Source organism: Rutilus rutilus, assembly GCF_951802725.1.
Source record: "Rutilus rutilus genome assembly, chromosome: 22".
Lineage (NCBI taxonomy): Eukaryota > Metazoa > Chordata > Actinopteri > Cypriniformes > Leuciscidae > Rutilus > Rutilus rutilus.
Window position 1 is genome coordinate 11652040 of NC_140227.1, and position 72089 is coordinate 11724128.

The window sequence follows — 72089 nt, forward strand, 5'->3', positions numbered from 1 at the left end:
TCCAATCACAAGTCGTATTTACTGGAAAGGTGGGATTGACCGACTGCTCCGCCAATGACGAAATTCTCGCTCTCGAAATTCTCATGCTCACTCTCCTCACACAGCCAGCGACTCACTTTCCTCAGCTGGCGACTCATTCTCACTCTCCTCACACAGCGAGCGACTCACTTTCCTCAGCTGGCGACTCATTCTCACTCTCCTCACACAGCGAGCGACTCACTTCAGCTGGCGACTCACTCTCACTCTCCTCACACAGCGAGCGACTCACTCTCCTCACACAGCGAGCGACTCACTTTCCTCAGCTGGCGACTCATTCTCACTCTCCTCACACAGCGAGCGACTCACTTTCCTCAGCTGGCGACTCATTCTCACTCTCCTCACACAGCGAGCGACTCACTTTCCTCAGCTGGCGACTCACTCTCACTCTCCTCACACAGCGAGCGACTCACTCTCCTCACACAGCGAGCGACTCAGTCATGTACATTGGCCTAATATTATAATAAAATCTCAAGTACTGTATTGGTGCAATAACTAACTTCAGTAAACTGTTACATTTTTGTGTTGTAAAAGTCATTTATTCTGAACCAATAATCTTAAATTGATTGTCATTGCATTTTTTTTAAAACATTTACAAAGGCAATTTCCCCCTAACTGTCATCTTTCAAGTCAAATTCTATACATTTTAAGTGACTATATTGCTTTTACCAATCAAATTGACTAGTATCAACAAAAACTTTTTTTCCCACTGCAGAGAAAACAGAATCTGCATCAGAGGTGGCATTTATAAAAAGTTTAATATGCAAAACAAGCATAAAAAAAAAAAAAAAAAAAAAGGGTATATTATGTGTATTTTATGTTTGTTTAATGACTGCTGCTGGCCAATAAAAAAGCCATTAAAACTTATGAATACAATTGGAGTTAAAAAACAAAAAATAATCATAAACCATAATGGGGCATTCATGTTGAATATTCTTTTGAATGGTGTTATCAAATAATAATCTGTTATAATCTGATAGAGAAAAACAACATGCAAGTAATTTATAGGCCTACAGTTAACTAATGTGATTTTTACAAAAACATAATGGTGTATGTAACTTTGAAATGTGTTTTACCTATTTTGATACAAATGTGAATCAGCAAAAATGGAAATGTCATTCTTAAGATAATTTATAAAATAAACTTTAAAAAAAGCCGTGCATCCTGTTTGCGTATCCTGTGCGCTTTCGTCATTGGCGGAGCAGTCGGTCAATCCCACCTTTCCAGTAAATACGACTTGTGATTGGACTGTACGTCAGCAGACAGCAAAGCATTGGCCAAGAGCAGAAGGCCCTCCCTCCAGGTTTTTTTTTTAAGTTGCGAGGTTGCGAAGCTTCATTTTCGCTCAGTCTGAGTTTCAGAGTAGAGCTGCGTGACAACGCTGCCACAAATCACGTGAGTCGCAAGCTCGCAACTGTGTGGGCGTATCTCCGCAAAGTGGGTGTCATAAACTCAGCTCTGAAAAAATAGTCTGCAATAGGAGTGCAAATGTAATGTAATGTAATAAGTTTCGCCCTTTCGAACCTCAGTTTTCAGAGTTTCAAAACTTTTTTTCACCTATTCGCACACCAGTTTTCAGATCACCATTTACAAGGTTTCAAATCTGGAAAACAAACTATACACTGGGAGAACAGTGACAAATTCAAAACTCTGAAAAAATGATTGCACAACACCGTAAAAAAAAAGAGTGTTGCACTTCTGAAGAAGGAAAACTCAAAAACAAAATTATGTTTGCAGAGATTTTATTTTTTTTTACCACTTTACAAGCCTGCAAAACTCTGTTTTCAGAGTTTCAAAAAAAAATTCACACATTCGCACACCAGTTTTCAGATCACCATTTACAAGGTTTCAAACCTGGAAAACAAACTAATACAGTGGGAGAACACTGACAAATTTGAAACTCTGAAAAATAGTTTGCGCAACATCGTAAAAAATGTTGGAAATCTCAAAAACAACATAATGTTTGCAGAGATTTTACATTTTTTTACATTTTGCAAGCTTGCAAATCTTATTTTTCGATCTTGCAAAACTTTTTTTTGTAAGATTTTGAGTTTTCGAACACTTAGTTTCAACCTTTCAGAACTTTATTTTCAGTTTTGAATCATGGCAGGATATTAATCCCATACACCACTGGCTATATACTATTCTCTACTGCATGCTTATGCTTCTCTGTAATGGACAGTCTGTATTAATATTTGTGGGCATAATTGTCGGTGGTGGTAGTTATGTTTGAGGCCTATAATCAAATTTTACCTAGTAGCGTGTATGTGTGTGCGTCAGGGTTATTATAGTTTTGCATTTTTCATCAGTTTTTATTTTTATTTCGTTTTGACTTTTTGTTTTCAAATTCAGTTTAGTTTTAATTAGTTTTTAAAGTGGGTTTGCTAGTTTAGTTTATTTTTTGAAAATGCTTAGTTTTAGTTTAGTTTTTATTAGTTTTAGTGTTAGTTTTAGTCTTTTTTTGTAATTTGGGTTATTTGTCAGGGACAAGATTCAAAAAGGTCAGAAAAAGTATTGTGTAATAATAACTCAACAAAAACATCATACAATTTTAGAAAAAAATTCACACCCCATTGCAATTCCTTTACCTCTTACAAAATCCACACGCCGTACCAAAAATCTACACATCTTCTAACGTTATACAGAATTCACACCCTATACAAATACCACAGCTGTACAATTTTCACACCCTATACTAAATTTACCCTATACAGTCAATAGCCTACTCATCTGGATTGAAGCAGCAAACATTCAGTGTAAAAGTAAAAAAATGACATAACATTATTTAATATTTGAATCACAGCTTATGCTGTTTTGACATCGACAACCACAACCAAAAAGTGCATTTTACCTCAAACTTGCGACTAGTTAACTTTCTAAAAAAGGCGCAATCGCTTCTCGGGTCGACATTAACACACTGACAAAATTATATTCAGAATTTTAAATATTTTTATACCACTTTTTAATGTGTGATTGTGTAAAGGTGTTCACGAGATAGAGATACCAACCTTTCGCGAACTTGCTTTCAACGTCGAACGAACACTCGTTCTCATGGAGGTGCGGTGTGCATGGAGGGGAGGGGCTGTGTGTGTGTGTGTGCGCGTGCGCGCATCTGAGAGACGTATGGGGAAAGGAAATGCAGCTGAACGAATATATGCTGCGTGTTTTAAATAGCGTTGACAAATTAAAGACCTTGACAAAGACGAAAACTAAGGACATTTACTCTATAATTTTATTTTATTTTAGTTAGTTTTGCCAAACACACATTACAGTTTTAGTTAGTTATCGTTTTTTTGTAATGCCTCGTTTTTATTTTTATTTCCATTAACGACAATGTTTTTTCCCACCTAGTTTTCGTTTTTTCGTTCGTTTTCGTTAACGATTATAACCTTGGTGTGCGTCTAGCAGAAACAGCGCGCATCAGAGAGCGTGTGTCAGAGAGAGCTCAAAGTGATATTGATTGGGTCGGGTTGGGCTGAAAAATTGCAGACGTTTTCGGGCTGGGGCCGGACTAGGGCTTGAACACCACGGGCCAGGTCTCGGTTAGGGCTGGATGTTTTGCCCCGTGCAGGGCTCTAGGCAGTATGCTAGCTGGAGCCGTTTACCTCCAGTCTTTGTGCTAAGCTAGGCTAGCGGTGGGTGTGTCAGACAGAGTTACGGAGATGAAAATGGTATGTATAGACTTATCTAACTCTGGGGGATACGGTGAATAAGCCAAAGTCCCAAAAAGTCGGCGTGTTCCTTTAAAAATAGCATATGAATAACATGCGTTGCGCCACTTGTTTTCACACGGAATTGTTTTCTAAACCTGCAAAATAGTACCAGGGAATACGCCTCCTCTTTGCGCTGAACCGCCCCCGGGAGTGCAAGTTAATTTCCTAATTTACCGACGTGCGTCTGTGGAGGGAAAAGTCCGCTGTGCGCGGGTGCAAAATAGGAATGATACATGCGTCGGTGTACAAAGTCAATTGCGCTGGGTGCAAGATAGGGCCCTGAGTGTCATGGTTCATGAATTCACTGACTCCTTTCTCGTCTTGTGCCAGCTGCATCTGATCAGCGGCACCAGCGGTTCCTATTTATACTCACAGTTTTCGTCTTGTCTTTGTCAGATCGTTGTGGATATTTCCAAGTGTGTTTTTGTCTCCCGCCTGTCTTCGAGTTCCTGTGTGACATCTGTATCCAGTATTCCGGTTATCCTCACTCTGCCTTCTTCTACGGAGGTCCTGATCTTCTAGTCCCCGAGTCTACTCTGTGTTCGGACTGGACATTCTTCATCCCATCATCATCTGGGAGACCGGGTTGTTCATCAGCGTCCCTGCGCTACCAAGAGCGATATTTTCCAGGACACTTGCACACTCAATGACTCTCACATCATCTGACCTTGTTTCTCAATAAACTGCTTTTACTTGCAGTTGAATCCTCTGATTATTTACTGTAACACTGAGCTTAACTCTTTGTAAACAAAAACAGATCAAGTATGTCCCTTCCCCCTTCAAAGCATCCCTCCCTTCTCTTCCCTGCTTGTGCTTTCTTTCTTTTTTCTCCTCAGTTTATTCCCTTCTTAAACTAGTGTGCATAAAGCAGTAATTTTTTGGAAGTTACACATTTTCTTCTCATCCTCAACTTGTTAGGGCAACTAAAAGATCTCAAAGGCCAGTAGGCCACATTCAAGTATTTCTTATGTAAAAACAAAAGTGATTAGAGCACCTAAAACACTTAACACTTTGTAAACAAAAACAGATCAAATATGCCCCTTCCCCTTTAAAGCATCCCTCCCCTCTCTTCCCTGCTTGTGCTTTTTTTTTTTTTTCACAGCTTATTCCCTTCTTAAACTGGTATGCATAAAGCAGTCATATTAAGGAAGTTAGCTGCAATCTTTTGCAAGCTGATGCTGGAAGGGGTGTGTTAAACCCTCTGGGGTCTGAGGTGTTTTCTGGCCCTAGAGGTGTTCTGACATGCTCTGACATTTGTTCTTATTTCTGTTACTTGTAACATTTTCATGGCTAAAATCTGATTACACTGTATTTAGCACAAACTCTGCTACAATAATATATCAGCAGCATGTATGTAAAAGTTTGTAGTTTTGAGATAATGACATTTATGCATGGTTTGTGAAAACAAAACAAAAACAATTGTCACTGAAATAAGGTCATGAAACCCATACTGATTATTTCTTCACACGACTTTTGAAAATTGTATCACGTAGCCTAGAATATTTGCTTCAAAACTATGTGAAAATCATCCTGACAACTCATTCAGATAAAACAATATATCGATTTTAAATTTGTAAGACATGTTTTGTGTAAGAAAGCTTTATGCGAGGAGGCGTGAACACATCATTAATATTGATGGTTTTCACACCTGAGAAAGACAAAGACCCTCCCCTAATCGCCCTATTAGGAGCTATCAGGCCCTATCATTCTGAGCAACCTTGCACAAAGAATGAGGAGATTTAAAAAAGAATGGCTTTTTGATTGTTTGGATTTATTTTCAACACAACATAATCCAAAGATACACAACAAATGACAAAAAAGCACATTATTTAACACACTGATTTAAAGACAGAGACTTGAACAGTCACACACCTTTGTGCCATTCCTGAAACGTACATACCTGTCATTTCCAAGGTGTTTAATTTTTCACTTTACCATGTTCATGTACAGAGACGCATGTGAATCTTGAAGTCAGCAGGACTCATCAGTGGCATCTGGCCCCTGTAAAAACAACAACAACAAAAAAACAAAACAGCTGTGAACATGCTGATATCAAGAGAAAATATAGGGCTGCACAATTTTGGGAATAAATTTTTTATTTTTCTGGTTAAAATAGCTTTTTAATTATCACAAAATACACACACACACACACACACACACACACACACACACACACACACACACATACATATACATACATATATATATATATATATATATATATAAAATGAACACCAGGTTTGTTGTGCCTTGTAGGCATAGGCTGCAGTGCTGCATAAAATAATAATAATAACAATAACCTATAGTAGACTTGTAGTCAAGACCGCCTAAACCGAGACACTACCAAGACCAGAGGGTATCGAGACCAAGACAAGACCAAGACCAAGACAGACCAAGTCAAGACCAAGACCAAGTCGAGACCAAGACAGAGACCAAGTCGAGACCGGAGGGGAAAAAAACAGACTAGTGTTGAAGCTAAGCAATAACTTGTATGAATTCAAGAACAGCAGCATACTAGCGTTCAGCCGCAGTTTACATTCAATACATATTAGACGGTATTACTTCAACTACACACAGGCAGAAAATACAGAGACAGACCATGTCATGTGTGTGACTGTGAGCTCACTGTAAATGTTTTTGCAGACTGGCTGAGATCAACTATGTGTTGCAATCATTGCATGACGGCTGTTACTGCACTATTAGAGGACTGAGACTCCCTTAAAGGGGTGGTTGATTGCTATTTCACTTTTTTCATTTTAAATACTGTGTAATGTTGCTGTTGGTGCATGAACAGTATCTGCAAAGTTGCTGCGCTGAAAGTTCAACGTAAGCGGAGATATCGTCTTTTAAAAATCAGGAAGTTTAATGCCAACAAAAACGACACGAATGGGACTACAACGAGATACTTCCCGGGTTTTATACGTAACTAACCCAAACATTTACATCAACCCTCCCTCCGGAACATGTTCTGCTGTCGAAGAGGAGGAGTTATAGTGGAGAGAGCTGTAGCTGTCAGGTCTTCTGTGTTCAGGCTTCCTACAGACGCTGTAGTTCGTCAACAATGGTTAAAATTTAAGTTTGATTATGTTCCTGACAATTACAATCGTAGTTTAGCTCTCTGTGCTTCGCATTTTACGGAAGACAGCTTCCAGAATCTACACGAGTTCAATGTCGGATTGAACAAGAAACTATTACTCCAATATGAAGCAGTTACAGCTTTAAAACCAGAGGCCACAACCTGCAAGTAAGATTTAACCCTCTGGGCTTCTTCGTATAATAGTCACACTTAGCTTCCTCCCGCCCGAAAACGGGCGAAGCCTTAAAATCTTACTTTACTTTTTCCCAGGATAACCAATCAAATATATTTTTGTTCTATAATGTTTTCTGATTATTATTTAGAATTTTTAGAATTTTTTATGATAGTTTGCATTAATTATATAATTTTTATTAGCTATTTTTTCCATTAGAATTAATATATATATATATTTTTTATTTATTTTATTTTATTTTTCAATAAATGCAACTTTTCACATCAAATTAGACTGCAGGCCTAAAAAAAAAAAAATTTCAAGTGAGAAGAGCGCCACCTAGTGGCTTAAAAATTTATAAATTTGTGTCATGTCCTATAACCGCCTATAGGCGGCCTATAGCTTTTTTATTTATTTATTTGATTTATTCCCATTCGGAAAGAAAACAATTTATTACTAATCAACCACTGAATGGAACAACACAAATTATATATCATTTTAAAGCTTAGGATCTCAGCTTTTTAATGCATCTAATTACATTTATTAATTCCTAACGAGTGCTGAGTAATCCCTCTAAAACCAAGTGTACCGCCAGCAGGCGCCACCTAGCTGCGAAAATATTCATTACCATATTTTTCAAAAATCTTGCCTTGATTAACACAAAGTTGATGTCATTTGAAAGCTTAGAGTCTGAACTTTACAGGGAATGTATCCACTTTGAAAAACTCTTAAGTATTGCTGAGTAATTTGCTGATAAATAGAATTTCTTTTTTTTCATAATCTATAAAATAATGTACTGCAATGTGTCAAAAACATCATACAGCTCATGAAACATTCTCAGATAATTGAAAATGGCACTTCATTTTTTACAGCATATTATTACAATTAAAATGAGCCCAAAATTAACATAATCTATTGCTTTTATGACAAGATATTCTTCATGGAAAAAAAATTGCCCATGAGGGGGTGTCAAAGACTGTACAAAAAGGCTATCTCTTTTCAAAATGCTGTAATTTTTGATTCCTTTATCCAAAAATTATAAATTTTTTATCCAGATGCAGCTAACATGTAGGGGGACTTCACTAAAAAAGAATTTTCCTCCTACCTTATTTCCTTCCTGAGTTATTCCATGACAAATAAGAAAGATATGCAAAATCATAATAAAAATTATATATATATATTGTCTTTTATCCGCCGTTTCTTGGCAGGACAATGTCCAAATGTAATGTAATTTATATTTTCAAAAAATGTAAAAAGAGTTCTTTCAAACGATACCTACCTTTTGACTCTCCTTGCTATAGTTTTGGAGTTATTATGATTATATCATTTTTATATAGTTTGGGGCAAAATGTGCTGTTTCAGTCTTACCAGTTCATTTCTCTGTGTGTGTGTGTGTGTGTGTGTTTGTGTGTGTAGGTGTGTGTGTGTGGGGGGGAGGGTGTCTTTTTTGCACTCTTGATGTTTTAGAGTGTCACCCCTTCATTGCTGAACACTTTTTTTCAGCACAGTGGCTGATTTGTAGCTTGTACCACCAAAAGTTTCTCTGAGTTTTCCTATTTTTTCGTATTTCCCATTCATTTCCTATGTCGCCCGTTTTCGGGCGGGAGGAAGCTAAGTGTGACTTTTTTTTTTACGACCCTTTAACATATCAGAATCATCTCCTTGATTTTTTTGTGTGTTCATATAGGTAATAAAAGAAAAGTCACCAAGTTTCACCCCCATCCGATGAAGCAAAAAAATTAAACAATTCGAAACGTTTAAGTTTTCGCCCGTTTTCGGGCGAAGAAGCCCAGAGGGTTAATCATTTTAAATGTATTTGCCTGTATAATTTAAGACGTAATGTTTTAGTTTTATCAAGGATGTAAAAAAATGCCAGCGCTGGCTTTAGTATATGACAGATGCGTATAAACATTTTGGACCCGAATTTGTAATATGTACACATTTTGTAAACGTATTTTCCATGTATAGCTACTTTATGACGTAATTTTTTTATTTGATCAAGAACGCAAACCAATGCCAAAGCTGTTTGGTTATAGTAGCTAGTTAGTTCGATGTTATTTTGTGTGTATAAGAAACGTGTGCAAACTTCAAAAAATTATCGCAACAACGAACTTCAGCTGCTGTTATCACATGTACACCTAAAGAAAACGACAAACTGAGTAAACTACCGGTAAGTTTTGTGAATAGTTAAACGGTTGTTCATTCTATCAATAAAACAATATGTTTAAAAAACGGTATTACTCAGTCCTGTATTCAGTTATATTAAATGTTTAATCAGGGGGAAAGCGTATCTCAAAAGCTAACAAACAGCAGTAGCATTTTCAAGTATCAGCGTGTGGAAATTCTTTGAGAAAATAATAATAATTAAAAAAAAATTACCATTCAGAAACGTTTAGTAAGAGCCGTGTTTGCGGAGGTTCTGCTTGACTCTCTTCATCACCGCTCTCTGGGTCTGATTCTGGCTCAAACTGATGAGGCAATATTGACACCATTACATTTGACCGGGCCAGGAGCACATGTAACTGTCGCCCGTAAAGGTAATGGGCGTGAAGATTCCGGACGCAGTTTAGCCAATTACAAAACTCCGGCCGAACTAACCAATCTGAGCTCATTGCCTCTTTCTGAGGGAGTGGTTTCATAGACTCAGGAAGTCAACCGGTCGTTCAAATGACAGAGGAGGAAGCGGCTTACAATAAAGGTGAAATTTATGAAAAATAAGGCGTTTTTTAACAAACGAAACACGAAGACATGTTATATTGCAGCCCATAAACACAATCAAGCAAAGAAAAAAGGCAGTAAACCACCCCTTTAACTTTTGTGTACTGTTGAGGACTGACATGACTGGTACTGACTGGTACATCTGACAAAACATCAAACACCTCCAACACCATCTTGCTCCTCCAACAACTGTCTAAAGAATGAGAAATATGTAACCAATTGAAATTATACTTAATGTGTAGATGAAATCGTAACATCAAATTAAAGATACACAATTATAAACTTGGATTAGGCCTAATGTTTAGTCAACACAACGGAGATATGCAGATGATATTTAAAAGACCATTTATTTAGTCTAACACCATCTTAAATGCAATACTGTAATCAAACAACACACACAGATATCAAAGACACAAATTCATCTAAGCAAATGCCTGCCTATCTCTGACGATTTCGGAGTCTCCAAATGAATCCATTCTGCAACTTTTAAATACATAATTACATTTTTAAAAACGAAATTATAGGCTTAAGTGCAGGATCCGAAAGTTGGTCGTTTTGTTGCTATGGTTACACACACACACACACACAGTTGGCGGTGCACTCAAAGTCATCTGTCAGTTGTGCAGGTACCCAAAATCTCCTGAAAGAAGTTAAAACCCATCATGTCACTGATATGTGTTTTTTTAAATCAAGTGATCAAAGTGCTCGTTGCCGCTGCGATCAGTGGCGCGGATAAAGTGTTTTCTCGTGTGGCTTGCGCACACGCCGCACTGTCTTCACTCGGACACGCGCTTCAATCCGTTCCGTTGCGGATAATAATGTTGCATTATCGAACGTTGTGTCGTCGTGGATATTGTAGTTGCTAAATCCCCCGACTACTATGTCGGTCTAAGACAGCGAGACCTAGACAAGACCAAGAGGTCCGAGACCAAGACAAGACCAAGACCAAAGACCGTCAAGGCCGTGACAAGACCGAGACCACGTAAAAGTGGTCTTGAGACATACATCACTAACCTATAGCAGGCAGCCTATAAATCGTTAAAAAGGAACACTTCAGTAACACTACACTAGAGAAAAATATATTGATTATCATATGTCACTTCAAATGTTTCTATTCGTTATGACGTTATGAAATGAGATTGGAGTAAAAACATGAAGCCTAATGTTTGGTGCGTTTTGCTTTTCAAACACACAGTGCATTATTTACTGAAGCGATCGAGCCGCTCCAAACTATTAAACATTATTATAATATATATAATAATAATAATAATAATATATAATATATAAATATAATAATAATATATAATAATTATAATTAACAACTATAAACTCGACGAAAAGCAGAGACTGATGAAGTTTGGTGCTTTGTTTTTGAGGTAATGAGCGCGTTCGCGTTCCTTAACCCTCTGGGGCCTAATGTGTTTTTGGGGTCCTTGAGATGTTTTGACATGCCCTGACATTTGTGCTTTTTTCAGTTGCTTATAAACATATTAATGGCAAAGGTATAATTACACTCTATTTAGCACAAACAGGGCTACCATAATATGTGAGCAGTATGTATGTACATGTTTGTATTTTTGAGAGAATAATGTTTATGCATGGTTATTGAAAAAACTAAAAATGAAAGTTTCTGAAATAAGGCCACAAAGCACATACTAAATATGTGTCCACAAGACTTCTGAATAATGCATTTTGTCGCCTAGAGGTTTTTCTTCAAAATAATGTGAAAATCATCCTGCCTAATCATTCACATAAAACAATACATTGATTTAAATTTTGTGAGACACTTTTTGTTTGGAAAGGCAATATGCGAGTGGGCGTGAATGATCCAACACCATCATGAATCTTTCATCATGAGCCTTTCATTCAGGTGTGTCACTGAGCCACAGGAAAGAATGCAAGGACAATATATATATATATATATATATATATATATATATATATATATATATATATATATATATACAAAATTGGTTCACAGTTGGAAACACAGTTGTTGTTGTTTTTTCACAAATTGTGCTTGCAAATTGTATAATATCCAAGGTAAACATTTCTAGTAATTGTGCAGTTAATTGTTCTCATACTGTATTTTCAGAAGATTTGGAATATATGTGACCCTGCCTGTGAAAACCCAGCTAAAGTCATTTTTTTGATTCAGTGTTTTCTACATAAAATCATCCTACACAATGTAAAGAACATTCTGTGAAAATATAACCTTGATATCTTTATTGACTGAGTAAGGCCATGTCAAAGATTTGCTAAAATTCGGGCTCAGAAAATCATATTTTTGAGAAATTCCAATTTAAAAATAGGTTATTTGTTAAAACTGCAACATATTTGATCCATAGTTATCCTGCATATGTGCTATATAACACATTAAAGCTGAGATTCTCCCCTTTTTAGTGATATATGACACATCAGTGAAAAAATTCTTAAAGTTTTGTAAAACAGGTCTATTTATTATGATGTGCATGTCCAAAAAGCTAAAAGCATAAAAACGAATGGGGGTACCACAGGAGCTTGATCGTAGCAACAATTACCATGTCAATTCAGTGGAATGATTTGTATAACTTTATTAGTAAAATGTAATATCAGTGAAATGTCAATAATATATCAGTTAAATAACATAACATTTCTCATTCTCTGAAATTATCATTCTCTTACTGGCCCACGGTGTAACATTGAGTAAATCTGGAGTAAAAAAAAAATAAATAAATACAATTTCAAGGGATAGTTTACCCAAAAACTACAATTCTGTCATCATTTACTCACCCTGATGTTGTTCCAAACCTGTATGAGTTTCTTTCTTCTGCTGAACACAAAAATAAGATATTTTAAAGGAGACATATCATGCTTTTAAATTGTTCCTTTTTACATATAAATCATACATTTGTAGTCTATATAAAGCGTAACTGCAATGCTTGGGTCTGAATTCCTCATTATTATAGCTCCACAGGCCCCTTTTCTACCCCTTTTCTGATGTGCGTCTGAGAGCAACTCGTTTTGGTGCGGTCTCTTTAAATACAATTGAGACACTTCATACCCCGCCCCCTCTCCAGGTTGCAGAGGTTCAACTCCACCCCATTCGGCCATTTTTGTAGTTTGATAGCAGAGATACGATTATCTAGCAGCACAGAAACTTTTTATTCACACGTTATTAACAAAATGTCAACAACGGAAGACTTGTCCAGCCAGCCTTACATGTTCGAGCCAGAGTCGGAGCCGGAGCGAGATGAAAATGAAGACGACGAACCTGCAGAACAACGTCTTCATATGGATGTATCGCATTGGTGTCGTGTGTTACTGTATTTACACATGAAACGTTGGTCTTCCGACCTTTTACCACCGTGTCGATTTATTTTGATTAATATGTGCGAGGGAGAGAGAGCAAGACAGCGTCTAGTTTGGAGACGGTGATGTCTTGTTTACACTTTCGCCTGGCTCCGAAGAGAGAGAGCGCGCGCGCGACCGGGTCTCTCTCTCTGCTCGTTCTTTCAGTTAAACATGCGCCCTGTAACAAGCGCGGCAGTTCATCTACATTAGACGGTGCAATGAAGCGTGTGGGTTACTACATCCAACTAGGGCTGTAGTCAAGACCACCTTTGTCGAGTCCAAGACAAGTCCAAGACCGGGACTAGTCGAGTCCAAGTCAAGACCGAGTCCAAAAAGGTTCGAGTCCGAGTCAAGACCGAGTCCAAAAAGGTTCGAGTCCGAGTCAAGACCGAGTCCAGGACAGGAAAAAAAAAGTCTGCTAAAAATTAAAGCCTATAGAAATTAAATCATTATGTAATAATTAAAAAATGAATGATTTTAATTGTATTTAAAATAATTGACTAATTCAAAGAACAAAAAAAAAAAAAAAAAATGATTATAGCCTATAAGCCTAAAGGAGCACACACATTCGTTTCGACTGTATGATCAGCCTGTCAATACACGCAATGTCAACCAGTTAAACTGCATGAGGGAGGGTCGAGCCAACACACACACACACACACACACACACACACTAGAGATGCGGATAAACCGCGGATCGGACGAATGACGAGACGAAAAATAATATTTTAATTAAATTCGGGTGGGTGGCGGTTGGTAAGAAAAAGAAGGTAAGAAAAAAGTCGGAAAACTTTGCCCATTAATTAGATCATCTAGATGTGCAAGGCAAGCAGGCAAGTTTTCGGTTTGTTATGGACAATTAAAAATGTGAATATTCACGTTGCACTAGCGGTGGACTTTAGGCGAGTTTATTTAAACATTTAGTTTTTAAAGAGCCGTTTGCGAGTCAAAACAGCCGGCTCTTTTCAGTGAGCTGAGTCAAACGAGCCGGCTCACGAAAAAGAGCCGAAATGCCCATCGCTAGTTATTAGGTGGCCACTGGCCAGTGTTTCACTTTCCCTCCAATAATATTTTGTTTTAATATCGCGGCGACGTATGTGTGCTTACTGGGAACATTATAAAGACACCTGGACTCGGTCGAGACCTAAAGCCATATTTGGCAAGACCAGTGGCCGAGACCGAGACAAGTCCGAGTCCGAATTACAGCGAGTCCGAGACAAGTCCGAGACCATAGAAAAACGGTCTCGAGTCCGGACTCGAGTCCAAGACCGGACTCGAGTACTACAGCCCTACATCCAACAACCGAACATTTTAACTTACCTTCTCGTAACTTCTGCATCCTTTAGCGGCTTGGACTACAAAATTGCAGCGAGAAATAAAAATGGCGGATTGCTCGAAGTGTTGGGCCGGAAGTCGATGTCCTTATTTGGCAGTTCCGCTGCAAATACTGTGACGTAATAGTTCAAAAAACGTCATAGATAACAGAAAAATCGGAACAGGTTGAAAAATATGACCAAACCAGAATATAAAGATATCAACGAAGCACCTGAAGAGAATAATTTCAACTTTTCTGTACTTCTAAACACTCCAAATATACAACAAAATGCATTTAAGGGCTAAAAAAGTGGATTTAGCAAGATATGTCCCCTTTAAAGAATGTTAGTAACCAGACAGTTGACGGCGCCCATTGACTTCCATAGGTGCCGCCAACTGTCTGGTTACCAACATTCTTTAAAATATCTTATTTTTTGTTAAACAGAAGCAAGAAACTTATACAGGATTGGAATAACATGAGGGTGAGTATGAGTATGAGTAAATCATTTTGGGGTGAACTATCCCTTTAACATCTCCAAATGACTCATCCTGAGTGACAGCAACTCTCCCTCCTTGAAAAATAAAGAACACTTTTCCCCATTGAAATACTTGCAGTTGCAAGAGAAACTGATTTTCAGTTTCACATCTGGACTTCCAGCATTAGAAGCAAATTCTTCTTGCTGGTGTTCCCTCTTCATGTTCGCCAGACAAATAGCTTGGGGTTCAATCACCAAAACTGGCTTGTCCTCCTCATCATGTTGGTCACTGCCTGAAAAAGCAAAGATAATTTTTTTTTCAATTCAAAGCAAGATACCTAAAAACATGATTGCGTAACATGCAAGAATGGGAAGTGGGTTTAATTCCACATTTAAAATGGATAATGAAGCATTTTATATGAAAATATCAGAAAATATTTTTTCAGTTTAGTCAGACTGGATCTGATTAATTGAGGGGAGGGCATAGGAACAAGAAACAGCCTAGTATAGGTGGTAAGCAGACTTCAATTCAGAGTGTAATGAAACAAATAAACATCATGCCATAAATGTAATTAATTTAAACTGACTCAATCCCAATCAACAAATGTAATAAACATTTAAATCCACTATTTTTGCATCACAGATATGTGTTAGCATTACATTGACTGGACACTGACAGTATACATTTACATATTTAGCATAAAAAAATAATAACAAAAACTTACCGTCAAATTCCTCGTCAGTTTCGTCAAAGAATGTGTCCTGTTCATCATCACAATCATCCTCCAGAAAATAATCCGCAATAAAACCGGTTAAATCATAATTTGGGGCAATTCCACCGAGATTAATATCAAGCAAGCTGTTTAAGCAAGCAGCTATTTTCCGTTCCTGCTCATACTTCGGTGTCGCCGGTGAAGCCATGGCCATGTCAGATGTCAAAACAACGCATTAACGTTACCATCCAGCAAATAACACGTAGCAGGCCAAAAATGTCCTTAAAATAAGTTTAATATTATTGGCAGAATACCAATAATTCTACAATAATTCAATAATACCTTTAATTCCAATAAATCGATTCTACAAAACAAATAAGCAGTTCTTAAAATATTGGCTATGACAAGAAAAAAAATCACCACAGACATCTAAACCTGGCTTAAAGCGGGGCTCAGTAGTTTCGGGATTTCTTCGCTGTATTCTCGCTTTTTGCTCGCAGGTTTCTCTCTAGAGCTCCCCCCACAGCTTCGGAATAGATATTTGACAACACTGTTGTAAAAACTCGTTGGCGATTCTCAGACATCAGACATCAAAGCAGATGGGACATTCTTTAAAACGTCTTCTTCATTCGGGTTCGAACAGCGTGAGGGAGCGCAATAATGACAGCATTTTAGCAGATTTCTTTTGGCCGTAAAGCAATTGTTTACATCGCGAGACCTGATATCACGCGATACTTCCTGACGCGGCGGCTCAAAGTTGCAAGTGCGGATTTTCCGCTCACGGGCACCAGGGGGGTGCGAAACGACCACCATTCAACCCGAAATAAGTAATATAACCATTCCAATGACTCTGAAGCTGTTCAGTTAAGGTAAAAAAGTTACTTAGTTCACCTTTAAATCTCTCTTTTTTTTTTTCATTGTGTTGACGTGATTACCGCTCGCGGATGGATATTAAAGTCTGTTTTTACTCTTTCTAATAGAAAAGACAGAAAAGAAGTTCCTGAACCGAATGATATACGAATCAGCAGTGTTGTTGCGCGAAATAAACCCAGAGACGATTGAAATCAATGTTTAGGAAGCCCACGTCCGTTTTTTTTCTTTTTTTCCGCAAAAGTATAACGTAGTGTCAATAAAATCATTAATTTCAGTATTTATCATGTTATAAATGAAAATGTAAGTATTGCATCTCAAAACCATTGGTATAATCTATCATTTACAGCAATAAACACACATGGACTATTTTTGTCATTTTTATGGCTATGACTAGGCTACTTTGACGCTCGTTAACTCATAATTCGATTCTGCGACTTTAGCCGGGGTTTCACAGGCGGGGTCACATATTCTCTACCCAAATGTGTCAATTTACTCAAATTATTTAAAGAGAAGGTTTATATTGACCTTTTAAGATTTTGTTTACATCTATCCTTGTATATATATATTTTTGCTATTTTATTAAAAAGGTTATACAATTACAACAACAATTAAAAAGATAACAATATTTCCAGTGTAATCTTTCTTTGTAAAAACTAAAGTATACATTTTATCATACGTATTTCAAAGTTAAGGATTCATTAGTTTGAATATAGCCTACATTGGAACAAACACTATAATAACATCTTAGCTGAATACTTTATGTAACCGCACTGGGTAGTACATTAACATTAGCTCAAATGATCTATAGGGAATTTTAATAATTAAACATGAATATGATTAATATATTGCATTTTACAGTTACATTAAATTATCAAAGTTGAAAATAGATCGATTGTATATATGAATAATCAATCACAACGAATTATAATTCATCATTCATATATCAATCGTCTTATTTCAGATCGATTATATGAGATAACCCTTAATGGACATTAATGTAATTATCAAACAGTTGTTTGTCCAGCAAACGGCCATAAGATTAACCTATCAACTTCTCAATAAAGTTATCACTTCTTATAATTTCAGGAAAAATTGTTTCTGGCCATGAAACTATTCTCCTGTCCTTATAAAATTTAGGTTACTGAAAAGTAACAAATCTTAAAGCTTGTAGCTAGGATCAACAAATCATTGACTTTGTAATATGAGCATTTTAGACAGAGGCAATCAAGAATATAATGGTTTTAATAATTGAACTAATAATACATCGAACTACGATTCACACAGAGTAAATATGCGTATAACAATACAAACAGTAAAAACAATACAAGACAAAACGGATAACAGATGAGAGAGAGAGGATGAAAGGGTGAGAGGATGAGCGAGCGAAAGTGAAAGCAAAATAGGGAGAGATCGCAGTATGGCAAAATCACAGAAGAGAAAGTATAGAGGGACCCCATGTGTCACTTTTGAGTGATTTATGGCCCTCTAAGCCCCGCCCCCTTTTTGACGTGGGAATATTCCCACGCTTGCTCCTCCCACTTATGGGCTGTACGTACACCGTGGGAAAATCGGACTTGTGCCACGCCTCCTTATGGGTTGAACATCTGAATCGTGGGAAAATTTCCCACGCTCAGTAGTTTTAAACGGTGTATATTAAAACTTTTTAAGAAATGTACAATAAAGACAGTCAGAGTGTGAGATTGGAGTTTTTATTTATTAAAGAAGACATATGTACATTCATCACTTTTAAAACATCAATGAAATAAGTTAAAATTGCATTTTCTCTAAAAAAGAGTTATTAAAAAATTAGTTAGTGTTATTTTAAGATGTTAAAACGTTAAAAATTCAATGTTCAGTCATTTACATAAAACACAAACTAGTTTAAAAAGCCTTGCGTTTTTACATACCCAATTGTTAAAGACTCGGAGTTTAAAAGATATATAAGTGTTTCCTTGTGCTGGAGCAGTGTAAAAGAATGTCCACTCACTCCAGAGATTTGTCAGGATTGACACTCTGTGAGGCCTGCAGAGAGACCCATGCAAGCTCCGCCCCTACCCCCACCCACAACAGATGTCACCGTGGGAAAAACAACAGCCCCTTTCACCTCCCAAATAGAAAAGCACGACCGGTCACTCCGCTGTCCGAACTCAAATGAGCAATGAATCAGTGTGAATCACCACACCCCTAACACACCCCTCTCAAAGCTGAGAGGTCAATTTTGATTTAAGGGCATCCCTAAAAAATGACATCACACTCAGGGGGAATACCCCCTCCCTCCCTCCTTCCCTCCCTCCCTTCCACCCTCCCAGTCACAGAGATGTTTAAAAAGGAGCGCAAACTTAGAGTGAAATGCTATTTGTTTTTTTAATGCTTTTTTTTTTGTACATCTTTTTTTTTTGTAAATCACTTTGAACATCCATATGAAATGTGTTAAATAGTTATGCTTTTCCAATGTCTAAATGTCACAAAGTTATACTATATTTTAAAGTTTAGACCATAGAGATTCACCACAAAACCCACCCCCACACACACACACACAAACGGGTGACTCCATCGGGTCTGCAGTTGCGCGGATATCATGCTGTTTTGTAGTAGGCTACGAGAATTAGTTTTTTATTACAGCTTGTATCCGGAAAGATTATCCGGACATGTCGACAAAACATATGTTGTTCTAGTTGTAGAAATCACGACGCTGAATTCACGCTTGTGAAAAAGGGGGTGTTTTCGTTGAAAAAAATAAGCGGGAGAAATGTGTTTTTTAAATCTCTCGTACAATCTTTAAAAGGAAGCAAACTAATTAATTCATTCGCGCACCAAACCATTGAAGGAGGCAGAACGTCGAATCGCGAATCCTAGTATACATTATGTCTGCAAATCATCATGGAACAGAAGAAGCAGCTATACCTGACCAATATATTGATGCTGAATTAGCGAAAATTTTGAACGAGATATGTACGTTTTTTTTTTTTTTCATCATAAATTATACATTATAGCCCACAAAATTTAAAAGATATTTCAATAAATGCTTTTATTCGCAGATGATGCATCATTTCCAGAAGGGGTAACGCCAGATGATTTTTTACAAGGTACGGAATATATTTTGTTATGTCTTTTTAATATTTTCTAATTACTATATTTTTTAAAGAAAAAAACAACTCATTATTTCAACAGAAATCACAGGGGACGCGCCGACTCATAGCTCCGCCCATCCGGCGGAGACACCAACACAACCATTGGTTGCTGTTTCAAGTCCGTCCAATCACATGTACGAAGACTTCACTCCGCACTCTACACCTCGACCTCAAGCCTTCGGAGAGGCAGAGAGCATCGAACGCCAAGTTTCACCAGCAGCCGCAGAGAATTCTCCTACCCCTTCGCTGAACAGTAGGGTGTGTTCGCGAGGAGTGAAACGTCTTAGGGATGTTTATGGAGAAGAATTAATCTATCCGGACAACGGTAAGGAAAAAACTATTTTTTGTCTAATCATAATATTTTTATTCGTTGATTTTTTTAAATAATAGGCTCATATAATGTTGTTTTTTAGAAGAAAACACTGAATCTGTTTCATCAACAACTGGAAGCAAAAAACGATTAGAGAAATATTCTCACGAGAGTCCGATTTATTCGGAAGACGGTAAGATTTCTTGGGTCATTATATTTTATCTATATTAAATAAGCCATACAATATATGTTTATGTTTTTTTGTTGTTTGTTTTTGCTCTAGAAGAAATCTCAGACGAAAGAGAGGCGCAGGTGTTTTTTGATTCTCAAAATGCCGTTCTGAACACCATCAATTCTGAACGGGAAACTTCAGATAGCAGTGATGATGAAGGAGATGAACGAGCCTTCACACCAGCATTCAACGCGGGAGACCTGCGAGGTCTGAGTTATGCCACTTTACGCATAGCCAACAGAAACTTCCAACGTGTCTTGGAAATAGCTACATCGCCTCTGTCATATCATCAAAAGGAGAAGATCGTTTCCGAGTCACAAAGAGAAGTTATAGCGCTACTCCACAGAATCTCAGATCAGCAAACTCACCATACAAATGAATTAAGAAACGCTGTGGAGTTTTTTGGGAGATGTCATGATCAAACATCGGACGAAATCAGACAAATACGCAATGAAGTGTTAGCACTCCAACAAGAGGTGTCGGAGGTGAGGAATGACGATTCATTACGTACAACTGTTTTATCTTTAATCTCTGAAAGGTTGAACATTATTCAAAGACATTGGATCGGTTCGCAAAATCCAAGAAGATGACTTTTACAAAATATTATCATGTGTGAGATTTTATATTTCATTATATGCATCTGTGTTTAGTTTTAAATGATTTTCTCTGTCGTTTTTATTTTTATTCATTTGCGACTGCATTGTTATTGTTTTTTTTTTATTCATTTAATTCATTTGAGTGATACTTTTATAGGCTACGAGCGTGTGATTTTGTTTTACTGGTAGCCTACTTTTATAATGTATACATATTAGCAACGCCGTGTTCTATATTTGATGGTACGCTTCTGTTTCACACAATTTTTAAAATAAAAATAAAATAAAACATCAAAATGCTTTCAAAAAGAGCACATCCCGATTCTGAAGATGAAAATGTAACTCGCACAGGAGCAAGACGTACGACTACTGAAAATAACGACAGACTCAACTTTTTAATACGCGAACAACTACATGCGCTAAATACTACAGACCTCTCCGATAGAGAAAGATTAAATAATATCTTAGTTGAACAGTGAGCCTGGTTAGATCCGTTTGTGGATGATGGAGATGAGACCATACAGACAGGTGGTGATGGATCAACTCAAACGAATATGGGATGCACGGAACTAAGTCAGGAGGAAATAGACAGATTAATGACCGAAGGAGGACGCGTGGCTGATTTTACAATAACACCGAGACCCCGTTTCAATGGTGTGCAGTTACACAGACCGCTAGATCTCCGTGGAATAGAGACTTGTGATTTTGCAGAGTACAATATGCGTTTGCATAATACCTTGAATGAGGTTGTGGATTTTTCTCAACTGTTGGCAGGGCGAACAGGATATATTAACGTATCTTTAGCTGGAGATTCGCTAGCAACTTCTGTAAATGCTGTTTTAACACCTGTTACGAACCTCCAGTGGAAAGTCCAGAGGAGGAGGAGGTTGGTGACAATAATAAAACCATTTCGGGTTGAGGGAACAAAGGAGACCAATTCATCAGTAAGTATGGTGTTTATTTACAACATTAATTAACCAAAAGGTACAACAGATACAAAAAGGTAAGTCTCAAAAAAAAAAACAACTACAACACAACTACAAAAAAAAGAAACAAACACATTAGTATTTACCACCCTCTCTCCACTGAGAGAGTAAAGCCCAGCACAAGGGTCAGACTTAATACACGCTACTGCAGAAACTCCACGAAGCCATTGCAGCATCACCCAGCTCCGGTAAGCTGTAGGTACATAGACGTCTGCTCTCCACACGCCTCAACATCAGTCTGCCTGTTCTCTTCCCTTTTTACCAGCTCCCCGCTCTCCTGCTTATTGCCAACAGGTGTGCACACTAATTGATTGCCAACTGGAAACAGGTGTGCACACAGGACCTGCAGAGGACAGACAAGCAGCAGTACACCTGGCATACATACACACACACACACGGCCTAAGGGCCGTAACACTCCCCCCCATAAAATCCAACTAGAGACAAAACAAAACAAAAACACTACCACCTAAACTCACCCCCACACACCCCAGATGAATAGGGAATAAAGAAAATCTCTCACCCGCGAGACAATGCGTCGGCTATCACATTGTCAGCTCCCTTCTTATGACGGATCTCCAAGTTGTAACCCTGCACCAACAGAGCCCACCTCATCAGACGTTGGTTGTGGTTATACATTTGGGACAAGAAAACCAGAGGGTTATGATCTGTAAATACAACAACTGGAGAAGGGTTACAACCAACATAAACTTCAAAATGCTGCAAAGCAAGCAGCAATGCGAGGGTCTCTTTCTCTATCGTAGAGTAATTTAGCTGGTGTTTCTTAAACTTGACAGAGAAGTAGCTAACCGGATGACACACATCTCCTTCTCCATCTTGCAACAGCACAGCACCAGCGCCGGTGGCACTCGCGTCCACCTCAAGCTTAAAAGGGAGAGAGAAGTTTGGCGCAGCCAGTACAGGGGCACAACAGAGGAGAGATTTCACTGCTTCAAAAGCATGTTGACATTCGTCTGTCCACACAAACGGCATAGTGGGACTACACAAACTAGTCAGGGGCGCAACGACTACAGAGAAGTTTTTGCAAAAACACCTGTAATACCCAGCCATACCAAGAAAACGACAGAGCTCACGTCTAGTCGTGGGGGCTGGGTAGGCTAGCACAGCAGTAACCTTGGCGTCAACAGGGCAGACCTGGCCATGGCCCACCTGCTTACCCAAGTACGTCACGATGGCCTTTCCAAACTCGCACTTCGCCAAGTTCAGTGTCAGTGATGCTGCCGCCAACCTCTGGAACACCTCGGTCAAAATTGACATGTGACTAGTCCAGTCGTCTGTGTACACTACCACGTCATCTAGGTAGACATTGCAATTTGGTACAGTCCCTAATACTATATGCATCAGGCGCTGGAACGTTGCCGGTGCATTTCTCAGCCCGAAGGCCATAACCGTATACTGCATGAAGTGGTCAGGGGTTACAAACGCAGAGATATCAGAGGCCCGAGGGGTTAATGGCACCTGCCACTCGGCGGGACCAATACTATCAATGCAGTCCTCCATCCGGGGTAAAGGGAACGAGTCTGGGACTGTCACTGCATTTACCTTACGAAAATCTGTGCAAAAACGTAGTGTACCATCAGACTTAGGAGTAAGTAAACATGGGGAACTCCATGGACTACAGCTGGGCCTGGCTAACCCATTTCGTATTAAGTAGTCAACTTCCTTTTTCATCATCTCTCTCTTAGCCAGCGGACAACGATAGGCATGCTGCTTTATTGGGGCCGCTGTGCCAATGTTGATATCGTGACACATTACAGTGGTCTGGGATGGCACATCGCTAAACAGAGAGTCAAGTCAAGTCAAGTCAAGTCATTTTCATTTATATAGCGCTTTTAACAATGTAGATTGTCTCAAAGCAGCTTTACAGAGATAAATGTATAATTTAACGTAAGATTGTTTTGGCTTTATAGCGGTTCTTTAATAAAGTTATTTTATTTTCCAGCTAAAGTTAGTTTTGATTGATTCGCTTCCGTCGCAACGATCATTTGTTTTTAAATTAGGGCCGCCAAGACGACACCATTCTCTCTACACAGACTTTAGCGAACCTGTGAGAAACGCTGATGGCGTTCAGATGCGCATTAAGAACGGGTTCTATAGTTATGTGCGTTTGAATATATGTGTGCAGGTTTGGAATTCCCTGCAAACCAAGCCTAAACAAATTACTGGTGTTTCCTTATAGTTTTGATTCAGAATTTTATTTTATTTTATCAATTCGGGGTAGATACGCAAATTGAGTTTTCCCGACGACGCGTTATCTGTAGAGTGGGAAAGGGATCCTCCATAGGGAGAGACTAGTTGGCACTTCAGCACTGCATTGACATCGGGTCCAGGCGAAGGTCCTTCATCAGATCTGGAAACGGCCTGGATCCGGCAGGCTGCGGGAAAACCTTGGGATAAACAAAGACACTAAAATTAGCGTAGATGCCATTCTTCTCATGATGTAACAAGTACATCAGGATTTATGGGAAGTGTTCCCGGTTCCAGCTGACCTAATCTATGCAGCCTAATATTGAATTATAGAAGTCTATAATGTATTATGTGAACGCTCTGTCAAAGAGATGTGTCTTTAATCTAGATTTGAACTGACAGAGTGTGTCTGCTTCCCGGACAATGGTAGGAAGGCTGTTCCAAAGTTTTGGTGCTAAATAGGAAAAGGATCTACCGCCAGCAGTCGATTTAGATATTCTAGGTATTATCAACTGGCCGGAATTTTGAGATCGCAATAGATGTGAAGGACTATAATGCGTTAAGAGCTCGCTCAAGTACTGCGGAGCTAAACCATTTAGTGCTTTGTAAGTAATCAGCAATATTTTAAAATTGATGCGATGTTTAATAGGGAACCAGTGCATATTTGACAGAACCGGGCTAATATGGTCATACTTCCTGGTTCTGGTAAGAACTCGAGCTGCTGCGTTTTGAACTAGCTGTAGTTTGTTTATTAAGCGTGCAGGGCAACCACCCAGTAGAGCATTACAATAATCTAGCCTTGAGGTCATGAACGCATGGACTAATTGTTCCGCATTTGTCAATGAGAGCATATGACGTAATTTAGATATATTTTTAAGATGGAAAAATGCGGTTTTACAGATACTAGACACGTGACTTTCAAATGAAAGATTGGTATCAAAGAGCACACCCAGGTTCCTAACCGACGACGAAGACTTAACAGAGCAGCCATCAAGTGTTAGACAGTATTCTAGGTTATTACGTGAGGAAGTTTTTTGTCCAATAATTAGAATCTCTGTTTTTTCAGAATTTAGAAGTAGGAAATTACGAGTCATCCAATTTTTTATATCCGCTATGCATTCTGTTAATTTAGTGAATTGGTAAGTTTCGTTAGGTTTTGAAGAAATATAGAGCTGAGTATCGTCGGCATAACAGTGGAAGCTAATTCCATGTTTCCTAATGATATCTCCTAATGGTAGCATGTACAGAGTGAACAGCAGCGGTCCTAGTACTGAGCCCTGTGGTACGCCATACTGAACTTGTGATTGATAAGACATCTCTTCATTTACTGCTACAAACTGATAACGGTCAGATAAGTATGATTTAAACCATGCTAGTGCAATTCCACTAATGCCAACATAGTTTTCTAGTCTATTTAAAAGAATGTTGTGGTCAATGGTGTCAAACGCAGCACTAAGATCGAGTAACACTAATAGAGAGACACAACCACGATCGGATGATAAGAGCAAATCATTTGTTACTCTAACGAGAGCAGTCTCAGTACTATGGTATGGTCTAAATCCGGACTGAAAATCCTCGCAGATATCATTTCTTTCTAGAAAGGAACATAGTTGTGAAGATACTGCCTTTTCTAGTATCTTTGACAGAAAAGGTAGATTCGAGATCGGCCTGTAATTGACTAATTCTGAAGGATCAAGTTGCATTTTTTTAACAAGCGGTTTAATCATAGCCAGCTTAAAGTTTTTTGGTACGTATCCTAGAGACAAAGATGAATTAATGATATTAAGAAGAGGATCTATGACCTCTGGAAGCATCTCTTTCAGTAGCTTAGTCGGTATAGGGTCTAGCATACATGTTGTAGATTTAGATGATTTAACGAGTTTAGTAAATTCTTCCTCTCCTATAGCAATGAATGAATCAAATTTTTCCTCAGGGAGACTACAATGCACTGCCTGATGCGATACTGTAGTAGACGGTTGCATAGTTATAATTTTGTCCCTGATATTATCAATCTTATAAGTGAAGAAGTTCATAAAGTCATTACTGCTGTGCTGCTTGGAACCTTCTGTGTTTGAAGCTTTCTTTTTCGTTAGTTTAGCCACTGTTTCAAATAAATACCTAGGATTATGTTTATTTTCTTCTAATAGGTTTGAAAAATAAGCAGATCTAGCAGCTTTTAAAGCCTCTCTGTAAGCAATCGAGCTCTCTTTCCATGAAATGCGAAATACCTCTAATTTTGTTTTCTTCCAGTTGCGCTCCATTTTTCTGGCTGCTCTCTTAAGGGCCCGAGTGTGCTCGTTGTACCACGGCGTTGGATTATTTTCTTTAATCTTCTTTAAGCGCAAAGGAGCAACTGTGTCTAAAGTGCTGGAAAGGAGAGATTTAAAAGTTTCTGTTGCAATATCAAGTTTTTCTAAGCTATCCGGGATGCTAAAATGATGAAACTGATCAGGAAGATTATTAATAAAGCAATCTTTAGTAGCAGAAGTGATAGGTCTAACATATTTGTAACATGGAGTCGGCTTTGCAGCCTTGGCTAAATGTAATTTACACGAGACTAGATAATGATCTGAGATGTCATCGCTCTGCTGCAGAATTTCAACGGCATCAACATCTATTCCATGTGATAATATTAGATCTAGAGTATGATTACGACGATGAGTAGGTCCTGACACGTGTTGTCTAACTCCAATTGAGTTTACAATGTCTTTAAATGCCAAACCCAATGCATCTTTTTCATTATCGATGTGTATATTAAAATCACCAACAATTAGTACTTTATCTGCAGCCAATACTAACTCTGATAGAAAGTCCGCAAATTCTTTGATAAAGTCTGTATGGTGCCCTGGTGGCCTGTATACAGTAGCCAGCACAAATCTCAAACGTGATTTATCATTTATACTATATATTTTTACATTAAGCACTAACACTTCAAAAGAATTATATTCGAAACTTGATTTCTTAGTGGTTTTGAAAATATTACTATAAATTACAGCAACACCACCCCCTTTGCGTTTAAGACGAGGTTCATGTTTATAACAGTAGTCTTGCGGGGTGGACTCATTTAAAGTAATGTAATCGCTTGGTTTTAGCCAGGTTTCTGTCAAACACAGCACATCTAGGTTATTATCTGAAATCATATCATTAACAATGAGTGCTTTTGAAGTAAGCGATCGAATATTCAGCAACCCAAGCTTTAGCATTTGCTCATCTGTATTATAGCTGTTTTTTATTTGTTGAACATCAATTAAATTTTTAACCTTAGATAGGTTTAAACATTTTTTGGATTTCCAAAATCGGGGAACAGACACAGTCTCTATATGATGATAGCTAGGTGAAAGAGGCTCTATGTGATGGGATTTATCTGACCTGGGTGACGCGAGGCCGCTAGCAGACGGTTGGTTTAGCCAGTCTGTCTGCTTCCTGACCTGGTGCCCAATTTGTCATGTTTGAGCTCTAAGACTATGAGCCATATTACTAGATAGAAGAGCAGCACCATCCCAGGAGGGATGAATACCATCTCTTTTCAACAGGTCAGGTTTGCCCCAAAAACTTTTCCAATTGTCTATGAATTCTATATTATTACACGGATTCACCTAGAGAGAGATGAGAAGTTATTAACAACATTACATCATCACGCTGATCTGGGGAGAGGTATGACAAATGTGTCTCTAGGTCGGACAAGAGCTCCGAATTGGGCAACCTACCACCCTGATGACCTTCACCGAGCCCTGATAACCCATCGTCAGGTTCTGCCCCGTCACAAACCAAGGAAGCAATGGTGTTGCCTAAAGCAGCAGTCTCTGGAGTTTCTTCGTGCTTCCCCTGAGCCACTTCTCTGGAATGATAAGACTTTAACATATTAACGTGACACAGGCGTTTCTTCCTTTTACGGTCAGGTGTGTGAATGATGTAATCAGTTTCCGACACTTTGTTTTCCACCACATAGGGTCCTGAAAAACGAGCAGTAAGAGCAGCGCCGAGCACAGGCAGTAAAACCAACACTTGTTCACCTGGTTTAAATTGCCGTTCAACCGTTTTTCTGTCGAACCGCTGCTTCATGCCTTCTTGTGACAAAGCAAGAGCCTTCTTTGCCAAGGAGGTGGCACAATGCAACCGCTCCCTGTTCCGGGATACAAAATCCAATACATTAACCTTCGGCAAGGATTCAGACACCAACTGCTCCTTCAATACCTTAAGTGGTCCTCGCACACTATGACCAAACACAAGTTCAGTCGGACTGAACCCCAAAGATTCTTTCTTAGCATTGCGAACTGCAAAAAGCACGTACGGCACACCTTCATCCCAGTCTCTTTCTGTATCATAACAGAATTTCTTTAACGTGGACTTAAGCGTCTGGTGCCAACGCTCAAGCGCACCTTGTGATTCAGGGTGATAGGCACTAGACACGGAATGTGAAATTCCCAGCTCTTGCAACGTCTGACGGAAAATCTTGGACAGGAAATTAGTACCTTGGTCGGTCTGTACAACCTTTGGCAATCCAAAAGTAGTAAAGAATTTGATTAGAGATTTCGTGATAGCGGGAGCGGTGATGTTCCTTAACCCTTCAAAGTCGACTGACGCTCTAGAGCGTCAAAGTGCGCATGCCTGACATATCTATTAATAGCTTCGGAATGGAATAAGGTATTAACTTACTTTTTTTTCTATGAAAAAGCTGACATTCGTCTGCGTAATAATGAGTAAACTGTGTTGACTTCCGCGAATGATAAGCCTTCCGATCTTCTACAAGCATTTAATAAAAAAAAAAATAAAAAAAAATTAATCCTTCCGTATTTGAGTGCAAATCTATAGCATTTTACCGCAAAACAGAGGACTGGTACTTTACCCTATCAAATGATATATAATGCTGTTGGTGTGTGAACCAATCACAGACCCATATAAAACAAACAGTGTCCTAGGAACGTAAAAAAGGGAGGGGTTTGTAATAAATCTCGCGCGTCTTCTTCTCAGACACAATCTTTTTATATACGGTTTTTGGACACGATACATTTGGATTACTGTGGAGATAGACGTTTTTGTACTGGTTAGATTTTACAGAAAATCAACATGGCCAAACGAAGATTCACAGCCGACTCGTGCCGAGCAAGCTGCTGCAATGATTTTTTTTGAGAGCGATGAGAGTGATAACGGATCTGATCCAGACCGATATGATTCAGATGAAGAGGATAAAATTCTGGATGGAATCGATCCATTTGAGGAGTAAGTATGAAGGCAATATTGCTGATAATATATTGTCTAATATGTATTGTGTCATTTTTTTTTATTAAAATTATTTTATTGTCAGAAATAACGGTGCAGTAATCAAATAATGTGCGCTATTACTATTAGTAAGTAGATTTAAAAATTCATGGGCCTTTGTCTGCTACATAAACGGTAGTACATTAGCTTATTGCTAAAATGAGATTGCAGATTAGGCCGCATGTAGTACATCTTCATTTTTTGCATAGTAATAAGCTATATTTCGTTTACTTTGCTTGTCTATTTTATTGTAATGCTTTTAGGGAAATTTTATTGTAGCTTTTCAGAAATAATGGTGCAGTAAGCCTTATCTAAGGCCTGTACTATTTGTCTACATAAAGCTGAAATGGGGAGGGGGTTTGGTTTAGACATTGTATTTACTCATATTTTCTCATTTACATCATTTTTACTAAAGTAGTGTCATTTACATGATAGCCTACTAATATCATACTTTACACCATTGCTATGATAATAGAAATACTAATTTTGTAGTTAGAAGTTCTATGACTCTTTACTTGATGTAAAAAATACACACATGATGATGATAGCTAATCTTTATTTACCACATTGTACTAAAGGCTGTACAACTTTTGATATGTGGGAATGTAAACTAATAAAAAAATCTGTGTGTTTTAGTCTAAATCAGGAAACCCCAGAGCAGCCGAGTAGCCTACATCTTCTGCTGAACACAGGACCCAGACCGCTCGCCCTTTTCTACACAGCACCGCTTCTGGCCAATTACTTGATTGTAAATGTGTATCTTTCTTCTCTGTTATTATATTAGGTGTTTGTTTTACATGTTTGAAAATGCAGTGGCTGTATCCGTGAGCCCAAAACAAATGTCCCATTGGGACAATAAAGTATACCTAACCTAACCTAACCTAATATTCTGTTTTTCCCCAAAAAACGTATGGTGACTACAGTCACAGAAATGTAAATATTTATTTTGTTTCTTTATATTTTTTCACCCAATTTTTTACAGGTGTTCTAAACCCTTTGAGGAATCAATATTTGATGTAAAATCCCTTATTCATTATGGTTTACTATTTTTATATAATAAAAAACAAAAATTTGAACTTCCGTTTTTTGTATTTCTTGGTGATATATCACATCAGAACCCATACAAGTGTCTCAAGAAGTGTATTGTCAATGCATCCACCTTATAGCTGAGGGTCTATAGAATCCAGAAATATGACTCTCTTCACTCTGCTATGAAAATTGACCCTTCCAGAAGCCAAAATATTAACATAGTGCCTGGCGGACTTAAAACCCCTTAGACCTTGAAGGGTTAATGGCACAGCCTCCGGAAAACGGGTGGACACGCACATTACCGTTAACATAAACTGGTTCCCTGACTTAGTCCTAGGCAAGGGACCAATACAATCCACAATAACATGCTCGAAGGGTTCTCCAACAGCAGGAATTGGACGCAGCGGGGCAGGAGGCACGACCTGGTTAGGTTTACCAACAATTTGGCATGTACTGCAAGTTTTACAATAATGCGTTACATCTGCCTTAATGCCTGGCCAGAAGAAATGCTCGAGCACACGATGGTAAGTTTTGGTGACACCTAAATGGCCCGACCACAAATGTTCATGCGCTAACCCTAGCACGTACTGACGCCATCCCGCCGGTACCACAACCTGATAAACAGTGTCACAACCCTCAGTCAGATCATCTGCCCTCCCACCCCGAGGAACCCACTTACGCATCAACACCCCATCCTCAATAAAAAAACGCTGCTGACTTAAACACCCACTAACCTCACACTCAGCTGTAGCAAAACATTTAGCCAGGGTGAGATCACTCTTTTGAGCCTCGACAAGGACTTCACGGGTTAATGGTAATGTTTTCTTGAAGACAGTGACAGAGGGGGTAACACTTACAGGACCCTTCTCGAGACCGTTCTCTGCCTCTCCCCCAGAGGGCAGCTGGTCCTCCCTTAACGCAGAGGAAAATAGTGAATCCGCGAGATCCACCCCTTGGGCCTGCTTACGAACTTGCGCCCTAGTCAACACACTGGCTGAAAACACTTCAGGATGCTTCTGAACCAACTCATCAGGTTCAGTTTCAGAGATAGGGGTATCTACCACCTCTAGATCTGGATAAACTTTTCCGCCAGCAATGTCATTTCCCATGATAAAATCTACACCATCCACAGGAAAACGAGACCGAACAGCCACGGGAAAGAAACCAGATGCTAGCTTGGACTGCACATGAATGGAATGTAAAGGAGCTGGCACAAAGCTCATCCCGATACCCCGAACTACAGTGCTCACGTCACAAGCAGATTGAGAAGTCAATGGTAGTACGCTAGCCAGAATGAATGAGCGTGAACCACCTGTGTCTCTCAGCACTGTGACTGGACGCTGATCCTCAGGTTTACCTGTGAGGGATACCAGTCCCTTGGAAATAAATGGCCTGAAGCATTCATCAGGTTCTTTCAAAACCAGCTGCCCACCACAGGGAGATACCGTCTTAATCAACCCAACTCCTTTTGGTGGTTTAGCCACTGGAGACTGGGACTTTCGTTTATACAGAGCACAATCTGCAATAAGATGATCAGGTTTTTGACAAAAAAAACAACGTTTGTCCCCCTGTGCCCCTGAGCTAACACGAATGCTCTGAGTGTTACTAGGCTTCTTTACAGTATCATCATAAGAGAACGAGTACTGTCTGACAGACGTGTTCTTGTGTGTCAAAGCAAACTCATCAGCAAGCGTGGCAGCCTGCTGCAGCGTGGTTACTTTCTGTTCATTGAGATACATGACAATCTTTTCAGACACACAGTTCTTAAACGCTTCCAACAGCATCAACTCGTGAACTGAGGAGAAATCATCGGCTTTACACGCAGCACACCACCTATCAAACAAAATCCCTTGTTCTCTAGCAAAATTAATGTAAGTCTGGCCTACCCCTTTTCTGAGAGCCCTGAAACGTTGCCTGTACGCCTCTGGCACTAGTTCATACACCCGCAAGATGGCGTTCTTAACTTTTTCATAGGAGAGGCTGTCTTGCACGGACAATGATGAGCATGCCTCCTGAGCCTTCCCTGACAGTTTACACTGTAACAGGATGACCCACACATCTTTTGGCCAACTCAGGGCAACAGCAATGCGTTCAAATGCAGTAAAATAGCTCTCAATGTCAGTTTCACGGAAAACAGGGACCAGAGAAATATATTTACTTACATCAAAATTACCAGTAGCGTTAGATCCTGATGACACTGTACCGGCAACAGCGGCTGGGAACTGTGCTGACCGCAACTCTAATTCACGCATTCTTATGGCTGTTTCCGCCTCTAACTTCTTTAGCACCCTGGTCGACTCAGCTTCTATCTTTTTAAGCTCTAACTCCCTCCTGAACTGGTACTCGCGTTCGCGCTCCTCCCTCTCCAAATGGAGCCGAGCCAAACGAACCTTCAGCCGCGCGTCCCCTCCAGAAGTAGAAGAGGTCAATGGATTATACCTCGGCAGAGTGAACTGCCTACCCTCGCCCCGCTTAACACCGGGTGTATCGGTCACATCATGTGGCGTGGCCACTTCTACCACCGGACCAGATTGTTTCGCTGCTACCACAGTGGGCAAATCTAATGAACTAACAACACCACTCTGCACTAACCCGTCAGTCACAACTTCCCGCAACTCTGCTTTAACCAGGGAACTAGACGCAGAAAAACCATAATGTTTAGCAATAGCAAACAGGTCAGTTTTCTTACATCCACCCAGCTGCTCTAGCGTAGGGTTTGCTACAAACTCTTCTAAACTAAACGCAGCCATCCTCACCACAATAGCTACCTGGCTAACACAAACGGAAACACTACCCAACAGTGCAACAAACAACAATTGTACGCAGACACGCAACAACAAGATCACGTCGGTTACACAAAGCAGTCACACACCAGCTTCCTCAAAGAATAACCACTTCCCCCAGGACCTGCCTACCCCAAAACTTAGCCTAAACTGTCTTCTGGGGCTTGCCGGGCTCGAGGCAACTTTAAAGGCAAACTTCGGCGGCCGGAGCCCCGAAAACCTACCCCCGACAGGGATCTCGTCCCCACCCAGGATTTGCCCCGAAAATAATAAAGGAAAAATAACAACCAAGTGCCTGATGGAAAGGCTGCAGCACAGCCTAGCTAGACACTTCTAACTAGCTGGGGAAAAGGTCTTCTCTGGAAAGACTGGATAGTGAAAACCCACACAAAACAATTTCAAAACCAATAGAAACGATAACTGCTTACAGCTTTGTTCCATACAACCCGAAGTGTTTGGGAAAACATTAATCCCGGACGAGCCCCCAAATTGTTACGAACCTCCAGTGGAAAGTCCAGAGGAGGAGGAGGTTGGTGACAATAATAAAACCATTTCGGGTTGAGGGAACAAAGGAGACCAATTCATCAGTAAGTATGGTGTTTATTTACAACATTAATTAACCAAAAGGTACAACAGATACAAAAAGGTAAGTCTCAAAAAAAACAACAACTACAACACAACTACAAAAAAAAGAAACAAACACATTAGTATTTACCACCCTCTCTCCACTGAGAGAGTAAAGCCCAGCACAAGGGTCAGACTTAATACACGCTACTGCAGAAACTCCACGAAGCCATTGCAGCATCACCCAGCTCCGGTAAGCTGTAGGTACATAGACGTCTGCTCTCCACACGCCTCAACATCAGTCTGCCTGTTCTCTTCCCTTTTTACCAGCTCCCCGCTCTCCTGCTTATTGCCAACAGGTGTGCACACTAATTGATTGCCAACTGGAAACAGGTGTGCACACAGGACCTGCAGAGGACAGACAAGCAGCAGTACACCTGGCATACATACACACACACACACGGCCTAAGGGCCGTAACAACACCGGATAATAATTATGATCCTTCAGTTTTCATAAGCCAGATAGAACAAGCCGCTCAAAGTAACCGTGACGTATCGACAGATTTGACTTTGACTTTACAAATCTCAATTGTAAGAGATAAAACAGCCGGAACGCGTAGGAAAATCACAGACATTGCCATCAGTGAGAGTATTAGTCGGAATAAAATGCACTTATTTAGTCCAGTAAACATCGGTAATGAAATGTGTTTGAGCTACTGTCTGGCGCATTTTCTCAATCCAAAATTCACCGATCAGGAGCTACAAATGCCTGCGACGCAGATCCACACACAATGTGGCTTTACAACGCATGATAAAATAGGATTTCATGATCTAAACATTTTCGAAAGAGAATTAGGAGTAAGAAATGTAGTTTTTCACAGAGACTGTTCAGGGAAACTGGAGGTGTACAAAAACACAGACGAAATTCATCCAACGACCGTACATCTATTTAATCATGAAGGACATTTCCATCTAATAAAAAAATTTTCTTTTAAGGTTTTCTTGGAGCTCCTTACGTCTGTCCATACTGTTTTAAAGGATATAGAGATAGGAGGTACATAGACGGATAGGAGAACGCACAATTGCAAGTTTGTTTGTAAAATATGCATGACATCCGAATGTCGCACGCATCCAACCAAAAGTAGACAGTGCCCAGACTGTCTCAGATTCTGTAAAAACACCTTCTGCTACAAAACACATAAACGTACTCGGTTACTAACGTAACCTCAGTTCTCTCTAGAAGAGGGAACGAGTACTGCGTTTTATCAAAACGCTACTGGAAAAGTCTCTTTTCACGAAACACTGAAGCAAAAATTATCCTTTAATTTTTCATATATGTAAAACGTGTTGCGGCAGCAGCAGACAGCTGAAGCAAGACGGCTTGTCTGCTCATTGGCTGCTCTGCGGCAACTGCATAAGCCTATCGAGCGCAGGCTGATGCAACATCAGACCAATGAGGGCGCTTCGCGCCCTCCTCGCCACTTCCCGCCGAGACAGGCGTGGCTTACCTCTATAAAAGGAGCTCGAGCAGGCTGATTCACTTGATTTTGATCGCCGAAGCGAACCAGAGTGAACCAAACGCACGGCAAGGGAACGCAGTACTCGTTCCCTCTTCTAGAGAGAACCGAGGTTACGTTAGTAACCGAGTACGTTCTCTTACGAGAGTTCTCTCGTACTGCGTTTTATCAAAACGCTACGGGAACCCCTTGCAAAACGCCGTGCGTGCTGGGATAAAAACACTGATCACCGGAAGCTATTTCAGGCATACAGTGCATAATCACCAGATAGACTCACACAGAGTCAGGGAATAAGGGGGGGGGGAGCCTTAATTCCCTATACTGTAGCGTCCGCAGGCTTAACATGACCTCACAGGGAGAGTCTAAAGACAGGAGGGGTTTCCTCCGTCCTTATATAGACATGTCCACAGACGCGAATATGACATCACATAGCCAGGGTAGGGAGCCTGCACTAATGTGGGAAAACGTGGGTCTTACACAGTTCTGCCCAGTATAGTCGGTAGCGCATTGCGCCTGTAATTAGATTACACCGACAAAAGCTTAGCCTGTAAGGCGGGAACCTCTAGGTTATAAAACCTGATAAATGTAGACGGAGAGGCCCAGCCTGCCGCCGTACATATATCCTGTAAGAAAATCCCGCTGGACCAAGCCCACGAGGAGGCAACGCCTCTCGTAGAGTGCGCTCTGACTCCCAACGGGCATTGAATGCCCTTGGCAGTATAAGCCAGCGCTATGGCGTCAACTATCCATCTGGATAGCCTTTGTTTCGAAACAGCCGTTCCTTTGGAACGTCCGCTGAACGAGACAAAGAGCTGCTCTGTCTGTCTAAAGGCAGCAGAGCGGGACATATAAGTTCTTAAAGCCCTAACAGGGCAAAGAAAACTCGAGTCCCCTTCCTCACTCGACGCCGGCAGGGCAGCCAGGGAAATGACCTGAGCCCGAAAAGGCGTGTTGAGGGATTTCGGCACATAGCCGTGCTTAGGTTTGAGTATGACTTTAGAGTCATTAGGACCAAACTCCAAGCATGTCGGGCTCACGGAGAGCGCGTGCAGATCGCCTATGCGCTTCACTGAAGCGAGAGCCATCAAAAACACTATTTTGAAAGACAAATGTTTGAGGCTGATTGACTGGATAGGCTCGAAAGGGGCACCTTTCATGGCCGCCAGGACCGTAGAAAGGTCCCACATAGGGACTGACGGAGGTCTGGGTGGATTCAGTCTCCTAGCTCGCCTGAGGAAGCGGATGACTAAATCATTCCTTCCTAGTGACTGACCCAGCGTTGAACCGGAGAACGCTGAAATCGCCGCCACATACACTTTGAGCGTGGAAGGGGATCTGCCCTTATCCAACAGCTCTTGTAGGAAGGAGAGAACCTCCGTTACCTCACATTCGAGGGGTGAAAGGCTCCGAGCTGTACACCAGCCAGAGAAAACCGACCACTTTGAAGCATAGAGTCGCCTGGTCGACGGCGCCCTAGCCTCTGTGATGGTATTCATGACTCCCTCTGCGAGACCAACGGGTATCCGTTGAGCGCCCACACATGAAGGGACCATAGTTCCAGGTGTGGGTGCCAGATCGAGCCCCTGGCCTGCGAGAGGAGATCTCTCCTCAACGGCACTGGCCATGGAGCGATGTCTGCTAACTGCATCAGAACTGGGAACCATGCCTGGCTCTTCCAGAACGGTGCTACAAGCAGCACTGGGCATTTCGTTTTCCTGACCCGTTCCAACACCTGAGGCAGGAGGGAGATGGGGGGAAAAGCGTATAGCAGGCAGCGCGGCCACTTTTGGGACAGCGCGCTGTCGGTCTTTGAAAAGAATGCGGGGCAGTGAGCGTTTTCGCGGGACGCGAATAGGTCCACCTCCGCTTTGCCGAATCTCTCCCACAACAGCCGGACTGTTTGTGGGTGTAGAGACCATTCGCCCGTAGGAACGTTGTTCCTGGACAGTCTGTCCGTGCCCACATTCAGCAGCCCGGGCACATGTACTGCTCTCAGCGAGCGCAGGTTGTGCTGAGCCCATAGCAGGAGGCGTTTCGCCAGCCTGTACAGGGGTATGGAATTCAGACCGCCCTGGCGATTTATGTAGGACACCACTGCCATGTTGTCCGAACGGACTATGACGTGTTGGTCCTTGATGTGGGGACAAAAACGCATCAGCGCGTTGTGCACTGCCAGCATTTCTAGGCAGTTTATGTGTTGGAGCTTTTCCCGTTCCGACCATAGGCCAAAGGACGGTCTGCCCTCGAGCAGCGCTCCCCATCCCGAGGTGGATGCGTCCGTAGACACCATCCTCACTCTCGAGGAAGTCCCCAGGCTTACACCTGATTGGTACCAGTCGTTCGCCATCCAAGGCACCAGGGCTGTGACACAGTCCTGATCGACCTTGAGGCGTAAATGACCGGACACCCACGCTCTGCGCGGAACCCGCGCTTTCAACCAGAACTGCAGCGGGCGCATGCGGAGCAAGCCCAGCCGGAGAACTGACGATGCTGAGGCCATGAGACCCAGCATCCTTTGAAATTTTCTGAGCGGGGTGAAAGCGCCGCTGTGGCGACAGCCGCGCTGTCATAGACTGTGAGTCCAGAACTATACCCAGAAACGGAATCGTTTGGCTGGGGTTCAGTGAACTCTTCGCCCAAATGACCGTGATACCAAGATTCTCGAGGTGATCGAGTAAAATGGCTCTGTGCTCTATGAGCTGAGATCGTGATTGGGCTAGGATCAACCAGTCGTCCAAATAGTTCAGCTGCGTCCATGCATTTCGTAAATGTACGAGGTGCCAGGGACAAGCCGAAAGGCAGGACTGTATACTGGTATGTCTGACCCTCGAAGGCGAATCTCAAGAATCGCCTGTGATGTGACGCTATCTGTATTTGAAAATACGCGTCCTTCAGATCTATCGACATGAACCAGTCTTCTCGGCGAACATGCGCGAGAATTTTGCTGGTTGTGAGCATTATGAAACGGCGTTTCACTAATACTCTGTTCAGTCGTCTGAGATCCAGAATGGGTCTGATACCGCCGTCCTTTTTGGGGACTAGAAAGTATCTGCTGTATGTCCCCTGTTCGCTTTGAACTCGGGGAACAAGCTCTATCGCCCCTTTGCTTATCAGTTTTGATATTTCGGCGCGAAGTAGGTGTGCTACATTCAGCGGAACCGAAGTTTCGACGCGCGCTGTGAAGCGCGGAGGGCGTCGACAAAACTGTAGCGAGAAGCCTCTCTTTATAATGCCTAAGACCCAGTCCGAAACCCCTGGAAGCGCTGCCCATGCATCTGCATGGTTGGCTAAGGGCCGGATACAGAGCGCGCTCTGTTTGCCGTGCGACAGAGGTGCTATGGGGCTCACAAACATAGGCGTTATGCCTGCAGCATTTGAGGCGGGGGGCGCGCTTAATACAGCGGGCGGAGCGCTCGCCCTCGACCTTACAACAGTGTTTGGCTGAGTGAGGGGGGGCTGCGCGAGTCCCGTGGGACTCATGTGTGCGAGTAGATGTGGGCTGTGAGCGGGCACATTTACTGCTTGGGGCGCGCTGCTTGTGTAAGCAGCGCGCGCGCTCACAGGTCTTGTTTTTACAGAGAGCCTGTGATCTGATAGACATAGTGTTCGTGGGCACTTTTACTATGTGGGGAGCGCAATCGACCTGAGTCGATTTTATTTGCGCGAGCCCTAAGTGCAGGGCTGTGCTTGTGTGTAGGGATGGGCACTGAGAAGTGGGCATCGACACTACATTTATAGCACCATCTGCCGTGGCCGGGACACCAGAAATACCGTGAGTAAGTGTGGGCGCGGGAGAGCGGGCACAGTTACTGCAATGAGTGCACTGTCTGTCTGAGCAGAGTGAATGCACACAGGTTTCGTCTTTACAGAAACCACAAGGCATGCAGAACATAGTGTTTGTGGGCACTAGGCAGTGGGCACGTTCACTATGTTGCGTGCGTGATCGACCCGAGTCGAATATATGAGCGCGGGCCCTGTGTGAAGGGCTGTGCTAGTGTGTAGGGATGGGCACTAGCAGTGGGCATCTTCTCTACACATATAGCATCATCGGCCGTGCTCGTGGGCAGCAAAAAACACGTCTGCAGTTGCCTCTCGGGGAACAAACAGAGTGATTTGCATTCGGCGGCATAAATATTTTCTGCCGGCCGGCCTGGGGTTCGAACCTCCGATCCCCCGCGCGCAAGTCTAAGAATCTACCACTGGACCACAGTGAAGATACATTGATAAAGTCAGCGCGAGTATTATCCGCACTGGCGTTTGCTTGTCAGGCATGTACCACGTGCTTGTGGGCAGCAAAAAACACGTCTGCAGTTGCCTCTCGGGGAACAAACAGAGTGATTTGCATTCGGCGGCATAAATATTTTCTGCCGGCCGGCCTGGGGTTCGAACTTCCGATCGCCCGCGCGCAAGTCTAAGAATCTACCACTGGACCACATCAAAAAACACGTCCGCAGTTGCCTCTCGGGGAACAGACAGAGTGATTTGCATTTTCAGAACGCCTGCAAAATGCCAGAATGTGAGAAGAGTGGAAATCGCCCAGATTCAGCGGGGCTGAAAACACTCCATTCTCTTTCGCCAGTGACGCGCGGGAACCGTAGAAACGGTGTTCGGTTGCAGGCAAGCGGGTACTACGCGCTCGCTGGCTGCAAAATGCATCTCTGCAGTCGCCTTCAGGGGACTTACAGAGCAAAGCATTGGCGGCATAAATATATATGCCGCTAGACCGGGATCCGAACCCCGGTCTCCCGCGTGGAGAACCTATAATTCCACCACTGAGCCACAGGGGGATACAGGCTTTGAAAGCGGCGTCAACATGTATTCTTCGGCGTTTGCTGGCAGGCAAGCGTGTAACAGACTCACTTGCTGCAATAATATTTCCAGTCGCCGAACAGGGAACTGAGAAATGTGAGAGAAAAGAGGTCAGACCGACCAACGGTGGGACTAAGAACACTCTTTTCTCCTTCGCCAGTGAATGACGCGTGCAGAGGCAGGGTAGCTTTTCTTGTAACGTAAAGAAAAACTAATCCCGCCCTCCGCTTCCAGGAAGGGCAGCCTCGGAAAGGATGCCTGGCGAGTCCTCAGAGTCACCGTAGGCAATTGGCTCGGAGTGAGGGCGTTTCGCCGTCAGCGAGCGCGAGCGCTGCATGAGAAGGCGTCTTGAAAAAGACGCAGCTCTTTTAGGGGTGAGTGTTGCAGCGAACACACACACACACACACACAGAAAACAGAGCAATATAGCAATAAGGATATAGGCGTCGGAAAGCGCAGCAGGTACGGCTGTAGAAGGCGGCGTTGGCCAGCGGCTTCGAGGGCTCGTCCCGCTGAAGTGCTTGCTTCGAACGACGCATGCTTCCGTGATCCAGCGATGCGTGCGCTTCGCTGAAGAGATTAAAATCAAGTGAATCAGCCTTCTCGAGCTCCTTTTATAGAGGTAAGCCACGCCCGTCTCGGCGGGAAGTGGCGAGGAGGGCGCGAAGTGCCCTCATTGGTCTGATGTTGCATCAGCCTGCGCTCGATAGGCTTATGCAGTTGCCGCAGAGCAGCCAATGAGCAGACAAGCCATCTTGCTTCAGCTGTCTGCTGCTGCCGCAACGCGTTTTACATATATGAAAAATTAAAGGATAATTTTTGCTTCAGTGTTTCGTGAAAAGAGACTTTTCCCGTAGCGTTTTGATAAAACGCAGTACGAGAGAACTCTCGTAAGAGAACAAGAGAACAAGAGCGCACATCTAATGAAAAATCGCAATGTGACACGATCAAATTTTGCTCAAAATGTCACACCATTTATAGGTCGCCAGGTGAGGGTGAAAAACCCCACAAGTGTAAATCTGACAGGTGCATGCACTGCAATGAGGTTTTGGTAAGTGAAGGTGATCATGAATGTTACATTCAGCCTCTAAAACCTGAACTATGTGGCGAGAAATACATTTATTATGATTTTGAGACGAGGTATCAGAATGATAAACATGTGGCTAACTATGTTTGTGCCATAACGCAGGGAGGAGAAACATTTGAAGCCGGTGGAACAGATTGTGTGGATCGTCTAATTAAGCATTTTAGACGTCCAAAATATGCAGAAAACACATTTATAGGGCACAATTCATCTGGTTTTGATAATTACCTGATACTTGAACACCTCACCGACGAAGGTTTAACTCCTAAAGTTATTCTGCAGGGCTGTCGAATTCTATATATGTACGATAGGGTGTTTAAACAGCGTTTTATAGATTCATGGCAATTCATCCCGTTTAAACTCGCAAAGATACCAGCAGCCTTAAATCTGAGTGTCAGTGAAAAGGGTTTCTTTCCACATCGTTTCAATAAACCAGAAAATGTGGAATATATCGGTCCATATCCTGCAAAAGAGTTTTACGGATATGATTTGATGCGTACAGAGGAGCGCGCACAGTTTGATGAGTGGTACGCAGGTGTAGCGGGTGACGTATTTGACTTCAAAAAGGAGCTCGCATTTTACTGTCGAAACGATGTTGTTATTCTACGAGAAGCGTGCATACGTTACAGAACCGAATTCCTCGCCATTACAAACATTGATCCTTTTAAATCAATAACGCTGGCAGGAACATGCATGAAAACGTTCAAAACCAATTTTCTTCCTCGCGACACGCTGGCTCTAACACACAGCCACGCCTACATAAATCAGTATAAAACGTTCTCAAACATATCCATACAGTGGTTAGAGTATATTAAAACGAGTCAAAGCATTAATATAGAACATACCTTAAATCACGGAGAACGTGCCATCGGCCCGTTCCACCTCGATGGATTTCATGAATCTGATTGCGGGGTAAAAACTGCTTACGAATTCTTGGGTTGTTTTTTCCATGGGCACGACTGTCGTTTTAAACCGGATGAGATTAACATCAAAATATCAAAAGCATCTTTCGGTACTCTTAGAAGGCAAACGGATGCAAAACTAGAATCACTCCGTAAAGTGTATGGCATGCGTGTCATTTCTATTTGGGATTGCGAGTGGGAGGGATTAAAACAAACAGATCCTGACGTCATACAGTTTATGGAGTCTTACGCAGCACCAGAGAGACTAAGAGACCGTGACGCTATTTACGGAGGGAGAACAAATGTGTACAAGTTGTATCACAAAACAGCTGATGATGAGAGAATCGACTACTTCGACTTTACATCATTGTATCCGTATGTACAATCGAGTAAAACGTATCCTATCGGTCATTCTAAAATCATTTTTAAGGATTTTGAACCGGTGGAGAATTATTTTGGACTCGTAAAAGCCATAGTTCTACAGCCACGTGGACTGTATCACCCTGTTCTACCTTACAGATGTGCGGGCAAATTAATGTTTCCTCTCTGTAGAACGTGTGCCGAAAATCAGATTCAGGACACACAATGCTGTCACACAGAGGCTGATAGATGTATTACAGGCACATGGGTAAGCGTGGAGCTCCAGAAGGCTGTTCAACACGGCTATCGTATAATAAAAATACTAGAGGTCTGGCATTTTCCACACACGTCTGACAGCTTATTCACCGGTTATGTCAAGACATTTCTAAAATTCAAACAGGAAGCCTCAAGATTCCCTTCTCATGTTGTGACAGAGGCAGACAAACAATCTTAAGTGGATGAATATCTCGAGAAAGAGGGCGTTCAGCTAGACATCTCTAAAATAATAAAAAATCCAGCAAAAAGATCCATAAGCAAATTGATTCTGAATACATTGTGGGGTCGCTTCTCTCTGCGCACGCATCTGCCAACCACAGAGCTCCTAACAGATCCTGAAGAGTTCACACAGCGTCTCTTTAGCCACGCCCACGTAATACATCATTTCTCTTTTGTATCTGACACGGTGGCCATGATTCAATGCTCTAGCTCAACGCAAGACCCCTCTCCCACACGTGATGTAAACACTTTCGTGGGCTGTTTTACTACTGCGTACGGGCGACTCGAGTTATATAATATTTTGGACAAGTTAGACAAGCGAGCGATTTATTCAGACACGGATAGTGTAATTTTTGTATCAAAAAAAGGTGATTGGATGCCTGAAACAGGATCTTATCTCAGTCAACTCTGACCAATCTTGTGCGAGGCTATGTCAAATTACACCTGTCAGCAAAAACAGACACCATCACAAGAAACAAGAGGAGATTCACATTACACAATAGATCAGATGTGAAAACATTTTCAGTAGTGTACGACAAGAGAGTTCTCTTGTCAGATTATACAACATTACCTTACGGATTCTAGCAATATAATTAAAAATGTGTGAAACAGATGTGTTCGACTGCAGAATGAACCATCCATTCTCGGCAGTCGTCGCTGGTCCGTCTGGTAGCGGGAAGACTTTTTTTGTGAAGACTCTAATGTATAATTCAGAGAAAATGTGTTCTGTCAAGTTTGACAATTTTGTCTATGTGTATACATCCTGGCAGCCAATGTATGATCAAATGTTACATGCTTTTGATATTAAATTCATTGAAGGTATACCAAAGAAATAGGATGACGAATCATTATTTCCTCCTGGTAAACTATCTCTCCTTATCATGGATGAAGTGATGCTGCAAGCTGCGTCCAATTCTGAAGTCGAAAACGTTTTTACACGCCTAGTACATCACATGAAGATTAGCTGTTTGCTACTGATACAGAATCTGTTTTTCCAGGGTAAATCTACCAGAACAATCGGGCTTAATACTAATTATTTAATCATATTTAAAAATCCTCGAGATAAGCAACAGATAGGCATTTTGGGTCGTCAAATGTTTCCAGGTAATACACATTTTTTTATCGAAGCATACCAGGATGCAACCGAGCGTCCTTACAGCTACTTGTTAATAGATTGTAAACCCCAAACCCCTGAAAAATTCCGGCTCAGAACGGATTTACTGTCAGACTATCCGGTGGTGGACGTCCAGAAGTAACAATGAGCACGAGGCTTTCCAGAAATCTCTACCTCTTAAAGTTATTATACAAGAGCTCACCCAAGCAGCAACGTGTTATTCTGCATTCAGCCCCCGATGAGTTAATATTAGCTCTATGTGAGGTGGCTCTCAATATCATCCACGGCAAAATCCCTCTAACTGCGAAACAGCACGGGACTTTAAAAAGAAGGAAAAAAGAGTTAAAGTACGTTGCAGATAAAAAAAAATCAATATCAGCAGGAAGAGACGTATGATCAATCAAAAAGGGGGTTTTCTGCTTCCCCTACTCAGCGTAGCACTTCCTTTCATATCCAGTCTAATAACTAGAAACTGAATCTGAAGAGAAAAAATGCAACACATCGAGAAATTATATCTTGTGCCAAAACACCAGATGGATAGACTAAGAACTGCACCGCCTCGTGAAAATATCCATACGGTTGTGGAGGAAAACTTGGATTCATCTATTAGAGATATACTGCAGAGGCATGATTTGAACACTTACGAAAAATCCAAGCTCTACACTAATGTTTTACAACGATTCTTAAAGCTGAACTCGGCAACTCTAGCGAACTCTAGTCACTTCTTCGCTGATTTTCCCTTTTGTTGTCGCATGTTTTCCCCACGAGCTCCCCCTATAGCTGTGGGGGTGCTTATATATAACAACACTGTCGTAAGAAACTCACTTGCGGCGGCCTCCTCCCCCTCTCTACCGCTGCTCATGTGCGTTTGTTTTGATCGGAGCAAGCCAACTGTATCGTGTGGAGCTATGTCTACCGAGGTGGGTAATCATTATACATGTGCGTGTGTTTATGTTGAATTGCCGTAAAGCAATTCGTGTTTCGCGCTCGTTCTCGTTCTTGTTCTCGCTTCTCACGAGACTTCCAATTTCTATCTTGCCGGGACGGTAGTCCCAAAGTTGCAAGGTTGGTTTTCCGCCTGGGAACGCTGGGGGGAGCGGGGAAAGTCACCAATATCACTAGAACAGGTTGTTTAACCATCCAAATGATTTCTAGACAGTTTTATTAAGTTAAAAAAGTTACCAAGTTCTCCTTTAAGTGTGGTAAAACACGGTGATATGGAAAGTAACACTCTAACTCTTACATTACCGGAACATGAGACACCAGGCCCCTCCCACACCCCCGATGTTAGGAATGATGACGTCAGTGGTGACCCAATCGTCTCAGAAGTTTTAAACACTGTTCCTCAGAGAAGTTTAAAAAATGTAAAATATATTATGGATAAAATGTCCAAAGCCAAACACTTGTCTTCATGGACAGTTGATTGAGAATTTGTTTATAAAGGGAGAATCATTCCAGGCTCCCATATATTTGACCTGGTAAAGAGCGTAACTTCACCGCAGATGATGCATGACAGCCGACGCCCTACAGGATGGTATGAGTTTCTGGATGCATTTGCGGCATTAAAGATTCCTTATTCGACTGTAACCAATCATAATGTAAGACGGATGATTGAATCGTTTAAAAGAAAAACACACGCGGGTGACTTTGGTACTGTCCCTACTAAGTCTTTGAAAAAACGGCACACACACACACACACGCACACGACTCTGATGAAAACGTATTTAACCCACCCAGAGTAGATGCAAAACAATGGATGGATTTTTAACAATTATATGTAATGGGGTAGCAATGTGTTTTTTTTTTTTACAAAATATTATCATGTGGGGGATTTTGTATCTGTGTTGTATTTTTTTAAACTATGTATGTTATTCTACAGCATGTTGTGTTATTGTTTTTGATGTCAAATAAAAGAAAGAAAATTAAATTATTCACCTGTTTACGAGTCGTTTATTCATTACATATTCTTTATTTATTCGTTACACAGGAATTAATAAGACTGGAACATTTTACCAGACTGTACACACTGGATACATATAAATCTTTTACTAACACAGACCATGGGTTTCAATTTTTTCACAAAAAGAAACACCATAGCATCATTTCTTAATAGATTATCGTTATGGTAAAATTTCATTATATCTTCATACTCAACACTCCGTGAAATATGACACAGAAAAAAGACACAATGCTGACCACAGGTGACTGATGTAAAATCTTGGACTTGTCTGGTAGAATGATGAACTTGTGTAGAATTGTTTTTTAGAAACTCGAGAATGGATGGAGGAAAAAAATCTGAATCCGGAGGATTCCCGAAGCTGTCAAAAAAACATCCGAGGCCGTTTCAATCTATGTATATGGCTAACCAGTGCCGGCCCGGTTCATCCGATCGATCCGTATTACAAATTAATAGAGCTGGGACGTCTAACAATGGTTCTTTGGGAAGATGGTCGGAAGGGAGTACTCCTAAAAAATTTACATTACAGGTGATGTTATCCATAATTCCAGTTAGCTCCACAGTGTTCATTTCAATCCCTTTAGTAGTGTTCTGCCAGCACCTGCCTCCGATTTGATATTTCAAGGAGAGAATTGTAGGTAGCGTAAATGAAAATGTTTACTGTGTTTTGTAGAGGCTCTCTAAAACGTGCTTCTAACCTAATAGTCCCTGATTTAATCAGCGACACATGCTGCGAGCACTCTTCATCCGGAGTAAGGTTATAGGCAAACAGTGTGTAGCCGTTGAGAAAATCCTCCCTGTCTATAGCGAGAGACTGGTTCTTCAGATGTCTCCCCGTGGCGGTAACCAGTTGATAAAACTCTCTTACGGCATTTCCTAAATTAAATTGCGGCTGAAACGGACGATTTGGGACGTGTGCGCCATCAGAGGTGAGATTTAAATATTCAAGATCAAAATGTTTAAAAGCGAATGGGTTTTTTTCGTAAGCGCCGGTAAAAGCATCGTTATCCGTCATTGCTATTATGATGGATTTTGGTAAAGTCCCTAGGAACAGATTTTCATGGTTTGAGATGCGCGCACCTGCCGGTATAGAATTTTTTTTCACGCATACCCTATCAAAAGGATACTTGGCTGTGGCCGACAGTAGAGCTTGAGCGTGCCCCAAGCGGAGGGAGGGCGAAACTGACACCCTTTTGATAAAGAGAGAAGCTGAGATTATTTTTAGTTTATAATCGATCGCGTCCCCGCGCATAAGACAGAATTCGTCTTTTGCTCTAGTTAAACGAATACGAATATCTACGCCGTTCAAAATTAATTTCGGCTGGAAAAATATATCGCTGTGTATCGGAGCCAGCAGCTCGACAACATTGCTCCCGTCTGTAAACGCGGCTCTTTTTGTTAAACCTGCATTAGCCCCAGCTGGGTCAGTAGCGTCCATGACCAGCAGTATCTTTGTAAAACAATCCTGCTGAAAAGTTATTCTCTAGGGTATCTTTTCCATAATTAATGAGCATCTCCAAAATGTACCTGTACGGATACGTGCTGGATGACTGTGACACTAGCCGATCTCCTAGTGACACATCCACCTGCGAGAAAATACAGGCTCCAGGATAGTTAATCAGCCCCACTGGAGCTCCTTCCGGCGCGTCATTTCCGTTTGGGAGAGTTATTTTCACACGAGTATATAATAATGTGTTATTCAGATCAGTGTACTCTTCACCAGTCCCTGCGATGAAAAATTCAATCGGAGAAGCATCATTAATCGCTGACACGGGAGGTATTTCCACATAAGTGTTTTTCTCAATTGCTGTTTGAGTTAAAGGAAGGGTAAAAATATCCAGTTCGGATTTGATACATTCGTCTGACATTGCATGAATCAACGACATGGTTTAGAAGATAGTGTTGCTTCGTCTTTTCAAACTTGTAGATCTTTTTACACGTTTCGTGTGGCTTCTTCGTCTGCTTTTTGCAACTGGGCGTTTCTTAGTGACGCGTCTAGTCTTCTTTATACCATGACCACGCCCCCTCCTCATACGGGTCCCAGGTGGCCGTAACCCTCTGCGCATGACCATAAGACCGTGACCGCTCTGTCCCTCAGCGTTATCATTATTATTAAATGACTTTGACAAGGCAGTGGTAACTACATCACTTACTATATTTTTTGCCGCAGCTTTTATGTGTGGCTTTGCTATACTGAAACCCCTTCTTAGAAACGGGATCGCCATGCGATATAATCCACGAAATAGACCCCCGATCCCTGACGCAAAACCGGAACCGTACATAACTCCGCTTCCGGCATAGCCCGGCATTCCATGCTCCGTTTGAGCCTGATAATATGAAATATAGCGGTTTGGGTCTTCTTGGTACGGATTGAGATAAGCCATTTTTAAAACAAATGTTTTCTCACTGGTCTAAAGTGCAGCTTCGTCACAACTTTGCCGTAGGTGAATCGTACGTCTTTATTATCGTCCCCTTTAATCTCGATCCCAATATCTGCTATGATGTTTTTATTAAGGCGGACGTAATGAGACTTGTTGTACCTGACGCTCACTGCTTTGTTACTGGTCGGTTCAATGTGCACGGTCTCTAATAAGGGAACATATGCGTCACCTACTCGTTGATATTCTATTATATCTATGTATACAAATAGAGTGTAAAATCCTCCAGTAATATCAGCCTGGTGTGGTGCGTATGTGCGATCGTCTTTGTGTTCATCCGAACTGTTTACATTTTCTATAGGAACACCGGATTTTAATCCTAGAATAACGGCTAGCTTTCCGTAAAACGTTAGCGATGCTCTCTGAGCTGCTTTCAGAAATATCTTATTCTTTATATTATCGTAGCCGAGCTGCACCCGCGATGGAAGAGTTGCGTTTATTTCCTTGAGTAATACTGAAATATCCTCAAAATAGCCGTATTTTATATTATTATGATTCGTAGATATTTTTAGGGCTTTCCGGAAAGTTTGAATATTAAGATCCCCTCGCACTTTGCTACGTTCATCGTCGTTCAAACATTGCTCGCATTCAATAATAAAAGCAGCGTCTTCCTCGTTGAAAGTATGCCAAGTTTTTGGATAGTGAAACTCGACCAGAGCCACTTCCCATAATCCTTTTAAATGTATTGCTCTTGCCAGTCTAGTTCTGTAATTAGATATGCGATTTTCGGGGTAAACATGGCCTGATGCATTGCACGGCAGCGTGACGTAGAACCCGTCCTCCTCAGACATGTTTTTGTATAAATGAGAACGCGAGCGACTCTCCTAGGATTTTAAAGGGGAGTGTAGGTCAATCACCTGCTTTTCACGAATCCAACTATTGAATTTTGATGGCCATCCAAACCATTTCACCAAAACGTACATGGCTTTTCCGCGTGCTTTTTATCGAGAATTTTTTCGACCTTAAACGATTTATCAGCACTCACAATAATTTTTTGGAGTTCTTTTTCGTAAAAAAAGCCCTGTATTATCTCTCCATCATAGTCCTGTAATTTGTACATTGGTACTTCCCTGTGTATACAAGAAGCTATAGTAAAGTATTCTTCGGTATAGTTCTGCTCATAGCCTTTGGCAAATATATTCCGGACTTTAGATACTCTGACCACGTCACCCACTGAGAATTTAAAGACGGTTGTCTCTTTATGCATTTTTCCTGTATAAATTGTGGAACACCACTGTTTCATTTTCTTTATTTACGTCCAACGGTCGCATTTTTATGGACTGGTGATAACTGGAGTTATAACCCTGTCAAATCTTGCAAGATATCACAGTACCGTCTGGAATTTATCGCTGTAAGATACCTCCACATTCGTCCTTTTAAGGTTTTATTAAACCTTTCGACTACACTCGCTTTTAATTCAGAAGCTGTTGCAAAGTGCGTTATATTATATTTTTTCATCATCTGTTGAAAAGGCTTATTGAAAAACTCTGTACCCTTATCTGTCTGCAGCTTTACAGGTACACGTCCTTCTCTCAAAACTGACAAAAAAGCTTTAGTTACTTCGGACGCTGACTTATTTCGCAACACCCTAGTCCAGGAATATTTTGAGAAAATATCGATAATAGTTAAAATATATTTAATATTATCGTTCTCTTTTGCGTCATATCGGCAGAGATTGGCAGAGGCAGACATATCGACTAAATCGGCCTGAAATTGCTGGTCTTTCCCATACACCACTACGCGATTCTGCTTATAATTTATTGGTGCAGTTCGATGGAGAGTTTATGTGTCCTGGCTAGCGAGCCATTTGCTCACTTCATTATCAGATAATCTTACACCGTGCTGTTCTAATACGGCTTGTTTTAATCTGTCTTTACCTCCAAAAGCACCAGAATTCGCTGGGTCATAATAGATTTTTTTCATTAGTTCTGCCATGTCAACGCTATGAGATTTCAGTCATAATGAATCAAGTTGCAAATTTGTTCAGTATTTTATTTTTTATTTCACAATATAAAGTCACAAGCATTTTTTTTTTTTTTTCACAACATACAAGTTACAAAACATTTTTATTTTACAATATAAACGTTACAAAAAAAACATTTCCAAACAACATTTTTTTTTTAATTATTATTTTTTTTATTAGAATGTAAGAAGTAGAAAATTACAAACATGTATAATGCGAATTATATCACACAAACAAAAAAATAAAATTTCACAGACATTTCAAAATTCTTCTCCAAAATGTATTCGACTAAAAAATCTATAATATTACATACATCCGGGCTTTTGTTACTTAACAAACTGCAGACATCAGTTACATACGTACAAATACACAATATATTTCCTATTCTAAGAGAGTTCTGGTCGTCAGACATTAGATCGAGAATGTTTTTGATAACCACAGAGGCTGTGCTCTCACAGGTGACAGACATGTTTATCATATGATTCCATTCATCCGATAATCCCCGCACGCCGTTCATTAATTCCATTAGTCGTTTTTCATCCGGATCTATGTTGGTATTTGTAGTCCAATTATTCCGGATAATCTTGTGGAGCAGGTTAGATATTCCACATTTAACACGTGATTTAAAGAAATATTTTGTAATCCAAGAGGTAGAGCACAAGTTCCCCATTTTCAAACACTAGTGATCTCCGGATCTTCAGATAAGTCGAGTTTCCATTTATCCACGGCCGTGTAAATTATTTCCTCGCAAGATTCGTCGATCAATTTCTCGCGGAGAATAGCTAATTTCTCCACTATGTACATCTCATCTCTGAGGTCAAATAAAATTGCCTCGACAGACCCCTGGATCCTCTGTAGATTTGGTCTGCATCCGTACTGGCTCAAAGCCTGAGCTATTATGTTTTTCAACTCAGGTGTGAGAAGTTTCAGTCTGATATCTTCAAAACATCCGTAGAAATAATAAGCAGAGGGTTCAAACAAACAAGAGTGTCTTGTCTGAGAAGGGTGATCCACACTGCACCCGACGCATTCTGTCTTCATCTGTTTATCGACCAAAATTTCCAGAATGACAGTCAAAATACCCTTGATAATCCGGTGACCTGTGTCCCCGAGGAATCCGTTGGTCTCATCTTTGGTTGTGTCTGGGGCCCGAGTGCATGCAGCAGGTGTTGAAGCTCCGTAGTTTGCGAGGAAAGCCAGGTTATGATATCCAAGTTCAGTACAGAAATTATTTATCCATTCAATGCTTTTCTGAGGTAATCCTTTAGCCATGATCGGTAATCCGTTTGCTGCACCCAGTAATCCAGTTGGTATGTATCCGTCAATAGTTCCAATTACTTGAGATGATGAAGAAGGAGAACCAGTATCCTGAGACATGATGCGTTTGAATGAGGTAAGCTTTCAAGAGGGTGTCTTTTAATGCTTGTAGAGAGTAGGAGGGGTAATGTGAACACCCCTCCTACTGGGCGTGACCCACTCAGGGTGGAAAAGTTTCACTTTAATGTTGTTATAGCGTTCATACGCGTTGGTCCACTGGAAAAGCTGATTTATTTTAGAAAAAATCTCTTCCAAAACTGCTAGATCTTTCCATTGGAACATGAATTTCAGATCGTATAATTGTAAATGTTCTTCCTCAGAAACAGGCCAGGAACATTCTGGTAAGTTCTTTCCAAAATCACTGCACAGGATATAGACATAATCTTCGGGGTGTTTATTTATCTGATCCGCCAGGATTCGATATCTTGTCACCATAGTTATCGCAGACCACTCTGCAATAAAAAGTGGCATGTCCATACCGTCTTTCAAATCTCGCCATACTTTTGAATAAAATAAAATCCAATCTCTTTCCGTGAATATCAAGTCGGGGTCGTCCGTTGAATTTATAGTGAATCGCTTATTGTTATCAACGTTAACCAATCTGACTTCTCTGTTGATTTTGTCATAAACATATGTACACGCATGTCCTTTAGACAAGTGAAACGTATTTTTCACAGAATCTGCCGGCTCGTGGAGAAATCGCGTTAAGCATGGCCCATGCGTTTCTCGTTTTTTTCGTGGCGCTAAAGCCAAATCCTCCATAGCCTCAGTAATCCTTCTCTCTGGAGTTTTCGGGGGTGCAGCCGTTGCCATTGCAGATTATCTGATTTGTAAAATCACAAGTAGGCTATCTCTTGACATGTTTGCACTCCTTTTTAAACATCTCATGTGACTGGGAGGGTGGAAGGGAGGGAGGGAGGGAGGGGGAATTCCCCCCGAGTGTGATGTCATTTTTTAGGGATGCCCTTAAATCAAAATTGACCTCTCAGCTTTGAGAGGGGTGTGTTAGGGGTGTGGTCTCTTCGGACCATTGCACACTGATTCACTGCTCATTTGAGTTCGGACAGCGGAGTGACCGGTCGTGCTTTTCTATTTGGGAGGTGAAAGGGGCTGTTGTTCTCTTACGAGAGGTCTCTCGTACTGCGTAAGAGTATCTTACGCTAGGGGAAAATCCTTTTTTCCGCGAGATATTGAAGCCAAAAAATGATCCTTAATTTTGAACAATGCAAAACGCGTTGCAGCAGCATACAGACATAGGCAAGACGGCTCGCGCGCCTATTGGCTGTTCTGCGGCAACTGCAGCAGCCTATCGAGCGAGGTCTAGCGTGACGTCAGACCCAATAAGGGTGCTTCGCGCCAGCGGGTTCCGGAACCTTCTCCCAGCCGCCAAAGCTCGCCGGTTCGCCCGCCTGCTTCACCGGCCTCTTCAGCTTCTCTTCCTGATGGACAGCGGCCGCGGTCTGCCGCCGCTTCCGTCGACGAAGCTGTCGAAGAAGTCCCGCTGGGAGAAGATGATTCCTGCTCTATCCTGGCGTCAGGCAGTGAGGATTGGGCGAGCTCTGAGGATCTCGCGCCTACTGCCCGCGCTGCGTCAGATAAAAGAGCGAGCATTGAGACAGAGCTCATGCGCGTACTCGCACAGGCTGCGGCGAGCCTCGGCCTCGAGTGGTCTACGCCTGAGCAGCCTGCTCACAACCGGCTGGATGGCTATTTTCTGCCCGGGGAGCGCGTTTCGCCTGCGTCCAGACCAGCGCCTTTTCTTCCTGAGCTTCACGAAGAAGTCGCTAAGTCCTGGGGCGCCCCCTACTCAGCTAGAATGCGTCCTTCTGTTTCTTTGGCATTCTCCGCCCTGGACGATGCAAAGAACAGAGGTTACCATTCGCTGCCGCCGGTCGAAGAGGTGATAGCGGCCCACTTATGCCCTACCGAAGCGCTCCAGTTCTGCAGCAGGCCGTGCGAAGCCGTCTGCTCAGAGCTCACAGCCTCAGCCTCCGCCCACCGCCGCCACTTCGCAGCGCCGACAGGCCCGAAGCGCGAGACCGCGCTCTCGCTCATCCAGCCGCCGCCCCGCTCCGCGTGGTCCACGGCCTAGGATTGCGGTGAAGCCTGAGGCTCCGAAGTCGTCCTAGCACGCCTAGGAAAACGACGGTGTTCAAGTCCCGCTGCGGCCGGACCTCCACCAAAGTTCATCGCTCGTCCAGTTCCAGAAAATGCGACTGGTCCAGTGTATTTTGCAGTCAACAAGCCAGTCCCACTGCCCGCTTGCCTGCACACAAATGCCGTTTTCACGGCTACCCAGATAAATCCCAAAAAGAGTGTATTTTCTGGTGTCCCGGCCATGGCCGATGGTGTTATGTGTGTAAACAAAATGCCCACTGCCCAGTGCCCATTCCTACACACAAGCACAGCCCGTCACACAGGGCTCGCGCACATAAAATCGACTCAGATCGATTGCGCATTAAACGTAGAAAATGTGCCCACTACCCAGTGCCCACAAACACTACGTTCTACATGTCCCAAGGTTTCTGTAAAAACGAAACCAAGATGCATTCGCTCTGCTCAGGCGGACAATGCTCTCAGTGTTGCAAGTGTGCCCGCTATCCTGCGCCCACATCCACGCACAGACATGTTAGTTCCTACGGGAATCGCCCAGCCCTCCCCCTCTCGGTTGACGGCCGCAGAAGGGTCGAGCGCGGGCAATCTGCCCGCTGTTATCAGCGCGCCCCCTGCCTCAAATGTCGCGAGCGCGATGCTTATGCACACCGAAGCCTCTCTGTCGCTGACCGAACAGAGCGCGCTTCGCATTCAACCCCTAGCTATCCATGCAGATGCATGGGCAAAGCTGCCCGGGGTTTCGAAGTGGGTGCTAGACATAATAAAAAGAGGCTATTCGCTACAGTTTCGCCGACGCCCTCGCCGCTACACGGTGCGCGTCGAAACCGCTGTAAAAACAGAAGTAGCACATATACTTCGAGCCGGAATTGTGAAACTATTGAGCAAAGGGGCCATAGAGCCCCTTTCTCAAGCTCAAAGCGAAGGAGGGCTATACAGCAGATACTTCCTGGTACCGGAAAAAGACGGGGGTCTCAGACCCATACTAGATCTAATGCAACTGAACAAAGTGCTTGCAAAGCGACAGTTCAGAATGCTCACGACCAGAAAAATCCTCGCGCAAATTCGCCGAGGAGATTGGTTTGTGTCAATAGATCTGAAAGACGAGTATTTTCAAATACAGATAGCGCCACGTCACAGGCGATTTTTGAGATTCGCCTTCGAGGGCCAGGCATATCAGTACACAGTCCTGCCGTTCGGCTTATCCCTAGCACCCCGTACATTTACGATGTGCATGGATGCAGCGCTCGCACCCCTCAGACTACAGGGCATGCGAGTACTGAACTACTTGGACGATTGGCTGATTTTAGCTCAATCTCACTCGGAGCTCATAGAGCACAGGACCATTTTACTCGATCACCTCGAGAATCTGGGTCTCAGAGTCAATTGGGCAAAAAGCTCTCGGTCCCCCAGGCAGATAATATCTTTCCTGGGCACAGAGCTGAACTCGCTGTCTATGATAGCACGCCTATCACCACAGCGTACACTGGACATTCAGCGCGTAGCGAGCTCTTTCCGCTGCGGCGCATCTGTCCCGCTCAAGAAGTTTCAGAGGATGCTGGGTCTCATGGCCTCAGCATCATCAGTGCTTCAGCTGGGCTTGCTTCGCATGCGCCCACTGCAGTTCTGGCTGAAAAAGAGAGTGCCACGCGGGGCGTGGACCTCCGGTCTGCTTCATCTCAAGGTCAATCAGCGCTGCGTCACAGCTCTGAAACCTTGGAAAGCAAAAGACTGGTACCAATCAGGTGTAAGCCTGGGGACTTCCTCGAGAGTGAGGGTGGTGTCTACGGACGCATCCACCTCGGGATGGGGAGCGCTGCTCGAGGGCAGACCGTTCTTCGGCCTATGGTCAGAACGGGAGAAGCTTCTGCATATAAACTGCCTCGAAATGTTGGCAGTGGACAACGCGCTGACGCGTTTTTGTCCCCAAATACGAGGACACCACGTCCTGGTCCGCTCGGACAACAGATCAGTGGTGTCCTACATAAATCGCCAGGGCGGCCTCAGGTCACGGAACCTGTACAGGCTAACAGAACGCCTCCTGGTGTGGGCTCAACGCAACCTGCGCTCGCTGAGAGCGGCGCATGTGCCAGGGCTCCTAAACATAGGACCAGACAGACTGTCCAGGAACAATGTTCTGGCAGGCGAATGGTCTCTACACCCACAGACAGTCCAACTGCTGTGGAAGAAATTCGGCAGAGCGGAAGTAGACCTGTTTGCGTCTCAAGAGAACGCTCACTGTCTGGAATTTTTCTCCAAGAGCAGGGACGCGCTGGCTCATGTATGGCCCCGCCGCCCGCTCTATGCTTTTCCCCCTGTCTCTCTCCTGCCGCAGGTGATAGAGTGAATCAGGGAAGAAGGATGCTCAGTACTGCTCGTAGCGCCGTTCTGGAAAAACCAACCTTGGTTCCCAGTTATGATGCAGCTAGCGAGCACTGCCCCGTGGCCAGTGCCGGTGAGGAGAGATCTCCTCTCTCAGGCTTACGGCTCGATTTGGCATCCTCACCCAGAGCTGTGGTCCCTTCACGTTTGGGCCATCAACGGGTACCCGCTGACCTCCCAAAGGGAGTGTTAAACACAATCACGCAGGCTAGAGCTCCGTCTACGTGACGCCTCTACTCCTCGAAATGGTCAGTGTTTTCCAGCTGGTGCGCAGCTCGGGGAATGTCACCCCTGAACTGCGGGGTGACGGAGGTACTCTCCTTCCTACAAGAGCTGTTGGACAAGGGCAGGACCCCTTCCACGCTCAAAGTATATGTGGCGGCTATAGCAGCATTCTCAAGAACAACGCTTGGTCAGTCAATAGGAAGGAACGATTTAGTTATTCGCTTCCTCAGGGGAGCTAAGAGACTGAATCCTCCCAGACCTCCCTCAGTTCCCGTATGAGACCTTTCTACGGTGCTGGAAGCCATGAAAGGGGGCCCATTCGAGCCATTGGAGACGATTGATCTTAAACACCTGTCTTTCAAGAAGGCGTTTCTCCTGGCTATCGCTTCAGTGAAGCGCATAGGGGACTTACACGCGCTCTCGGTGAGCGTGACGTGCATGGAGTTTGGGCCTAATGACTCAAGAGTTATACTCAAACCTAGGCACGGCTATGTTCCTAAATCCCTCAACACACCGTTTAGGGCGCAGGTCATTTCCCTGTCAGCCCTACCGGTCCCTGATGATCAGGCAGACGCGAGCTTCCTTTGCCCAGTCAGGGCATTAAGAGCTTATGTGTCTCGCTCGTCTGTTTTCAGGCAGACAGAGCAGCTCTTTGTTTCGTTCAGCGGGCGTTCTAAGGGACTAGCCGCATCGAAACAAAGCCTATCCAGATGGATAGTGGACGCTATTGCGCTAGCATACGCTTCCAAGGGCATGCAATGCCCGTTGGGTGTCAGAGCGCACTCCACGAGAAGCATGGCTTCATCCTGGGCCTGGTCAAGTGGGATTGCCTTGCAAGATATTTGTATGGCGGCAGGCTGGGCCTCCCCGTCTACATTTATTAGGTTTTACAACCTAGAGGTTCCCGCCTTGCAGGCCAGGCTGCTGTCGGTCTAAATGACCAGTATTACCTGCCTGATGCTATCAGGTTCAGAATACTGCGTCCACTGAGCACAGCTCACTAAAGCGACCGTGCATAATACATAATATGGGCAAAGTATATAAGACCCCCCTTTTTCCCATCAGTTCAGGCCGTACCCCGCCCTGTCTGTATGATGTATTCCGCGTCTAAGTGACGCAGCTATATGTGAGAGAGTGTGGTCCCCCCCCCCTCTTCTCCCCGGACTCCCTGTGATTCCCTTGGTGATTGTGCACTATGTGGACCCCGGGCTTCCACCCTTGGGTCTTTGGTGTCAGATCCCAGCACGCACGGCGTCTTACATTGGGTCCCCTAGCGTAAGATACTCTTACGCAGTACGAGAGACCTCTCGTAAGAGAACGTACTCGGTTACTCACGTAACCTCGGTTCTCTCTAGTAGAGGGAACGAGTACTGCGTATCTTGCCGTGCATGCAGACGCTCTGGTTGCTTCGCTTATGAAAAAAACAGATATCAGCTGCCTGCGAGCCGTATTTATAGGCCTAGGCCACGCCCGTTTCGGCGGGACGTGACGCAGCGGGCGCGAAGCACCCTCATTGGGTCTGACGTCACACTAGGCCTCGCTCGATAGGCTGCTGCAGTTGCCGCAGAACAGCCAATAGGCGCGCGAGCCGTCTTGCCTATGTCTGTATGCTGCTGCAACGCGTTTTGCATTGTTCAAAATTAAGGATAATTTTTTGGCTTCAATATCTCGCGGAAAAAAGGATTTTCCCCTAGCGTAAGATACTCTTACGCAGTACTCGTTCCCTCTACTAGAGAGAACCGAGGTTACGTGAGTAACCGAGTACGTTTTCCCCACGGTGACATCTGTTGTGGGTGGGGGTAGGTGCGGAGCTTGCATGGGTCTCTCTGCAGGCCTCACAGAGTGTCAATCCTGACAAATCTCTGGAGTGAGTGGACATTCTTTTACACTGCTCCAGCACAAGGAAACACTTATATATCTTTAAAACTCAGAGTCTTTAACAATTGGGTATGTAAAAACGCAAGGCTTTTTAAAACTAGTTTGTGTTTTATGTAAATGACTGAACATTGAATTTTTAATGTTTTAACATCTTAAAATAACACTAACTAATTTTTTAATAACTCTTTTTTAGAGAAAATGCAATTTTAACTTATTTCATTGATGTTTTAAAAGTGATGAATGTACATATGTCTTCTTTAATAAATAAAAACTCCAATCTCACACTCTGACTATGTCTTTATTGTACATTTCTTAAAAAGTTGTAATATACACCATTTAAAACTACTGAGCGTGGGAAATTTTCCCACGATTCAGATGTTCAACCCATAAGGAGGCGTGGCACAAGTCCAATTTTCCCACGGTGTACGTACAGCCCATAAGTGGGAGGAGTAAGCGTGGGGATATTCCCACGTCAAAAAGGGGGCGGGGCTTAGAGGGCCATAAATCACTCAAAAGTGACACATGGGGTCCCTCTATACTCTCTCTCACAGACACTGTAACCTTTGAGAGAGACAACAAGAAATCACATCAATCAAATCAAATCAATAATCAATACTTGCATATGGTTCTCTTTGTATTTGCTGAGGAAAGAAGGCGCGTGTCGTTCTTTTGGAGCTGGGCGTGTTCTCTCGTGTCTTCCGGGGCGAGCAGACTCGCGCGAAGTTTTAAAGGTTCACCGAACATGAAGTTACCAGAGAAACAATTCAGAATTCATCTCCCTCGTGGAGGGAGAGGCGAATATGAAAATTAAACTTAGTAAAGAAAAGAAAAGAAAGGTCGGGAGTGACGCGGAGGTGTGCGTCCGAAGACGGTGGCCGAAGCCTCCGAAGTTGGTGTTTCCCGAAGTTTTGCCGAAGAGGAAGAGAGTGAGAAATCGGCAAGTTCCGTCTTTTGAGGGAATCCTGTCCACGCCCCTTTTTACGGGAAGGGCAAATCATCTGTCGAGATTTTCGAGCGGGAAGATTCCTTTGTTTGTTTGGAACAGCCTCCTGGCTCGAGTTACAGTGGTGTTTGACTTAAGACTTTCGGCTCCAGAAATATGAAATGTGTAAAACAATGTACATTACTGCATTCTGCTATCGGAATTCGACTCCGTTAGATTGAGAGAATTACAGAGATATCAAACACATCACATGAAGATTATAGGAATACAAAGTTACATAAGATATGCATATTATAGGCATTTTAAGTTTGATTAACACACAATAAAATTGTCAGTACTTCCAGTATGGCATGTGAAGACATCTAAGCACAACAAGGAATACATTTAATATATTTAAAGGCACTTTTCATCACAAAAGGGGTCCATGTGTGGTGTTTGTGTGTGTGTGTGTGTGTGTGTTGGGTGACTTCTCAGTCTCCCGGGGGGGTTGTAAAGTGTTATCCTTAGCAGGGGGGATCAGGTTACAAGACCATGATTCTATTTGAGAACATTAATTAGGAGAAACACTTCCAAGTTACAAATCAGAAAATCATAACCATCGCATAACAGGGCTAACCAGTTATGCAACGCACAAACCTATCAAATACATCTGAGTAATGACTTACATGATGAGTGTAAAGAAACGTTTGTGTGTGTGTGTATGGAATGCTGTGTCTGGAATGTCACATAGAGAGAGAGAGTCCTTATCTCTTTGGTGCATCTCTTTGAGGCTTGCGTGTGTGTGTATGTTGTTCTGGTAATACTCCAGGGTGCCATAAAGTGTCGGGAGAGCCATAAAAGTGGCCACAAGCGCAGACCTAGCGGCGCCAAGGCTATGAGTTACATTTACAGGTTAAACGTTAAAAGTTTTCCCAAAATTTATAATGACAAGGCTTCTGGAGTTTTGTGTGCAGGGAAACAGAATCATGATTCTGGCACATTCGTTACATTTATTTTTGACAAAACATAATATATATATATTTAACATATGAGCAGAAATTAGCAACATTATAAGCTTATTTGATGTGGCAGTATTTTACAGTAAAAACTTATAATCTATCCGATTTTTGTAGTCGATTTTTACTCATCTCAGTATAGCAATAGAGTTTGGTAAAAGCTGTTCATTCATTCACACATAGAAACGCGATTCATATTTAAACAGTATTTTTGCGTGTACAGACACTATTGCGATTAGAACAAAGCAAATATAGAACTGACCTATTCCTCAGCTGGATCTGTTGCTCCTCGAAATGAAACTTCCAGCACTAAGGAAACATGGAATTAGTTTCCATTGTTATGCTGATGACACTCAAATATATATTTCATCACGGCCAGATGAAAACTCTAAATTATCCAAATTGACAGACTGTGTTAAAGATATAAAAGATTGGATGACGCGTAATTTTCTTTTATTAAATCCAGACAAAACAGAGGTACTAATCATCAGCTCAAAAAAACGCCCACAAAACCTCTCGCAATACAACTTTAACATCGTAGGATGTCCTGTTACTTTATCCTCAACAGTAAAAGACCTGGGTGTTATACTCGACTGCAACCTGTCTTTCGAAAATCATATTTCATATGTTACAAAAACTGCCTTTTTCCACCTTAGAAACATTGCTAAGCTACGTAATATGCTATCAGTTTCTGATGCAGAAAAGTTAGTTCATGCATTCATGACCTCGAGACTAGATTACTGTAATGCTTTATTAGCTGGTTGTCCTGCATCCTCAATAAACAAGCTACAGTTAGTCCAAAATGGCGCCGCTAGAGTTCTTACTAGATCAAGAAAATATGATCATATAACACCGATTTTATCATCACTGCATTGGTTACCTATAAAGTTCCGTATTACTTACAAGGTATTGCTACTGACTTATAAAGCCCTAAACGGCTTAGCTCCAGTCTATTTAACGGATCTTCTATCGCACTATAATCCATCGCGCACTTTAAGATCACTAAATTCAAGGCTTTTGGTCATACCTAGGATATCCAGATCCACCAAAGGAGGGAGAGCATTTTCACATTTAGCTCCAAAACTCTGGAATAGCCTTCCTGATAGTGTTCGTTGCTCAGACTCGCTCTCCCAGTTTAAAACTAGATTAAAGTCGCATCTCTTCAGCCAGGCATTCTTATAATATTTTTAATCTTACAGTTCAAATTACAATCCGACCTCTAGTTAATAAACGCCAGAGGAGAACTGGCCCCCGACTGAGCCTGGGTTCTCCCAAGGTTTTTTTTTCTCCATTGGGTCACCTGATGGAGTTTTAGGACACCATTAGGTCACTTGATGGAGTTTTTCGGTTCCTTGCCACTGTTGCCTTTGGCTTGCTCAGTTGGGGATATTCGGGGGATATTTAATTAGATTTTATCAATCAATAAATTCCACTAGAAACAAACCTTGTTGTATTATTTTAATTTAATACTGTGAAGCTGCTTTGATACAATCTGTATTGTGAAAAGCGCTATACAAATATACTTGACTTGACTTGAATTGACTTCTGAGGTAAATTTTCCAGGATTATTATTAAGATAGTATTATTCCTCACAGCGTCGTAAAGTACATGAGTCTGAAAGTGAACTCGCAGTGTGTGTTATCCAGCTGATGTGGGCGTTTCACAGGTTTGCATGGATGCCTCAGATCATTTGCGTTTGAATAGCGCGCGCACTCCGTGGGCGGGGTCACATTAAAACATAATGAGCTGAGATGAGAGCGACTGACATCTCTCTCTTTTCATACATATTACATAAACTGAGAATATTAGTTTTTTATAAAAATTACTTCATTTAAAAGAAGAGAATTTAAGCTTCATGCCTGTGTGTCTGTATGCCTGTTTGACTGAGTATTCGCTGAGTTACAGTTCATTTTCGGACACGTTTCAGAATGGACTTCACTGACAGATAGAAGGCAGAACTCGCATCATGTTTATTTTTCTTTATTTGGCAAAAAGCACAACACTTCGTTTTTATTGTGAGTATACACAAAAAAAATACACACTTAACAGGATCGATTGATGTATGAAACTTGTATGCAAGATCAAAGTCAACAGAGTATTTTGAGTCTCTTTTGCACTGATAAGAAAAAAGCGAGCCTATCGCGCCGGCGCGATAGTCGACCCCAGGGGGTTAAACAAAAAGCCTTTTGCAGCATTTACAGCCTGGCAGACCTTAGACAGGAAGGCTTGGCTACCATACCACATCATTTCTTACTCTAATGTTTGCTATATTTTCTATGCAGGACAAGCTCATGTGTGTTTCCATAAAAAAGAAAAAAGAAAATTCTTTTGAGAAGTAATCCTTTTGAGCGGTACTGTATGTGTGACTCATGATTGCAAATTGGTAAAATACACACATAATGCACCCATACACTATTATTTCTTACCTATTTTGATTGTCTCATCTTCCTGTGTCCAATTTGTCTTGAATTTCGGAAGCAGAATAGCAGCGGCCACCAGCTCTGGGTCTGCCATCATAGGACCAAAGCGATTCTCAATGCCCACCTGCAAGGCATCCACAAGCGGCTTGCAGTACTTCAGCGGTAGCTTGATCCTGTTCAGGATTTTTTAGGAGCTTGACGGTTGGGAACAGCCACCCCATCTAGACATTGGTTTCAGCTTGCAAAATGTTAGTTGCTTGGGCGACTGGAGTCCTGACAGCAGCATACTCTGACAGGAATGCAAGTTCAGCTGGATTAAACCTGTGATGAAGACAAGAACATATAAACAATAAGAGACAAAAAAAAAAAAACAGCATTGCTACATGATCGGATCATTATCATGCAATGGATTGGTACATCATTCAATGTTAATCATTCAATTCAATGTTGTACAAGTAGACAATATGGACCAGAATTGAGTTTGACAGAAAGAGTACCATATGAAACATTTTTAAACTTACACTGGAACCTTCAAATCTGTGCAGAAAACTCTCATTGTTGCCTCTCCCTTTTCTTTCACTATTCTGAGCAGTCTCTCCACAGCCATGAACACAGAGTTCCACCTTGTTGCATTCGGTCGCACAAGCTGGAGGGAGCAAGCATCTTCCACAATTTCAGCTGCTGTTGAGGATCTTGAACACTTATTCCAAAGTCTATTGCACTTGCCAAATGTTGAGTAGTATAATTTCTTGTACGCGTCATTGGACACTGCCTTGGCAGTGGCTATTAGGTTAAGAATGTGGCATGCACAACGCTGGTGCTTCGGGAGCTGGAACTCAAAACCATCATCCTCATCCAAAAGTGGAGATAGATCGACAAACTCTACCTCCTCCTCATCTTTGTCTGCTTCTTCTTCCTCCTCCTCTTCCTCCTGAACTAGAGTACCAACATTGTTATTTCCATCTTCACCGAAGACTTTGAAGGCTTTAATGAAGTTGGAGCCATTGTCCGTTGTTGTTCTGACTATCTTCCCCCGAATTTCATACTCAGCATGGATATCATTAAGTGCATTTGCCAGAAGGTCGAAAGTGTTAGAGCCTCTCAATCTTTTACAGGCCAGGGACACTGAGCACCTTTTTAAACTTTCGGGGTCCAGCCAGTGAGCTGTGACCCCAAAGAAACTACACCACCTGGCTGACCAGCAGTCAGTGGTTGTTTCGATGCAGTCAACAGTTTTCATGGCCTCAATAATCTTGATCTTCATCTGTTTGGCAGCATCATCAATCATAGATGTGAGTGTGATTCTTGTCATTATTTTGCTATTTGGCACCAGGTCTAACACAAAGTCGCAGAAAGCTTCTTGCTCTACAATGTTGAAAGGCTGAAGTCCTCGGACAACATACTTCATGATTGCCTTGTCGATGGATCTCTGGGGCATCATGGTCCAGCTACCCATTAATGTGGGCTGCTTGATGGAGGGGGAAGGAATCACAGTCTTCTTTCGCTTTGCAGATGTGAGTTCCTTGTATCTACTCAAGTGGCTGTCTAGTGACAGTGAGCTGTGACCCCAAAGAAACTACACCACCTGGCTGACCAGCAGTCAGTGGTTGTTTCGATGCAGTCAACAGTTTTCATGGCCTCAATAATCTTGATCTTCATCTGTTTGGCAGCATCATCAATCATAGATGTGAGTGTGATTCTTGTCATTATTTTGCTATTTGGCACCAGGTCTAACACAAAGTCGCAGAAAGCTTCTTGCTCTACAATGTTGAAAGGCTGAAGTCCTCGGACAACATACTTCATGATTGCCTTGTCGATGGATCTCTGGGGCATCATGGTCCAGCTACCCATTAATGTGGGCTGCTTGATGGAGGGGGAAGGAATCACAGTCTTCTTTCGCTTTGCAGATGTGAGTTCCTTGTATCTACTCAAGTGGCAGTCTTTGCTCGCTCTGAAAAGAGACAAAAATATATATAGTTTTACCTTCACAGAATTATACCATGAGCAACATTATAGGTGAGTGTAGTAACTGCTGTGACACTATTGCTAAAAGCAAAATTAATTCAATTAAAGTCAGTTATCCACCCTAATTCTATATGTGACCCGATCTGGCGAAATGAGTCGGAAGTCGCAACGTTCCATTTTAAGATATACAAAACATATAACATTTTCCGTTTATGTGGAAAAACAATGAAATAATATTTTTTATTTTATTTATTTTTTTGTGCTAAATTTCAAAGAACAGACATTCAAAAATAATCTCCTAAAGTTTCGCAGTCCAGATAATTGAGTAAAGGTATTTAAATGACTATTAAAGTTTACAAAGTTTTACTAAATTCGCTGGAAATGAATATTGCTTTTCTCAACTCCTCTTGTCACCTCTGAGCATTTCCCGGGTATCCCCTGAAATGTCTCTGCTCTCCAAATATGGTGTTACACGTTGTATAGAACCAATCAAAAAGCTTAGAAATGTACACAAACGCTGATCATTTGTCAATGGGAAGCCCCATTTCGACTGACCGGCACGCGATTGGTCCAGCCATCCTCCTGTTAGACTCGCGGCGCTCTGTGTAAACAAGCTAGCAGATCTCCTCAGAAAGATTAAATATTATTAATTTGAGAAATGTCGCTGTCAAAAGAGAGCAAAGTAGCCAAAAAGTCGCCAAAAGCGTTGAACTCACTGGAGGCTTCTAACCTAAGCTCTGCTGCTGGTCATCAAGAGTGGCTAAGGCTAGTCAGTGATTGTTTTGAATCTGGAGACGTGTCATCCTCTGATGGTATTTATCGTGTATGGATGTGAGTGAGTGCAATTATTCTGTGAGTGTATTTATCTGCAAGGAGAATCCATTACAATGTGTTTGATTTATTTTAACCCAATATTTAACTGTTGGTATATCCGTTATGAATATGTTACACTGTTATTGTCAACTAGCCTACACAAAGATATGATTGCATAGGCTAACATTATTTGTTCTCTGTTTCCTTGTCTCTCTGCCTCTCTCACTTTCTCTCTCTCTCTCACACACACACACACACAGACACACACACACAGAGAGAGAGAGAGAGACACGCACACACAGACACCATGGGCGTCAGTTTGGTTTGAAATGTGCTGGGGACAGAGACGCATTCGGAAGTACATTTTCAGAAGTGCTGGGTACAATGACGCATTCATTTTTTTTCTCTCTTTCGCGCAGGTTTTGTTTTGAAAGACGATGTCCTGTAGCTCAGGCACGGCCCCACTTTTCAACAGGCCCACCCAAAACTTTCAACAACAAAAAAACAACAAAAAAACACTTTTACTATATTCTAATTTTGTCAATAATTATAAAAAAAAATCGCCAATGAGCTCATCATTTGTGCTAAAATAGTGTTTAGTTAAAAAAAAAAAAACATTTTAAAAAGCTGGTTATATTTTGATGTTTCTGCGCAAGTTCAGCAGACAGTGAGGTTTGGGTTTGTTCCGATCAGAGCTCGTGAGTGGAGAGCGCATTTCTGAATATTCCGCTCCGCTCGTTCATTCCGTAGGGTCGCTCGCTCAACCCAGATGTCCTGTTGCCTGGTTCGAAAATATGTGGAATAAGGGCTGCTTCCGATTAAAGTTTTTTTTTTCTAGTCGACTAGTAGGCTAGTTGTTCTTTTAAGTCATTCGTGGACAAATCGCCCCTTTATATTAATTTAATTACTTATATAGCCTACAGGATAATGAGCGTTTACGTAATATAGCCGCACTCAAGCGCACGACCGCACGCATAAAGCTTGCCACAAAGAACCGGTAAAAGTAATGATTATGAATGCGTCTAAATGTGTCTAAATACGCTGTGAATGTGAATGTGCATTATACGCTGAGTTTCAGTTCATTTATGAGACGAACTACAGTTCACTCGCCGGCGCCTCCATGTCGTGATTCTGCTATATTTACTTCTTATTTGTTAAATCCAGGCAATTGGTTCATGAAACATTGATTAAAATTAAGATATAATTAATACAAAACGAAATTCACTTTAAAGAAAGGCAGCTGTTCTGTTTGAGGTCTCTGTGAAAGTTTTAAAGCAGTCTTTTAGTGCCGCTTTCAGAGCGCTCACGTCCGTACCCAAGGACTGACACGTTGTTTTTTCCCTCATAAATGCGAACACGAAAAATTAAATAAAATTAATATTATAATGTTTTTTTGTTGGGTCAGACAATGATTACCAAATTTCTCTCTCATATTGCTCCTCATAACCACTGAAAACGGTCAAAAAAATCGAACCAAAAGTCAAATTAAAGGTGCTATAAGCGATCTCACGCGTTTTTTAGGCAAAAACATTTTTTTTCACATACCGCAAACATCTCCTCACTATCCGCTCGCTGCCTGTCCCCTGAACACACTGTAAAAAACTCGGTCTCTGCAGACAGCCCACGCTCCACAAACTGCAGCAAAAACAAACTGAGCAACAAACAGAGCGACCCGCACCACGAAACATAACAAACTGTTCCAGCCAATAACCAACAAGAATGATGTGGGGGTGGGGTTCGGGGGTTAGTGCGCAGATGAGGAGGAGGGAGGGTCTAGCTAGCCTCCGTTTTGTTTGATAATAATTCAAACATCAACAAAAGGGTTACGCCAACCGAGATCGCTTATAGCACCTTTAATATGGACGGAAGTTAAAAGTGGTGGGTACAAAATGACTCATGATGAAATCTGGTGGGTACGCGTCCCCCCCGTCCCCCCCGAAATCGACGCCTATGACAGACACACACACTCACACACACACACACACACACACACCCTCTCTCTCAAGCAAAACTGTAGCACCTCTGGTCAATCTTTCTGATTTGTAAAAGTGCCTTTTAAATTATTTATTCAAATAAAAACTTTAAAATAATTTGAGCTTCAGCCTGGCATAATAGCATATATTAATGTCTTTGGTCAAATTAAGCTGTACAATAAATAGTTCATCCCTTTAAATGCAATGGATTTTGAAAGATATCAACAAAAAACGGGCAAAAAACTTTCAAAGCGATTTTCTCAGGTTTTCAATTGGAAAAACCATAATTCAAATGTGTATATATTTACAACCATTCAAGGTATGACTTTGACTAGGATATCATTTGAAAGCTTATGGTCTCCTCTTTCCATTAATACCAAAATATCAGTTTTGAAATTTGGGTCACTGTGACTCATTTTGCTGGATCAGGTCACATATATAAAAAAAAACTTAAGCAAGCAACCCCATAACCAAAGATCCTTCATTGCTGCTGCACGGGAGTGCGCGAAGACCACTTGAGATGCAGACTAGTTGAGATGCTTTGTTTGTTGTCAGCACTTTGGTTTCATTACCAAAAAGTTTATTTTGACTAACAGTCTAATTTTCTACCATATACAATTGAATAAAATTAACAGCTAGCTAACAACAACTTGCTTTGCACTTTTTTTTTCTGTTTTCACCTCACTCCAGTCTAAACTAGGCTAAATAATTTTTTTAGGTAATTTTTCTACACATTGTCATATAAATAACCTGAAAATACTGTAGTTCATTAAGGTTAAATCTTGCTAACCACTCTTACAAAAAAAAAAATGGGGTAAGCACACTTATATTCTCATTTTAAGAGGTGTTCTGAGTAAATTATTTGTTTGTAACACTTTACGATATGGTTTGATTTGTTAACATTACATTAGTTTATGTATTAGGTAATTACATAAACTAATTATGTAATTAGTTTATGTCATTAGTTTATGTAAGAGGCCGGGCATGGCCGAGCCTCTTTTTCTCTCTGCTCGTTCTTATATCCGCCCTGTCAAGCGCAGCTGTCATTTTATTCTACATCACTCACCAATCAAATGAGGCTTTGGCGGGACAAAAATTCGCTTTGGCGGTCACCAAAACTATTTCAATGCAGGAAAACCCCTGCATTAGTTATGTCAGTGTCAATCAATACCATTACCTTATAAAACACTACACTATAAAAACGGACATGTGATTAAGCAGCACGAAAGGAGACATGGTCTACGATTTATATTTGGCAACAGTAGGCTGTCAGAAAATAAGAGAAAGTTGACATTAGTGATCGGTCAAAAACACCATTCAGCGTGACACAGCCTTTATGATAGCCAGCTAGTTAACGTTAAGTGAACACCGCAGCATGTCATGAATCGCGGGTAGCTAGTTAGCTAGGGTTACTGATAGCTCAAGCTGGTGTGATTTGTGATTATATTTGTAACTTACCTTTATATGTTTCTTCAAATTCAACGGTGACTTTTTGAAGCCCATTATTTCGCAATCTTTCGGGAGGCAGAGTAAGCACTTCATTCTATTTGAATTTTCTTTCACTCTGACAAATGAAAACATGGACTCTAAGTAGGGCCAGGGGTGGTCTCCTTCCTCACCCTCACAGCCACGATCACTCGAAGTTGAAGGTGTTGAAGGTGGTGTTTCTGGTTCTTCCATCTTCGCAGCTGAGTGAAAGGCAGAACGGGAGCATGTGCTGTCTTCTTGATCTCAGTGATGAGTCAGCTTCATCAAACCTGCTGACAGAGCCATCTACCGCTCTGGCAGTGATAATGTGGGTTTGGAATGATTCAGAACATTTTTATAATTGTAACGAGTAACGATGCAGCTCATAAAAAAATTATTGGAGTAAAAGTATTAAACTCATTGAAAATATGTACTGAAGTAAAAGTGTAGTAGAGTACAGATACAGCCTTTTAGTACTTAAGCACAGTAGTGAAGTAGTTCTACTTAGTTACTATACATCTCTGGCCAGTGCCAACTGGCCATCCACAAGGTCATCACATGGGAGCCACCCATTACAGATGTTTCGGCCCATTAATCTCAGAACATCTCTGGGTGGTGGGGAAGCAGAAGGGAAGTCTCCCTACTGCTCCCTGTGGCTGGCCTTATGATCCTTTCCCCACCTGGGGTCTTTCCTTCTGAGCCATAACCAGAAGCTCCCTTTCTGCCTTCTCAGCCAGTTCCCTGAGTGCCGCCTTTTGCTTTGATCCAGTAATTTTAAACCTCTTCAACAGCTGTTGAGTGGATTTACCAACAAAGCCTCTGCATCCGACTTCAACAGGGCAGATACATGATTTCTACCCTGTTTCAGTACACGCTGCCACTAGTTCGCTATATTTCTCATTTTTTCTCCATTTGTACTCCATTATCTTTTCCCACAGTACTGTGAGCTCTGCCATGATTACTGTCTTGGCAGAGATGGACCACAGGATGATGTCTGGCCACAGACAGGTTGTTATTATCTCGGATGGAAACTTGAGCTGCTGGTTGAGATCAACTCTCTTCTTCCACTCGCATTCAGGTTTCAGAATGGACCATTCTCTCTTGCTGATGTTTTCTGCTGCAGCTTCTTGCCTGACGAAGCACATTTGTGGTTTGAAAGATGATGGACTAGCTCTATTAGCTTTGAGTCTTCGTTCCTCCAACACCTCTGCACACAGAAAAATCAAGGTACAGGATTGTACCTAAAAGAGTATAAATGCTTTGTCGCCCCAGCTGTACCTTAGCGGGGTACAGCAATGTACCTCTGAACTTTGGTACATTTTTGTACCTTCTTGTTTGTACCTCTAAAAGAACATTTATGTACCCCTAGTGTTAGAAATGTACCATTAGGTCCTGGTATGTTTTAAAATTACAACATGGTATTTTCATATATATATATATATATATATATATATATATATATATATAAATACTGTACTTCTGAGAATTAAGTTCATGGTGCGATTTAATTCCTTCAGATGCATCAGAGCATTTTTGTTAACCAGTTTTAAATACAAAACAGAGGCAGTGCATGTTTCACAATTTATTTAATCACAAAAGTAAAAAAAAAAATATCTGAGTATAAAGTACAAAACATTCTCAATTCTTATTGTAACAATTCAATTATAACTCATATACTGGATATTTTGTACCCAATAATAACATGTAGAATGTTTCAATTACTTTAGAACTTTAAGATAAAACTGGAAGCATCATGCCCAATGAACAGTTCATTAATCAGTTTAAAGGGTTAGTTCACCCAAAAATGAAAATTATGTCATTAATGACTCACCCTCATGTTGTTCCAAGCCCGTGAGACCTCCGTTCATCTTCAGAACACAGTTTAAGATATTTTAGATTTAGTCCGAGAGCTTTCTGTTCCTCCATTTAAAGTCAATGGACGGCATACTGTTCACGTTCAGAAAGGCAATACAGACATCATCAAAGTAGTCCACGTGACATCAGTGGCTCAATCTTAAGTTTATCAAGCGACGCGAATACTTTTTGTGCGCAAAAAGTAAACAAAAATAACGACTTTATTCCACTATTCATTTCCTTCTCTCTGGGCCTCGAACTATTGCACGTAAAGACCACGTATCAAATGAACAAGTTCCACGTACACCATACAAAGCAACATTTTCTTTGTTATGCTGGACACACTGGAGATGATATTCGTGGACTTCAGTTGTTCTCAGAACAAAACTATCTTCCTGGAATTTTTGATGAATTTCTGAATGTGTTGCCATACAATAACGGCAAATTCGACCGGAGTTAAAACACATGCGGAATGTTCTGTTCCACAAACACTTACAGTGAAGCCTTCAGTTGAAAGCTGTTCTAGGTCATCTATCAATGGTTTTAATATGACGTCCATACCAAACTCTTTCAAATGTGAATGACGGACCAGCAGAGCTAAGTGAATATGCTTAAGATGAGATCGATACTTTCTGCCTACATTTCCAACCGTGTAGTAAAATGCACACAGCTTGTACTTTGTTCTCTTAGAACCTAAAGGGTTAACTATTTCCAATTCGTCTTCATACAAATGAAGTCTTAAAGCATCTGGATGTTCTCTAAAAAACAAATGTTCCTTAAAATAAAGTCCATCTGTATAGTCCATCAGAAACAGTTCATCTTGGACCTTGTTATTTTCAGACAGTATTTGATTCCAGACATCTTCATGGGAACAGTATTTTTTTAAAACTTCAGAGATGGGAACATAGGAATAGGTTCCTATTTTGTGCCCTGAAGGGCCTCTCAGTGTGTGGTGTACAGGCTCAGTGTAGTCCATCTTGGCCTTACAGTGTTCTTTAATCATATGCGGAGAACGAACCACCTCAAAAGCTTTATCAAATAGATCAGATGAATGCAAAATCTGCTGAAGTTCCGGGCACTTTGAAATATCAAAACCGCTATTTTCAAGATGATAAGAAATAAAAGAATCATAGTTTTCTTTACAAAAACAAAAGAGAAATTTGACTTGTCTTGTTGGACTGACAAATGTAGAAGGTTTTTCTCTCTGCATTTAAGAATGAATCCAAACAGATTATCTCTGAAATCTTCCAATTGTTTATCTAAAAGTGGCGTAACTATTTGAGGATCAGAAGAATTTGGATCAGTCTCAGAATTTGGATCAGTCTCAGAATTTTGCTGATCCAGGTTCAAGCTGTGTTGCTGTTCTGTTGACTCTTCACTGGGATTTTTGTTATCAGATTGTCCATAAACAAAGCATCTGTGCTTCCTATACACATGTTTTCTAAAAGAATGGAATCTTGAAAAAGTTGATTGGCACTGATGTATACCACAGGTGATATTAAAATTTGGTTCATGTGCTTGTACAACTCCAACATGTTGGATTAACTTCACAAGAGTGAATGTCCTTCGAGTGCACTTTGGGCAATGGT